Genomic DNA, 52,199 nt, shown 5'->3' with positions numbered 1-52,199 from the left:
GGCATTAGGGTGAGGAATGTAGGCGGAAACAAAGGAGACGTCCATGGCTCTAATGGCAACAACATGGAGACCAGGATTATGTAGAGGGATGGGAATCTGGGAAAAGGGGACTGATCTGCTAACCAGCAGGGCGCATCCCGCTCGACCGTCGTCTCTGTCATCCCGGAGACACGAGAAACCAGGAACCCTAAAAGGGGACCCCGGCCTCAACCATGTCTCCGACAAGGCAAAAACAACGGGATTGTGGCGATTCAATAGGAACAGTAAATCGTGCTTTTTTTGAGTGATACTTCTGCTATTCCATTGAAGGATCTTTGGCATTTCTACGGATCCAAGATTGAAGCAGCTGCTCAACAAGTATGAGGACGTTGTTCGGTATGGCATCACTAAATTTGGAGAGGATGTTGATAAGGGAGCAAGTGAGAAGTTCAATAAGGTTATCATTAGGAGTACAAAGGGGAGTGGATTCTGTGTTAGGAGGCTGCTGTAAAGCACAGCCATTTGGCTGAGAGGAATTGGGGGACGATACAATCGACCTATGGGCCTGAACATCGTATGACTTGCTCAGCTCGGGTCTAGGTCTGGGGGAACGGAAAACTGTTTTGGTGTACGATGTTTTGGAGGGGGAGGCAGATGGAGAAGAAGGAGACAAGAGAGGGGAAGCAAAAAGCTGAGAGAAGTCGGGAGCGAGAGCCTGTGTGGAATGGTATTGTGGGGAGTTCGCCGTGACGTTAGAGTAGAAGCGTTTAACTCGCGGGAATCTTGCAGACGCCTCACTATAGCTGAGGTTCTCCTGAGACATAACCATTTTGATATTTTTTTGGCGTGAATGTTCAGGGCATTGATCGTCTGTAGCCTTGTGGTTGCCACCATCGCATAAAATGCAAGTTACCTGTGAGTCAGGGACGTTGCAGCTGTCACCAGGATGCGGCTGAGCGCATTTAAAGCATCGAGCTTTCGACCTACACTGAGAGCGGATGTGGCCAAAACGGAGGCAGTTGCGGCATTGGATTGTTGGGAGATGATAGACTGAGACAGGGAGGGAGGCATTGTAACAGAAAACTCTCTCTGGGAGAGTTTGACCAGCGAAAGTCAGAACCACCGTAGAAGAAGGGGACCACGTTACTGTATCCCCTTTCTTATTTTTAAAGTTGAGGCGTCTAGCCCGAATGACCTCCCCACAATTGCGAGGAGTTTCTACCCCTGAGACTAAGTCCTCCAGGGTCCAGTCGGTAGGGATATCCCTGACAATGCCCATACGAGTAATTTGGAAGCGGGGGATTTTAGCACTATAGTTATTTGAGGTAAGAAAGTCACTCTCCACAAAACTATTGGCCTCCGAAGCAGTCTTGAATTCAATGGCGAGTTTATTGCGTCCTAGGGACTTAATTCCACCTTCAGAAATGCCTTTGACGTTATTTTTGTGCAAGAACTGAGCGAACTTCAGGACTTTTAAAGTTGTACCAGTGGCAGGATCAGGCTCAATTTTGGATACAAAAACAGTGAAGGGTGCTCTGTCACACTCATTGTAGAAAAGTTTGGAGTTGGTTTCGAATCCAGGCTTCGAAAAAACCGACTGAATTGAATCAGACGGAGGTCTGTTTTTCTTGGATTCAATGGAGGAATCTGAATCCGCAGGTCGTTTAAGGGCAGATCTCTGCTGAAGACTTACATTTATGTCTTGGGAACAATCTAAGATGTCTATATCTGGAGGAACCCCTCCACCCCCATCAGGGGGTTCTTTGTCACTCATTTCCTTGGGAAATGAGTGTTAAATACTTAGACTATATAAATTTAGACTTACAAAAATCCTTCACCAAACAAAAAACAAAAACACACCACAGAAACAGCACTAAAACCTCTTTCCGAAAGCAAAATTTAAGGTTAAGTAAGCACACCGTGTCAAGACCAAACCTCGAATCGAAAACTCACCCAGATCCAACGATATAGATGTCATTATCTGTCCTGTCACTGTCATGTGTCAATTTGACAGTTGCTACACAACTTGTGAAAATCACGTTTTAACTTTTTACGAAAAGTTTTCGTAGAAAACCACGGTTCTTGTTCCTTCCTGAAATATAGTTTATCTTAAAACTTGCTACTTTAGACAAATTAATTTACTACCATAAATGGCTACCGGTAATAAAGTCGATATCGGATTTTTAGAAGAAAAGAGCAGTTGGCTCCTGCATCCAAAATTTTTTCCCAGTAAAGTAGGTGGAAAACCAGCATGGTTGGATCTGAAAGATTTGCCAAATCCAAAGGAACTCACTTGCAATAAGTGTGATGATCCATTAGTCTTTCTCTGTCAGGTATTAATAAGACAGTTTATTTAAAATATCATTAGTAACTTACATTTGAAATAGAAACATTGCCTAAATTTATTTATTAGAAATGTTTATAGTCCCATTTTATCCGTAATTTCAGATATACGCACCATATGAGGAGACCAGTAACGCTTTCCACAGGACAGTGTTTTTATTTGTATGCAGAAATGGGTCATGTTGTCAAACGAATGCATCGGATAGTTTCAAAGTGTTACGCTGTCAGCTACCAAGGAAAAATGACTATTATTCATTTGAGCCATATGAAGAAATAGAGACTCATGTATGTTTCCTAAGCTTAATTATTTATTTAATTTTGGTGTTTCATTAGTATTTTGGGGTAAACATTTCTGTTTCTTAGCCTTTTGGCCAGTTTTGACTACATTTACGGGCGGGTGCCAAGTAAATGTAGTGTGTAGTGTGTATTTACTGTGTGTGTGGTGTTATGCCATGTTCATCCAACTGCATGAACTTTCTGACGATACGACAGGTGTTGAGAATTGCGGCTTTCTGGAGAAGAATGTAGGTGGAGTCTTTCAGATCAATTAATTTGAGGCTATGGTGAAGGTGATTCGGTATGACACCCGTGGTGGAGAGGACTATAGGTATTACATACACTTTGTCTTGTCGCCAGATTCTGGTGACTTCGTCTTTAAGTTCTGCATATTTACTTATTTTCTCGCCTATTGTTTTTTGCAAATTATGTGTGTTGGGTACTGCTATGTCTATTTTGTTGATTTTGTCCTGAAGTGTTATGTCTGGTCTGTTGTAGTGTATTGTCCTGTCGGTGAGAATAGCGCGGTCGTAGTAGAGTTTATGTGTGGTGTTTTCTAAAATGGTTTGTGGTGTATATTTGTAGTATGGTGTGTTTGTGTCTTGTATGAGTTTGTGTTTGAGTGCTAGTTTTTGGTGAATAATGTTTGCGACCTGGTTGTGTCTGTGAGTGTAGTCTGTCTGTGTGAGTGTTGTGCATGCCCCTGTGATGTGTTGTATGGTTTCTGGTTGTGTGTGGCATTTGCGGCATTTGTCGTTGGTTGCTGTGGGGTCTTTTATAATGTACTTCCTGTAGTTTTTGGTGTTGATGATTTGGTCTTGTATCGCAATGATAAAGCCTTCGGTTTCTGGGAATAGGCTGCCGATTTTCAGAATTTTATTTGAGGCTGTTGTGTCAATGTGTGGTTGTTCCAGGTCGTGTGGGTGCCTTCCGTGAAGAACTTTCTTCTTCCAGTCCTCTATTTTTTGTGTTTGTGGGTCAGTAGTGTTGTTATGTTGCGTGTCAGTTTGTTCGTGTAGGTTGAGTGGAGTGTAGTTGTGGTCGTTTAGAGATACTGCTTTATGAATATCGCTAGTGTTAGATTTGGTGATGAAGAATGCTTTGAGCCTACTGATTTGTTTTTGCCAAAGATGGTGAATGTCTATAAGGCCTCTCCCTCCATTTTGGCGTTTGATGGTGAGTCTTTCTATTGCAGATTTAGGGTGTAGGTTGTTGTGTTTGGTAAGTGTGGTATTATTTTGTTTTTGTAATTTTTCTTTTTATATTCTCATCGTGTGATTATTTTTCATTAAAATAAAAAATATATATATATGGAGAATGTGTCAATGTGTATAAATATAGAACTTATGCCTTTTTTTAGGATTTTCCAATGGATGACTGGCCTAAATTGTGCGATGTCTGTGGTTTAAGAGGACCTTCACATTGTTCTAAATGCAAGAAAACTTATTACTGCAGTCGAAAACATCAAATACTTGATTGGCAAAAAGGTCATAAGCAAGTTTGTCCAGATTTGCAGGTACAATACTTTTATTACAATTTGAAATATTGCCTATATTTTATTGCAATAATGATAGTATCAAAAAAGATTTGTTGGAATTATTATTTATCTAGGTAAATATTTTTTTATTTTACAGACAACTGACAAGAAACCCAACAATTTTGTAGTTACTGAGGCAGGAAAATCGTTACTCTTCAAAGAATGGGAACTTATAGTAGATGAAGAGGATGAGGTACACTTGTTTTTTCTTCATAGCACACTATAATTACTAGAAATATTTCTACAAAACACTATTTATTTTTAGGAGGATTCAAAAGATGTAGACGTTGGTGAAGAAATGGATAAATTGAGAAAATTAATGCAAGAAAAAAGAGCTGGCACATTAAGCAATGTCAGTGAAGATGAACTGGAACAGTACACAAAAACTATGCCAGAAGATAAAGTTTTCAATAAATTCAGTAAAAGGGTAGCTAGGCACCCAGACCAAGTTCTCAGATATGACAGAGGAGGTCATCCACTGTGGATCACTGGTAACTCTGGCAACAGTCTAGTCAATGTGCCTAATTGCCAATATTGTAATGGAGAAAGACAATTTGAATTCCAGGTTAGTTCATTGTTTTCAAATCTTCTTTGACATAAATCGTAATATATCTGACAGTTTATAATATTAACCATTGTTGAGGTCCTTGTATGTAGTATAAAATAAATGTTTATTTACATTGCAGATCATGCCACAACTTCTCAACTTTATTGGTGTTGGCATAGAAATCAACAGCATTGACTGGGGAGTACTTGTAGTGTACACGTGTAAGTCTAGTTGTGATCAAGGGCCAGCATACAAGGAAGAAATTATTATAAAACAAGATTTATCCAGTTAAACAACATAATTATACTATCATAATAAAGTTATCTACAAATCTATAATTATTTTTCCTTCACTGGTTTCCCATATTCTTCTGAGAGATAGGTCATCAGGTCATTAAGTCCAGTGAATTCTGTTCTTGATGTGGGCGGGTTGTTCTTTGGTAGAACAGGCAACATGTTACCCATTTTGACTCTGAAGTCTTTAAGCTGAAATTATGGAATAATAGCCATATTATAGTAGTGTGTAGGGAAATGCATATTGAGCTTTTTCAAATCATAGTTATTATGTAGTCATATAATCTCACATCTTTAGCACCAGATAGTTTCCATATTCCATAGCACAAGCATGTGGTGCCAGTTATGGCATAAACAGTGCCCCAACCAAGAGCTCTCAGTGCTAGAATAGCACCTGCATCTGCTAACTCTGGGCTACCATGTAGACCTTAAAAATAGAATGCAAGTTGTGAGTAATTTTATACCTTGTAGTTAACACTTTCGCTGCCCAGCTCACCTATGCAATTCCTATCCACATGCCCAAAAATATTTTGCATAATTACATAACAACCCGGTATTCGAGTCCAACAGCGCAATTGTATCGGAACGGGACCCTTATGCCCGAAAACCCGGCGTCCGGGTTCACTTAAGCCCCGTCCACCGAGCGTAGGGCTACCCAAAATAATTTACTAGAATATAATTATTGTGCATTTTTGATCAGAATAAAGAAAATAAATCCCGTCTTGTTATTTAATTTATTATGTTGTTAAAGAGACTATTTTTTTAATTTTAACGTACATTATGTTAGAACAGATTTACTTAATATGATTTATCTACATGTTTCTGTAAGCTTTTTTTTTAATCAATACAACGCCGACGTGCTTTGTTTTAACACCTGCATAGGATAACAAAGAAAATAAGTATCTAGTTTTTAGTTTAAATACTCGTAATCTCAAAAAACATGCAGACGCGCTTTGTTTGTCATTTTACGGGCCAGAGATAAAGAACCATAAATCTCGTTATTGCACAAAAGGCGATAGATGCACTTTTGTTTTAACTTTAATACAATACTGGAATGAAGCAATAACTGGATGGAATAATACCAATTTACGTTTTCTAATCCGTTATAAACTAAAGCGATGTTTTTTCAATTGATTTCATTTATTTACTTTTGACAACCCTTACAGCTTACTTAGCTATGGACTCGCTATTCGGGTCCTGGGCATGAGCACATGCATCTATAGCTACACATAGCGACGACTCGGTATTCGGGTTGCGGGCATAAGGAATGAACTTTGGTTCGACTCGAATCCCGGGTGCTGGGCATCGAAAGTGTTAAGTGAAAAAGGTTCACATAAATAATTACCCTTGCTAAAGTATTTTGGATCTGTTTTCCTAGCAGTTGAGAGTGTTGCGCCAAAACCTACAAAAGCAGATATCCCCGCTACTGCAGCCAGAAATGCACCAGCTAAAAAATATTATAAATTTTACTTTTTTCACTCAAAGCAGGTTGTATATTCTATTTTTAATCTGATTTAATTATTTTAAGCATTTTCCTAATAACTTTATTTCATCAAATCATTATATTCATACTGAAAACTATAAATTCGTAGCTTTTCAGAAACGTGACGAACTTTGCACTTTATTTTTACTTAACTTTTATTCGGTGGAGACGCTCTTCTTTCTCCACGGCATCCATTGTGTTACATACTATTCAAAAATATATATTTCAGCACTATTTGCTGCTCTTCTTATGCTTATCTTCAGAAATCACGAAATCGAAATATTATTTCACAAAAAATTATTGACACTATTGATTGACAGACAATGACAGGCATGACAGCAACGACATTTCGTTTGACACTGTCAAAGTATTGCAAATTAAATAGTTTTAATTTTAAAATCAATTAAAGGATGCTACAGTCGAACTTTATCCGTGAATGCAGGCAAATTACATACCTAACGGATTTAATTTAGTTTATTGAAACAAATTTAACATGTTTTATACAATGACCTCAATGTCTAGCAAAAATTAAGTTAAATTAATTCGTCGATATAATGACTATCGTTCAAAAATATTAATAACCATCACTGAAAATCGTCTGAAAAACCACTGTATAGGACAGTTAGAAGAATACTTGCCATTGTAAAAAATGCTGAAACTGATATTGCAGATGTCAACAAAAAAGTAACCTCATCTTATGTTTATTTGCATAAATTTCCCTCTGATTTTTGTTTTAGGTTATGTTATTGTAACTAAAATACAGTTTTACTTCAGCAGCCTGCGTATTATTTAGCAAAGCCGTAGATGTAATGTAGAGGGACGAAGCAGAAGAAAAGATTGATTGGCCATCGAAGGAATAACAATGAAAAATAAATTAAATATCGTAGATTTGTTTGATGAAGCAAGGGGCAATCAAAGCTATGTAAAAGTTTGCGCTCCCATGGTCAGATACAGCAAAGTGCAGTTTAGAACACTTGTTAAAAAGTAAGTTGTTTCATGTTGCTGAAACTGCATATATTAGAATGCAAGACCAATACTAGGTTAAGATTATAATCAGGTATTGGGAGGAGAACCTTAGTCAGCCAGTCACTCCACTATAATATAATCATAGGTATTTGCTTAACTCAGGCTTTAAAACTAGCTAAGCTAGGCTTTAACTTTAAACTATTTACTTATTCGTATTATGTTTAATCCTTGACTGTTACTCATAAGTTAATTATATTTTTCTTGCAGCTATGGCGTCGACTTGTGCTTTTCTCCAATGATATTAGCAGACTCATTTTGTCAAAACTCAAAGGCTCGCTATAATGAGTTTGCAACAACAGTCAGTGATTCTCCCTTGATTGTTCAATTTGCAGCAAACAATCGAGACGACTTTGTTGATGCCTCAAAACTCGTGTACGAATACGCAGATGGTGTGGATTTGAACTGTGGCTGCCCACAAAAATGGGCCATGAAAGATGGTTATGGTTGTGCCCTATTATCAAAACCTGAAGTAATACATGACTTAGTAAGAGGTATCAGGAATAGTTTGCCTAATAGTTTTAGTGTTTCTGTTAAAATAAGAATATTGAAAGAATTGAATCGTACCATTGAGATGTGCCAGCAGTTAGAAAAGTGTGGAGTAAGTTTCTTAACAGTTCATGGAAGGACTCCTACACAGAAAAGTGGAGATAAAGTTAATGCAGCTGCTCTACGGGATGTGGTGGATTCTGTGAAGATACCTATCATTGCAAATGGAGGTATAAAGACATTGGATGATGCTGATAATTTGCATGAACAAGTCAAATGTAGTGGTATAATGGCTGCTAGTGGCCTTTTGACCAACCCTGCATTATTTAGCGGAGCTACAAGGACTCCCTTAAGTTGTGTAAAAATGTGGATGGACATGAAAGATAAAGAAAGTGACAAAATAACATTTCAATGTTACCATCACCACTTAGTTTTTATGTTAGAAAAAGTATTAACTAAACAAGAGAAACAAGTGTTCAATCATTTAAAGTCATTTGAAAGTGTTGATGTGTTCCTACAGGAATATTTATTGAATTCTGTTAATGATAATATAGAGTTTAAGTATAATTTAGATGAATTTATCAATTGTGAATTTGCTGATGAGATTACACTAAAACATTCTACAAAATGTAGGGGTTGTAGTAAAAGTATGACCTATTGCATTTGCAATAAATATGATTCAAATATAACTGATGGGAATTATTTTGTATCCTGTGTTAAAGATAGTGAATCAGTTGATTATATGGACTTAAATATTTTTGATGAAACTTGTTAAGTTACAATAGCTGTATATTTTGAAAATATAAATCTAATTTTGTTGAACAAACTTGGTTTAATTTATACTACAGCATATGTACCAAAAGTAGCAAAGATGGAATACCTACCTAAGATATTAGTAGGTAACCATTAGAAAACTGTTTTAAGTGTCCATAATGTACATAAAACATGTCTTTGGATCTACAAAAGAAGTTTTAGTGGTTAGTCAGTAGGGTGGTGGGATTACGACATGTGTTTTTTTTAAAGAATATGCCTTGTTAAAATGCTTAATTAATTTTAAACATTTTTAGGTCAAAGTTAACAATATAAATTTCAGTTTTCTTAAAACAACTTTTATCTACGAATTTTCACAAAAAATTAAAAATAAAAGTAAATAGTTTAACAGACAGATGTTTTTGCTATCGGTAAAAATGGGCCTCAGAGGTGTAACGGGGCTGTATTTTGTTTTAATTTAACTCCGTATGTCTCATTATATACCTACCCATTATACGGTGGAAAAAGTAGACGGGTCAGGCAGGTCGCAGTTACTTTGAATGGCCTTTCTAATTTAGATCTTATCATTTCTCGTACTTAATCAGTCGAAAATATAATTCCACGAATTTTAGTGGGTAACTTACCTCGGTCTTTAATTGCCGAGTTAAGTTAAAATAATTACAAGTTTACGTGTAACACTGGTGTGTAAACCCGTCTATTAGCGAGCACATTAAATACACCATTAGTACACTTATTTAAAATTTTACAGTGAGAACAAGGATATTAGATGAGCGTGACTTTGTGCTTAGTTACTCTAAAGTTACGCACTTATTACATTAATGATTATCACGATTATTAATTGTAGTTCCTGTCAAACTTTATGGCGGCTAGGAAAACTCGAAGCGGTCGGCGAACGTGCGAGTGGGCAACATACATATATGTTCTCTGATATTAGCGGCCGAGCCATCATCAAGTTTGGCGGAAAAAAATCGAAATTTTGTAAAGTAGCTAGATATATATTATCTAGATTTTTCTGAGGACGGGATTCGACCTCATTGATGGTTGTTTTATTTTACATTTTAAACCCCTTTGTTGAACTAAAGGTCGACTCTAAAATTATTATGAAAAGTGAGTTAAGGCCCACGATTAGAGTAACACGTTTGAAAAACTTATTTAAGATTATATTTCATAACTATTTTTAAATATGAAATGAGCAATCCCTGGAAAAAAACAAGATTACCTATACAGCGACGAGGTAGCTCCCAGATCTTTTTCGAAATTTCTAGTATGATGACCAAGAAAATACCCACTTTGTGAGTAATTTTTGCTGGTCCATGTAAAGGATCGTCAAATGAGAGATTAGACACGCTTGCCGCAATCGGTCAGTGGATAGATCTATTCCATGAATTTACATAGGTAGATAGCTGAAGCTGAAATTAAAAGCATGAGGTTGAATAGCTTAAACAGCTTTTCAAAATTTCCAAATGAAATTGTGAGGAATGTAGGTACATTGATGCATAATGTTATCACATAACAAAACTGAGTGGGTTAAAGGTACCTACTTTTTCTTACGTGTCAAAGAAAAATGTATTTCTTACGCTTAATAGCGCTGTACAAATACAAATGACAAAGTAACAACTAAATCCCTTTGATTAATATCTATAACCGTAAAAGTAATTTTGTCACAAACATTTGCACGAATTTGCATAACGCGTTTTGAATAAAAACTGAAAGCTCTTGGAAATTTTCACCGAAATGAATTATAATAAGCATTATTTAGTTAGCAATCGAATATTTTTGTTGAAAGTCCAGTATACGGGTTTTGTTGGCACATGAGAAGTATGGAATAACGCATGCCATTAAAAGGTAAGTAGTAGTGTATGGTCAGCCGTAACACACATTTGAGCATGCGTGTTGGATACCGCAGTCAGTGTAGAGTTGTATGTTCCTAGACGTGGAGGACTCACGCGCAGACTGTCGGTTCGGTCCCTGTCGGTGAATTTCCCGCGCTTTTCGAACAAATATGTATTCACGTATAAGTGTTAATTAAAGTTTGCATCTTGGAGATTGAATCGTTAAAGTAAGTGCAATCGATTTATTAATATTATTTTTGAATAAATCATCGTTTATTCCGAACAAAGATCCCTATTTATATGTATCGAATATTGATTGTTTCATTGGGCGTGTTTGAAAATAAGTAACTAATTATGACCTTCCGTTTTCTTGCACCTAACAAATTGCTTGTGCTTTACTTCATTAACTTAATTGCAACAAACATGAAATTTTCAGACACTGTCATTTTCTAAAAATAAATTAGTATGATCAGTACGTAAATTTGATTGATTCTGATAAAAACCTGGCAAAAAGCGCGGACAGTAAAGAACTGAATACACACAATGACACAAAAAATAATTATATATGTGTACCTACTTAAACTCTCAGCCAGCCACTTGAGAAAAATTTTAAACCTATCATAAGAAAAAAAGGTGTCAGCTAGGTCTGAATGTAAAAATGGTGTAATCACGGGTGAAATGAAAAATTGCTAAATCGAATGTATTACCTACATAATTGTCCATGTTTAATACTTAAAGATAGTATCAATCGTAAATCAATGTTACTGCAAATACAGTGTCTGAAGAAATATGCCTGAAAGAATTAAATTAACACCTGCTATCGTCTGTACAGGGTACAGTGGTACAGGGTGTCCCCAACTTTTAGACTTCGGTTGTTATAGGAACCGGGGGTTTTCATATATCACATAGTGATCGAAGATGCAATTGTTAACAACGAAACATCAGAGCTACACAGAGAGAATATAGAAGAAGTAGAGATAGCATAAAATAGTACAAAGGTACTGCTTATTTCTATCAAAATCTCTTCCAGCAGACCCGTAGTAGGAGAGTTAGAATAAAGAGAGGTAGATAGACTGTGTAAAAAGATATAGTTAAGGTATATAAATTAATCATATATGTATATATATAAAGCAAAGGATACCTAATATATAAATACAAAAATACATATTTTATAAAATGACTCTATGAAGAAGAGTCGAAATAAGTCGTGGGGCCTAGTGGGTAAAGGACCAACCTCTCAAGTATGAGGGCGCGGGATCAATCACAGGTCAGGCAAGTACCAATGCAACTTTTCTAAGTTTGTATGTACTTTCTAAGTATATCTTAGACACCACTGACTGTGTTTCGGATGGCACGTTAAACTGTAGGTCCCGGCTGTCATTGAACATCCTTGGCAGTCGTTACGGGTAGTCAGAAGCCAGTAAGTCTGACACCAGTCTAACCAAGGGGTATCGGGTTGCCCGGGTAACTGGGTTGAGGAGGTCAGATAGGCAGTCGCTTCTTGTAAAGCACTGGTACTCAGCTGAATCCGGTTAGACTGGAAGCCGACCCCAACATGATTGGGAAAAAGGCTCGTAGGATGATGATGACTCTATGAAGAAGAGGAGGACAAATAGGTAGTAGTTTTTTATAATTTTCTATTAATTTTGTTCTTATAAATGCATCGTATGGATAATTAATTGAGTGTAAAAAAACGATAGAACAGAGTGAATGGGGTACTACCACTGAGTGCGTAATTGTATACAAATAGGTAATATACCTGATGATAATGAGGAGACAGATTCAGGATCTAATATTAAATCATGCAAAATTAGAAATTGGATACCTACCTAGACAGGATTTTAGCCCAGGTTTTATTATTGTCTTGTAAAGGAAAAGCAAAACAAACTATACCTAGTTTCCCTTTTTTTCAAGTACATTTCCTTACAGTGTGTAATGAAAATTATTGCGTTTACCAGACGTACAATTAGCATGGTCGAACGAGAGACAGGTGAGAGGTGAGTAAGTATAAAGGAGCAAATTGTAAGATAAATATTGTTTCAGTAATAGATGCAGAAATATATTACAGATATGATACGCTGAAATATGAACAGTGCATGCCCGTTAGACAAACAATACCCACCATGACAAGTGGGACAAGAAAGAGGCTTACAATGTTTCATGGATCATGGGTTATAAATCTTAATCTTAAAATACCTTCACGAGTTAATTGATATCGGCAAATCGGTAATTAACGTTACAAAACGACACCACCGATAGCATGTGCATTCTGGTTACTGGAATATACTGTAAAGAATTGATAATGTACTAGAAAATGGTCTGACCCTAGCTTTCATTTCTTAGTAGTAAAATATTTGGATAGAGGGACTAAACCGAACATCTTTAACGAAGCTTCTTGTTCGTCGAATTTAGTAAAGTATGGCCCGGATCTTTATAATTATCTACTTATGGCCATTTTTGGCTATTACAAACACAAAGAAAGAAGCTCCTTGTGAGTCATGGGTGTTTAGTGTTTGAAGTGAAGCGCCATAGATTTTATCATCTCAACGTGGACTTAGTCCTCAATCAATAAATCAAGCGTCAACTCGCACCTACTTAACACACTGTTAAAAATCGGACATTGCGCTTTTTGCGAGTTCATTAATTTTGTAAATAAAGTTTATTAAATGAAAAATTAAAGTTACTTCACAATAAATACTGTTTCAGAATTTTCTAATTAAATGGCAGGCATTTCGCACAGTCATACCGAAACTCACAAATTAATACATATTCAATTGCGTACTTAAAATAACGACGTTTTGGGTTAAGTATAACTGTTGAGACAGACGTAGGCAGTAGGCAGAGTATAGGATTGCGAGATGATGCTTCCAATTTTCTTCTTGTTTGATTAGACCTATTTGCTCTACACTTTCACGAGTGGTGCTACTTTAAAAACGTTGACCTGGTCGGGTGTGTTTGGTTAATTTAGCCTATACTGGCGTGTGAGACATCGGCCGTGCATGTCACTGCTACAGCACAGATACCGAGCAGAGGCATCTATTTGCACGATTGGCGAGGAATTAAAAGTGTGCCACAAACATAGCGTGTTTACAGACGTCCAAGTTTGGTTCCGTGCTCACCGGCTCACTGGTGAAGCCCCATCCAAATTACTTGAGAATTGCGTGAAGGAAATTCTAAATTTCTTTAATCCATTTTGTAACGGTGTGTTTTCACAGGCTATTATGAAGTGTGTTGTTTTGGGTGCTATTATATTGTTCTATTGTAAATGTTTATTGTACTTTTTAATGACTGTACCTACAAAATAAAGACAAAAATAAAGGTACATGCTTTGCATATACCTGTATCCATCCAATAAGATAAGCTTATAAGAAGAATGCCTTTTAGTACATAAATTAGTGAAGTAGGTAATTGGTAAATGATAAATTGTTAGGTATTTACTGTTGTTGATAATTTTCTATGTCATTGATATTTCAGATGTGTGAATGGCTGTCGCACGGGGAGTGGTGCGATGTGAAACTCCTGTGCGGCGGGCGCGCATTCAGCGCACACCGCGCCGTGCTCGCTAGTGTGAGCGCTTTTCTCAGAGTAAGCAAACTTCCTTATTTCCTATTCCTTAAAACATTCAAGTACTTATTTATAGTGTGCGATACCTAATTAACAACATTTTGTTACAGCATCTACTTCTTTCTTGTCCAGCAGAGGAGACACCGACGTTCATTGTCTTGCCAGATTTCGATCTCGACGCTATGGCATCCGTTCTTTATTACATTTATAATGGAGAAGTCGTTGTAAAAAAGGAGAAGATTGAAATGTTTTTAGACATTGTAAAAGCCATGCAAATATTTGTAGATAATCAATACTTGCCGCCTACGTCGAGTACACCTATGTCTAATAATTTCAATATAAATTTTCACTATGAATCTGATTTCTCAAAAAGAAACATATTTACTTTGGGTTTTGAAGGTTGTGCAGATGAACGTTTCGTTAATATAAAGAAAGGCATGGACTTCCAGGATGTATTACAGTATTCAGATAGAGACTCAGATTGCGAAGATAAGCTGTTACGTAGTCAGAATCCAAGTAGTGAGCGTGAGTCTTCTTTAGGAAATCTGAAATCGCCTTATGGAGACCGACAAAGGAACTCTTTTCTACGTGATTTATTTATCGAGACATATCCTCGAAACGGTAATGTTAACGGTCTGACGGCAGGCGTGCTAGCAATATCAAATGAATGCTATCGTGCTCCGGCATCTGTGCTCTTGACGAATGCAAATGGCAAACATCTCAGCGCCGACGGCTCACTCTTAGAACCAAATAAAAAAAAGAAAGAGCACATCAGTCATTCACCAACAGTACTTCACCTTCACAAGCAGCAGCGATGCACTCGAGATGGGCCACATTTCGGTGAAACCAAAGCTGTGCATGATCAATCTTGCCTAAAAGTTTGTGCGCCTGAGAAAAGTACAAAGTCAGCCATTTTTGGAACTGATGTAAATAATTTATTAAGGAACAACATAGCTTTGTCGACAAACCCTTTATTTCAGTTCGGAATGCAAGAACAGCTACTATCAAGATTTTTAGTACCGTCGTTGGATTTTAGTGTCTCTCCATCAGTATTTGATCCGATGATGCAAGCTCATAATAATAAATCCGTAATTAACAATGCTAGTGATAAAAGTAGTAAAGAAATAGCCGTAACATCTACGAGAGTAACTATTTTGAACCATGTCTTAGATAGTCCATGGAGCCCTCGAATACCAATCAATTACAAACCTTTCCGTAGAAAAAACGAACTTTCATCGCAGGCACAAGTGTTTAAGCAAAAAGTAAGTTGTAATTCGGAATCAATATTTCATGCAACTTTGATGATTTGTGTCTAATCGGATGAACATTTTACTTTTCAGAGAATCGAAAGTAACAACGTTAACGATAGCAACAACAATGTTCCAAAAGTAAACTCACCATCGAATTTGGCTACAGAACCCACGCCTACCGTTGATGTGAAACAGTATACACCAACATCTTCTGTCCCGCAAGTTAGAAGAGATGATTTCAAATGCACTATTTGCAATCAGGTAACCTTTTTTAAGAAGACATACTTCATTAGATAATAACTGTTACTTGTTGCTTAACATATTGTAAGTCAAACCTTAAGGTGATGATCCAAAACTTTGCTGTAGAACTAGTTTCATGGTTTTTGGCATTCTGCCAAATCGCACACCCGCGAACATAACACGTATATATGAGAAAGCAAAGGTATTAGGTATGTATTATGAATGGGGAGATTGGTGCATGCATTATTCTGAAGATAGCATTTTAGATAAAGTTGACGACATTTTGAGGAATGTTTCAAATAAATTACGATTTCCTGAAGCATTGTCGATAGCGTATATTTATCTTAGGTTTGCTTTCACCACAGTGAGTGGGAATGTTTTAAGCTAAAATGCATTTATATTCATGTAGTCGTTTGCATTCGCGGTTGAAACGCTACGGCCACTAAGCTGTTATTTCTCGGCATATGGTGTAGTGCCTGAAGTTAGGATGCCTGTATAAACAACGCTGTATTTACATATTATGTATTATTTTATTGACATTTTATGTTATTAGTTATATGTGTAGTCACGTAACTTGTAATACTCGTACTTCTTTGCAAGATCATAAATTATTGAAATAATATTATTCTTCAGAAATTAGTTTGCTACAAACAGCTAATGTTGCTGACATACATAACTTTATTTTAAGGTTAGCCATGTATTTTGAGCCCATTTAAAACTCCTCCATCTTTTGTTTTTCATTTGTTTTCATTTGAGGCTTGGTTTCTCAAGACCAACGTGGTTTATTTGTATTAAAAACCTCCGACTTTTCACGGGTACAAAGTTTGTAATTTCAATATTAATTATCTCTAAGCTGTCGTCGTAAAATGCCACTACCTAGGTGAAAACCGATGAAAACCTGTTTATTACTTTTTCGTTTAACGCGATACGTTAAACTCAAACTCAAAAACGTTTATTCAAAATAGGCTGATTTATCAGCATTCAAATAAGTCAAACGTCCGTTTTAGTTGGAACGTCAAAGCAAAATAGAAGACAGCCCCTAAAACGCCCCCACCTTCACCACATTCTATGTGTTTTTGCTGAACATGATCTTGTCTTCTTTCCAGGTGTTCACGAGCAGTGAGTTCCTGGCAGTACACATGCGTAGACACTCCGCTAACGCTCGGTACTCCTGCGGCGAGTGCGGGAAAACGTTCTCCCAGCTGCGGAACTTCAAGTACCACATGTCCATACACAGAGGCACCAGGGAGTTTGCAGCCACCTGCACTGTATGTGGCAAGTACTTCAACGACAGAGGGTATCTGAGCAGCCACATGAAGATACATAGGTGAGAGTTGTCTTTAGGATATCAAAAAGTATTGTTGTACATTATTTTAATTTTAACTTTTTAAAAAGTCTTCTTTATAAAAAGGACAGAAAGTTATCTTTTAGACTATGTGACGACTATCTTCTGCCGGCTATTTAACCCGCATCGCGTTGGAACTTCTGCTCGAAACCGGATAAAGTATAGCCTATGTATATTACTCTGGAATAGTGTAGCTATCTAACAGTGAATTGAAATTTTCAAATCGGTTCGGTTCAGTTGTTTCGGAGTCTAGCGCGTTCAAGAAAACAAAACAACCCTTCAGCTTTATATATAATGATAAGGCTGCACACTACTGATAAAAAAATAATAGTTCGTGTAATCGCTAATCAGGATATCGAAAATTCGGATTCATAGCTTCAGTAAGTCTGAAACTACTAGAAAAACGTAATCTTCGGCTTAAAATGCAACCATTTATCAAACACATAACGGAAATTGAATTCCGTTAAAAGTAATAACCTAACAATACGTTAATGATAAGTAATTACAAAATTAGAACTTCAGTTCGTATATGTTCTTTTACAAATAACTGCGAAGCCTTCTTTAGAAAACAGTTTACGTTTCTATGTATTTAAGTTTGCATTCTTATATAAACGTCGTACTGTTTAACCTATTATTTTCTATGTAATGATCAAATGATCAATGAAAAAAAATGATCAAATGGTACATAGTTTAACGTTTTTGAAAATTCCTTAAAGCAATCAGAACAAGCTTCAATTATTCTATTTTATAATTTCAGAAACCGCAAAGAATACAAGTGCACACTCTGCCCTAAGTCTTTCAACCAACGCGTCGCTTACAATATGCACGTCAGGATTCATACAGGTAAATTGATAATAACTATAATTGTTTCTACCGTAAAGCTGACTGTAGGTTGAGCGAAGTCTATCGGGAAATCAGCCTCGCTTATGTAACGTCACTGGCTATTCCCAAATGGATCGCGTAAGCTGCGGATGAGAAGGGGACTTAGAATTTAGTCGAAACCCTTACATTATTAAGCAAAAACCGTTTCAGTTCTGGAATATTCTGAGAAGGAAATACAAACAAGCCGTCGTATTTTTCCACAAAATACCTAAAATTTTTCCGTTTGATCAAGCAACAAGTGTAACTGTTTCTATTAGTGAAATAATCGCTTGTTTATAATAGTGATCACCGGGCCGAGGCCGAGCACACATTAAATTAGTTACGTAGTGCTAAGTTTGCACTTTCCCGAGTGTGTACGATTTCTAGATCCCTCAAACAGATCAACAGTTTCGTTAGTTCTAGAAAGGTTGGCATAGAAAATGTTGGAAAATTTTAATTCGGTTAGACGGAAACAAAACAGTTATCAAACTCTTTAAATTTTTTATTTATGTAACAGTGCGAAGATAATGCTTAATGCTTAATGATAGGGCATGCAAATTTTTTAGCCTTGCCATTTCAAAATTACTGCCTTTATGCCGATTGCTATTAGGGATAGAAGTGTATAGGTACCTTTCACTGGTTATTATTTCACATTTGCCCAAATTAAGATATTTATCTCTTTTTTAACTACTAGGTTTTAGCATAATCTGTTCTATTATAACAGCTTACTGTTTAACAGTTATGAAAACCCTCTTTTCAAGACCCATCACCATCTTTACATCATTCTAAATACTTAATCTATATAATTCCAGGTGTAAAACCTCATGTATGTGAAGAATGTGGTAAGGCGTTTTCCCGCAAGATGTTGCTGAAGCAGCACCAGCGAACGCACTCTGGTGAGAGGCCCTATGCCTGCCCGCACTGCGACAAACGCTTCGCAGACCGCTCCAACATGACGCTACATCTACGACTACACACAGGTCAGTTAAACAAACACATAGGTGACAATATGCCCACATGTAGTTGACACTAATAAAATTTCTTGTTGTTTGTTGGCTAAGGTAACGCTAAGATCGAGGAATAAATCTCCCCATAGGTGACTGAATTTCTCGGCCCAGATTTTCTGAACACGCTATATAATTATGAATAATATTGCTTATCTAATATATAACTATGTGTGAATAAGACATTTAAAGGGCTTAATAATTATAAAGAAATTGTACTAGACACTCAATCAGATAAGTAGCAGACGTTCTATTATGCAGATACTTGATTAGTTTCAGTAACCTTGAGCTTGACATCCACAATCAAGACAAATGTATTTAATTACATTCCGTTATCTCCCCACTATATTCATAATTGGAAATCGCATCACCAACTATGTACCCTCTAGATATTGTAACATCTATCTATTTTGATAGGAGTAAAGCCGTTTTCCTGCACGCTGTGTCCGAAGTCTTTCACGAAGAAGCATCATCTGAAATCCCACCTGAACTTCCACACTGGTTCGAAACCGTACTCATGCCCTCGGTGTAAGCTAGCCTTTACCCAGTCGTCGAACATGAGGACGCACCTTAAGAAGTGTCGAGCGCCCGAACCAGCGCCCGGCAGTGAGGTTCCACAGAATAGCGGAGATACGACAATACAAAATGTAATGATGGAGCATGATCGATGAATCGTCGTCAAGAATTCTTAATTTAAAAACTTGCCTGCGCATATTTTAATTTTACTTAAATTATTTAATACATTACATACCTTACGAAAATGAAAATGAAAGTGTCTACTTACTTTGTTTTAACTGATAGTTTGCTAGGTAATTTTTTATGAAAAATATGAGCAGTTTATTACCTACATGTTTCGCATTTATATTAACTGACTCCTGTTTCAGTCGTTTACAGCTATTTTATTTTAATTTGGAACTGTTATTACTATTTGTCGACATGCGTAGCAAAATGTGAGAAAGTCTATTTAGTGTTATCGAATAAAGGAAACTGAAAGTTATACTTTCGATATTATATGTATACAGGAGGTATCTGCTTATTTATATCAGCGTTGTTGTTTGTGTATTACTGAAGTAAAGTAATTATATAGGTATATATTTTTTATGTGTGTTGTTATATTTTTACTGCCTCGTTGGTCTAGTTGTCGCAAGTGCGGCTGCTGAGCACGAGATCTCGGGTTCGATTCCCGAGTCGGGCCGAAATCGCTTTGTGGGTTTTATAAGACTTTCACAAAGCAGCCCGGAGCCTGGAAGTTGGTGATTGATACACCCGTGCATCGGAGAGCACGTAAATGTCGGTCCTGCGCCTGATCTCTCTCCGGTCGTGTCGGATTGCCGTCCCATCGGGCTATGAGAGTGAAGGAATAGGGAGTGCACCTGTGTCTGCGCAAATGCTTGTTCACTACAATATGTCCTGCGCAGTTGGCTAATCTCCTTACATGAGAACAGCCGCCGTAGCCGATAATCGGCTAGGAGGACATCATCATCATCATTATTACACTGAATCTCACAAACTTGCGTTTTATTTTGTTGATAATTACTAAATAGGGATGGAACATATTGGGTTGGTACATGTAATAAAACCATGATTTATATTTTTACTCCCGTTTTAATGAATTTGGTGTTGTAAAATAATTATTATTGATCAAGGTGTACAAAATTACAGGCCTTTACAGTATGTAGGTAAGTTTCTGGCGCATTAAGTAGTTTACAATATTACCTATACTCCTTACGAGGTGTATGCGAGTACATTATATTTATACATAATAGTAGCAAAAGGTATTAAATACATACAGTGATAATATTGCTTACCTTGCTGTACCACAAGTAACGTATTGTACTTATATTATTTATTATGACCATCAATCTCTCTTAGGTGTCAATTTTATACATTATTGAAATATAATTACGATGACGTAGGTTGTGACTGATAAATATCATTACATGTAAATAATTTAAAAATATACCATATTATTTTATAATTCATCGGAATTATTTACAGTGCTTATAAGTTGCTAAGTACCGGTTCACATTTTACAAAAGTAAAGAAAATAGACCAAATCCAACAAACAAATAAAATAACATGGTTTATTGTACCTACGTACTGTTCAGCAAAGTTTCTTTTAGTTATGTCTTAGTGCGAGTTTTGTGCGATCTTTACTATTGTATTTCCGTACAAAATAATTTGGATGCTGTTCGAGGTCTACGTAATTTTGCATTCAATTGATGAACAAAGGTATTGAAATTAACAAAGTGTATAATTAATTAAAAATTAAGAATTTAATTATTGTTAAGTGGTCCAACAGCAATGTGATACGACATGAAAGATAAATAGATATACTATAATAAAAAATCTAACAAAATACTATAACTATAATATTCAATATAAGGAATGGCGAGAAGTCAACGAGATTTATATGTAACAATATCGTAGTCAACATGCTGTGCTGAACTCACTCAACAATACTTATCTTCCTTATTTAATATTTACATATTAGTTTCTACGAAAAAGTGTAGATTTTGAGATGTAATCGACGTATGTTGATTTCGACGTTTGAAAGCAATTTCTTTAGGATAATTATGAAGTAACTAAGAATGGTCGTATTCGGACAAAAATCTGTCAGCTACTATTTTGTGACATTACAATTGCAGTTTTTTCAAGAAATTCTGTTAATTTCATTGCGTGTCATGTGACCTTTGATACACATTATTAAGAACCCTGTATTTTTACTTTTTAATAATGTATAAATAGGTAATATGTAGAATTCATAAAGTCTAATTAATCAAACTTTATACAAAAATCAGGGAAAATATAAATGTGTATAAGAGTGACTTTTTAAAGACAATTTTTAATTTACAATATGGAACAATAACCATAGCGATCAATAAGAATTCAACATAATAATCATAAGATTGTTTAAAAAATATCACAATTCTTTCAATTAGAAAGTTCACTAATCCACAATTAGGTACAAGTATTAATATAGTTGACGTCATAGAGATCTCAAAAACTTTTACTTAAAACATTTGAAGAATAATTTAAGAAATAGATGCCACTTGACCAAAGAATTGTAACCTTAAACAATCTTTCAGGTATTGGTATACAACGTCGAAATCAGCGAAATTTTAACATGATTTTAAACACGATTTAAGCCTTACAAATTGTTGGCTGTAGTACAAATTCTTTTGCCCTGTAAACAGTAGAAAATATACAGATAATAAATCTACTAAGGATTGCGTGTAAAAATCTTATTCGTATGAACAATAGAAATATACAAAACGCTATCGTTTGGTTTTACATCACGTATAAGCTGTGAATACACAATATTACACACGAACTGTTACTCAAGCCACGGTTGCACAAGTTACACATCATGTAAACCAACACTTACTTACGTTTAATATTTGCCAAACATTACATTACATTTAATTATCTCAGCCTTTTCGAATAGGAGAATCATAATTACTTGGGAATATAGAATAGTAACTAGTAGACTCGGTGAATTAACATTACAATGTAGTACATGTCCATCGGCGCCCCGCGCGGGCGGCGCGAGCGATGCCAGCGACCACTACTCTACGATGTGAAGCACCATTTGTTCTAGCGTAGGGATAATGTACACAATTTGACAATTTTAATCTAAATAACATTAGAATTACGTTGGTGCACATATTATGCGCTTACTTTCCGATTATTCATTAGGAACAACAATTTAAAAATACTATACGCTCATCTCTTTATTTTAACTTAAAAACAAACGTGCTTTTGGCACTTATCGCTAATCAGTTTTTTAATAACATGTTTCGGACCGATCTGAAATAATTTCACAAAAAAGTATTCGCTCGGCACTCTGTTGCTGTTCAGATATTCTTTGGTGAAATTTAATTATAGTTACACTTTTATGTACGTGCTGATATTTAACACTACTTAAAATTGAACAACAAATCATTACGGATTATCTTCAATCACGAAAACATTCTATAGTGAAGATATTTTTATCTGGAAGTAGGTAAATACAGTAATCGCATAAAAAATTAAATAAGTCGATGTCTCAAAATCCTATTTACAATAGAATTCTAATTATACATAATTATAAAATTGAGCATTAGTATAAACAGAGGCTGCTGAAATCTTGGATGTAATATTTAAATTCTTAACCTAATATGATACACTTCCCGAAGGACTTAACACAACTCAAGTACTTAGTACTTATTAATATCGCATCGCATTTACAAGTCCTAATATTTCTTACAAAATGTACAACTTAAAGTTTATATCGTAATCTCATAGCCACTGCAAGGGACGAATCGCACGTCCAAATGTTTATACGAAATACTTTCGATAGATCACAAGACTGGAATCACATGATGCGGCGGGGAAACACGCGTCCGGCGAGTGCGTGGTGCGCCAGCAGGGCTCAGGTGCACTCGATGATGAGCGGCTGGCTGGACTCGATGACGCTGGCGCGCGGCTCGGCGGCGGGCGCGGCGTAGTGCGCCTCGTGCTCGGGCAGCGCGCGGTACGCGTGCGGCGACAGCTGCCCGTGCGTCACCAGGTGCGGCGTGGTGGAGTGCGCCGGCCCTCCCAGCACCACCTCGCCGTGCGACATTGCGACACGCGCCCCACCGGCTCCCACCAGCCCTCCCTGTGATGGAGAGTGCACCTCGTATGCCTCGTGCCCCTCTCTTTCGTGGCAGTCTTTGTCGACGGTACCTGCAAAGTGCACGCGAAAATGAAATCGGCCGCGTTCAGCGAGAGCGCAAGTGAAAGTTGCGGTTCACCTACGAAGAGAAAGTGCAGCGCGCTGCAGTTGCTCTCGCGACTGTGATCGCGTTAATTCTCTTTCATTTGATTTTAAATTGGTATAATTTTGGAAATTTTGAAAACAAATAAAAAAATTGTGTTCGAAACAGTTTCAAAGAAAATACATCAGTGACAAAAGTTAACTTACCAATGCATTCAGTGTTTGCTGCATTCGTGATTGCTAATACTTCTTCAATATTATTCGGCTTACAACTAGTAGTCTTCCAGTGGGTGCGTAATCCAGAAGCACTGATGTACTTCTTGTCGCATCCTTGGCAAACGTATGGCCTGTCATTCGTATGGAGCCGCTTGTGCAATTTTAAATGTACGAATTGTGTGAATTTCTGCATACACAAATCACATGCATAAGGTTTTTGTCCTGAGTGCAGGCGTAAATGTGTTTTTAAATTCGATGTTGAAGAAAATCGTTTTTTGCAAATATCGCACTGGTGAGGTTTCTCCCCGGTATGTACTAAGTGATGTTTCTGTAGATGTGCAAGTTGCGTAAACGATTTACTACATACATTGCATTTGAACGGCCGCTCTCCAGAGTGCGTTCTCAAGTGCACCTTCAAATTAGAAAGCTGTCCGAACGTTTTGCAGCAGACATTGCACTCATAGTGCATTTTTCCGTCCTTTTTCTTGAGCGGGTATGGTAAGCTCCTGTAGCCTCGTGAGGACTGTGAGCCCGGACTCATTGGTGCTCCCATAAGTCCGCATGAACCGTCGGGACTGACACTGCCGTGTTGAGGAACCAGTTGACTATTCACATTTGTGTTTTGAATCAAACTTAATTGTGAACAGTTTTTAAGTGTAATAACACTAGTCGAGGATGGATAGTGGTGGTTACTTTGAACATTCTGAGATCGCTCGTATTGATGAGATGACGTCACTGTTGGTGAGTAGTTACTGGGTGGTGAACCCAGTTGAGTTATAATTGTAGAGTTCGGAGGAGAGTACAAGTTGTACGAATAGTTGGGGTAATGACTTTCATAACGTGTCTCCCGGATCTCCCTAATTTCTCTGATTTCCCTAATTTCTGTAGTATGTGGGATCGTATGCGGTGGTGATGATGAATAAATAGAAGCTGCGCTTGGCGTGGGCAGCTGCTGTGGTAGTGGCAGAAGCGATGGCAGAGGAGTTAAATTAGAGCTGGAGTCTGGACTGCAGGCGTTGCCGTACCTTTGACTCTTCTTATACGAATAGGCCATTTCTGTTGGAGATGAAGGAGGTGGTGTTGCGTTTGGCTGACGCCGGTTGGGATCATTATTATTTGTATCGATTCTGTTGCCAGTTAATATTGTTTCCAGTATTCTTGTATCTGGTGGAGAATATCTCATAAAAGCTGGCTGCGGCGAAGGTGAAATAGCACCGTCTTCATAATATGGCTTGTTTAAAGGAACCACCGTGTTCTGAGATGATTCTAATACTATGACAGTCGATGTAGCGGGATCACGTCTTGGAGGCGATAAGTTTTGTGGAGTATTGGGAATTTCCTCAGCAATCACCAACTCCTTTTCACTTTCACAGTCCATATCTTTGTGATTTTGATACTGATATGCTCTGGGCATTTTTATTTTAACCTTTCTGTATTCATTTCGGTGCATATCTTGATCAATTTTTTGAACTATTACTGTCTCTTTGGGTTCATTAGTTTTATTGGAACAGTCAAGAACATAGTTTTCTACATCAGAATCACTTGAATCTTCAGGAGGTGTGAATTCATCGTGATAACCATTGCTATGGTATCCCTCATCTGATCGCACCGATCCGTCGTTAGGGGTCAGCTGATGTTCATAATGTGGTCCGCCACAATGAGTGAGTATTGGAGACTTACTTCCTAATTTATCTTGATTATTTTGTGCCATTGGTGATGGTCCACGCATGTCTCTCAAGTTTTGGCACTGGGCAGGTGATCTATTGCTTTGAATCCTAGGATTCTCGAGTTGGTGTATCACTACTTGAGATGTGCTCTCTTTATGTTGATGGATGATTAACGTAGGATTTTCTCTATGAATTTTAACCGGAGACGGCGAAGGCATTAGGCTGGTCGGTGATAATGATCTTTGTTCACTCACAATTGAGTTTTCTGTTTTGTTATGAATGATGTTAGTAGATATATCTGCCCGGAGTACCACCCTGTCATTTTTGTTGATGCATCTGGCGTCTTCACGGAGTACTGTTGTTGAATTTTCATGAAAGGGTTTATCAGTCGCCTCACGCTTTCGCCGTCGGCTAGGGATCTCAGCTTCTAGCAATTCTTTCGTATTCGTCAATCCCAGGACGTACTTCATGTGATTGAAGGCAATTTCAGGGTGCACTGGTGCGGGTGGCAGGCCGTACGCCTTCTTTATCGTTTCTTCTTTGCCTACAAAGACAAATCAATATTAAATCAATTACTTGATGGCCTAGTTTCTTGAAGTGAAATTAGTTGCAAATGTATAAATACTTACAGATAGAGTAGGTGGCTCTCTCCGGATCGATATCGTAGCCCAGCCTGGTTGCAAAATCTTTACAATACCACACCATCAACTCTTCGTTTGGCATAATGTCCCTGCAAAGTAAAAACATTGGCTTATTATCTCGAACTTTAAAAGTGGTTATAAGTGCAATTTGATAACAGTATTTGTGAAGTGGTGTTACCTGATAGTGTAAAAGTATATGTGTTCTTGATGCTGACAGGCGACGAGGTTCATCACCGAGAGAGAATACGCAGATGCAACATATCGCATCCAGTTTGCTACACTCGTGTCGGACCCATCCAGGTAATAATAGTCACTGTCCTTGAATATCTGCAATTAATTAAAACAATATTTAGCTAAGGAATAATAAACACAATCATACTGATAACTAACTTAAAAACTTTCAAAACGATCAAAGATTTCCACTTAAGTTAACGATTTTCACTTTCCACGCTGCTTATAAGCAAGACTTCAAATTAAAATATTGTTTCTTTTCCTGAACAAATTGTAACTCATTCTTGTAAAAGTAATTACTCGCTGTTCGTAATCATCGGCTATCAATACCACTTACGGCCTGAGAATTTTCTCATTATAATGCAATCATTTGTTTATTTGCTTATTATGAGTATGTTTGGAGTCGAAGTTATATAATTGCGCTAAACACATGTTATTCGTGCACGTGGCACGTGCAGGATATTTACAGAGCGCGTGCAACTGATAGCGACGCGCTTACATTATAGTAGTGTAGTGGAGTCAAGGACGAGATGCAATGTCACTCGAGAGGTAATGTAGGACGCGGAAGATAACGCGATTCAACATGAATTTATCTTCGAACAATACGGGAGGGTTCATCTAATGCCGTGAGCAGGGTATCAGCGACATGCATCGTGATGTGTTTATGACATTGCCTACTAGCAAATTTTAATCAAATATTTGTAATAGCTAGCTTCAGCGTGACGTTAAACGATGTTCTATTTGTGTCAATTTCCGTATCTTACAAACTTTTGTTACTGATAAATATATTGGGGACCTATCTGAAGTGTAAAGTTTTAGGTAAAATACTTTCGTATGACCACCACCGGTATTGAATTTAAAGCCCAATCTCACCTTAATATTTCCATAAGTATGATGTCTCACAGTTTCCTGTACCTGGCCCAAAGAGAGAGTTCGGTTAATTGAAGAAGAAAATAATAGTGCATTGTAAACAGATACATTATAAAATACGCCAGAGTTTATTAGTCTAGTCGGCTTAGTTGAGGATCTAAAAGGTTGTGCTGTAGAATATACAGATTATACATCATACAAGCCTCAACCAAATTACAATGATAAAAGCAAAGCGGGTTGCGATACTGGTTCATATGATTTGATTATGACAGGTATAAGACTTATAGCAACACTTACCCTCCAGTAATATCTCCAGGAGACTTTGTCATTAGGTTTGTTGGGTGTCCGGGTGCCTTCGAAGGGCCCGAATCGTGTTCCCCGTGGTATTACTCCTATACTCCAAACACCTTCAGTCTGCAATTTATGTGAACATATAGTTTGATCCAGTCCATTTTGAGCCACCGACGAAATGATGGGGTGATAGATAAAAGGGTCAAAGGTTTGAATGGATGTCTTACCGGTGTATTTGGAGTGGATAATACTGCAGATGGTCTGAGGGCGAGGCTGCGCGGGAGCGTCCTCTCGGCGCGGTTGGCGGTGCCGCGCTCGCATGGCACGTCGGGCACGATGTACACGGTGAGCCTCTCGAACTCCTCCTCGCGCATGCGCGTCACATCGTATGCGCCCGCGCTCGACACGCCGCTCACCACGTCCGCGCCACCGGGACTCCCGGTGCGGCCCACAACCGTTGTGCTTGGAACTTCTTCGCTAGTTGACTGTTGACAATACGGTCCATGTTAATTTTAATCTCTCACTTCACGACACTTTCCTTTTGAAATATCATTATAGGTAATTATTTTTTCATTCACTTAGTAATGTTCATGTTTACCGGAATAAATGTTCAGAATGAACGTTATCTCTAGAGTGAAGATTTAACACTATAATTCTGCAAATCAGTAATTTTCAGACCCCAAAAATATGCAAACAACGTCGTAACGAAATGCATTTTCCCTCTTTACAGCCGTGTGCATTTCCCGCCGCGTCGTCTAACTTTGAGTGTTATTTTCCTCTAGAAAGAGTTGAGTTTTCTAAGTGAGAGGCGAGAAGCAACGTTCGATAAAGGGGCGGCGCCACTACTGACCCAGTTTTGTGATAAGTGCGCACTTTCGACTGCGCACCGACACTTCCCCTTTGCCTATTTATATTTTCAACGAATTCAATTGAATACTTAGATATTTCATAGGAAAATCGGCCTGCACTGACATTCACATGCAACTGAATTAAGTAATAAGGTATTACGAAATTAACTTACCAGTCTCATTTTGATTTATTTCTGTTGGTCTCTTAATTTTGTATTCTCATAATTACTTTTTGCGTATTGAAGTAACTTGTACCTGGAACAATAAACAATTATTTTATTATAAACAAAAAAGGTAGTTTTTTTACATATTTTCTATCAAATATAAATTTAAAACTGCAGATGTTGTTGCATTGACATTAAACAATTTTCTATTCTTTATGAAATTCATTGAAAACCTTAAACGATCGTACAACTGGTAATGTTATGAACATCTATTACATAATAATGTCAGTTGAGATATAAAAGTGTTCATGAATTACGATGGCAACGGTAATGGAGATTAGTTTAAATATAGGTATATCAAAATGATCGCGTTTTGCTCTGTTGACGGTAGATGCATTGAATATTTGCCAAGTTGGCACTACTCACATGGAACACGGAACTCTGAATTGGTCATGAAATTGCAATTCTTTATAATTTTCATGAATTCGGTTCAAAATAAATATCAGCAAAATTCTCTGAATCCGGTCGGAAAATCCCCGAAGGCAATCCCAATATAATTTCCAGAATTTGTAAAAGGTTTGTTTTTCGAATATTTACAATTCAGAATATCACTGAGTAAAAAATACAAGTTACGGAACAGCGTCATAAGTAAACAAATGGAACTCTACCGAAGTGTTTAAGTATGGACAGTTTGGTAAAAGAATGCATTCCGAGTAGGTGCAGTGAGGCAACGTTGAAGTTCAACATTTCATTGCATAATTGCGGAAGCAAGGCTTGCGGCCAACGACTCTTCTCGATGAGAACGAAAATTTTGTTTTCCAAACCGGCCCCATTTGACATTCAAATTGTTGTGCAAGCGCCGATGCTGGCGCGACCATCGTATTGTAAACATTATGCGGTGCATTTGTAATGCTTTTATGTATGAGTTTTGTAACCAATGTGGTGCATCACTAAATATTTGTTGTAGGTATAGTAGTACTTATGTACGTACCATTTTTGTACTTGTATAAATAACCGGTTATTAATGAATTAATTACAGATATCATAATACACATTTACATCCCATTTCATAACGAAGAACGGTCTTCTACAAAGAAAACCTATGAATACTTAGATATTATGAACCATTATGTAAAAATAATCTGAAAAATGAACACACATCTGAAAATTCTAAATGTTACAGAATGAATTGGATAATAGTTGGTGTAGGCATATCTTGCGTAAGGGCTGATGTTTACACAGCACCGTGGTAGGGGGGAGAGGAGGGAGGAAGTGTGCACGTGACCGTGAGTGCAGGTTGCGCAATGCGTCCGCGCAATGTCACACATCGCACGCAACCCCGCCCGGCAACCACTACTTGGTACTTGTACCTCTCATGATAACGCTCATACGACTATTACATTCGATTTTGTTCCATATAAAGCGTAAACATTGTGATATCATTAATAGTTTTCCACTCATTATAATTATGCAAGTTTCACGGAGAAAGTTGGTGATAATGTTTATGGGTTCACATTATATGTTTATTAAGATTATTTTAGATTAACGTTTATTTTATGGAACCGAAATTATCGTACGTTTAAATTGGAGTCGCACATACCTGATCCAGCTTGACATAAAACGACATACAGAAACATGCATTTCATTGACATTAAAAATCACTTATTTTTTACAGAACATTTCAATAATGCAATAAATGTAATACATAATGTGAAAATGTTCCGTGCATTACGGCGCGGCGCATAGTGCACTATCGCATCGCACAGTAGCGCACGGCCGCAGCGCATCGGCGCGCGCGCACCAGGAAGCAACCTTGGCGTGCGCATGATGCGCTCGCTCTTGAACTTGCCCTTTACGCTAGCACGTTGCGACCACGCTAGGGCTACCACCTTCCCATTTAAGAAGATTTTTTTAAAATTGCTACCGTAAAGGCCTCTATGGTCAGAATTGCTACTTTGGCAGTATAATTGAGTGGTATTATAAACGTAATGCTTTTGAGCATGAGTCATAATATAGGTATGCTATAGGAAAATTACTAAAAACATAATAGAGAAACTTTAACTCTTGACTACTTGATTACGCACTAAAATACTTGTTAAGTATCACTTGTTTAGAATTTCCTTTCATAAGAAAGTACTTTAAAACACGTTTTGGTTTTACAAGATTTTATAATAATAATTGTTTTTTTGCTTATCACTTTTCATATAGTTTTTCTCTCACTATTTTCTTAATTCGTGGTGATCTTTTAGATCATGATTTAGATTAATTAAAATTACGAAATTATTGATGTTATTCATGAAAAAAAGAATTCACGATTCAATTCAAATTAATTTCATTAAGAGAATATCACGTTTCTTAATTCCTATCAAATAAGAGACATAGGAAAATCTAGAAGAAGAATGTAACGCTCATGAAAAGAAAGATTTCGTCATGTTTCTTAGGAGGTGGTTAGAGAGCTCCTTTAAATTGGTGTTGTTAAATAAATATATAACTAACTATTGAAAAGTTAATTATTTTATGTGGAATAAAATTTATTGTAACATATTTTTGCGGCCACAAGACCCTAGCTGCAACGGTCCATGTGAGCAGACGTTGTGCTTTATTATTCAGTGATTATACGATATGATGAATCAATTGTTTTGATCTATTAGGACTCCACAAGGTTCCTTTATCGCTATTCTTATTTTCTAATCGAAGTTTGTTACAATAAGTACGCACAGCATTTTATGATCGCGGAAGTTGATCATTTAGTTTGACAATATTAATTCTTACAATGGTCGGATACTGAAATAATACAATTACGTAATGTATTTACATTGTAAATCATTTTCGATTTCTACGACAGAAAACGTTTGTAATGTTCGAGCCAAAAGTGCAAGGTCGCGTATAGAAAAGTGTCAGTAATGAGAGTGATGATGTAAAATACCGCTGATGACTGCATACAAGTGTTACATAGCCATGCGAGAGTGCAACGGGAACACCTAACCTTGCAGGCTAATAATACATTTAATACGTAGGCACACAAATAGCGAGTACCTATCGGCTAGATAAAGATTATGTTATATAAACGCGGAATTGAATGCACTAAAAGGAAACCAATTCGTTTATTTTATGTAAATTGTAATACAGAATGGTTTACCCATATTTATCCCCACTAAATTAACTTCCGCACTGATATATACCGAACGACTCGCGGTTAATATTTCAGGAAATCGAGCCGTTAAAATCACTTTTGTAAAACTCGTTAAAATGCTTCTAGATTTATAACTCAAATTTGTATTACCAATATACTTATATTGGTAATATAACTTAATTGTATATAGACTTTGCTAAACTTTTTAAACTGAATACTTCTGTTAATGCGGAAACAGAAGTGCAAGGAAAAATGCGAAAAAATTATTAATACTTACAATCATAAATATTCATCGTTCTGGAGATAGTGTTCATAATTTGCGCGCTTTTTGTTAGTATTTCCGCGAATAAACAAAGGGTAGTATCGTCTTTGGTGCATAAACAGTAAGCTGGTGGCGGCCTAGGCGGCGGGAGCGAGGTGCAGCGACTTGAGGTACTCGAGCAGGATGCGCAGCGCCAGCAGAGGGACGAGGGGCCGCAGCCGGCGCGCCGCTCTCATGTCGCGCGGGGGCTGGCGCGCGGCGCTCAGCGGCTGGCAAGCGCGGTCGCCGACACGTCTTGTCGCCGTGCTCGCCGGCGGAGCTCGCTGCGCATTATGCAACGCGAGCCGCCTGCTGCCGACCTGCCTCACGTCTAGCCGGCGAGCGTCGAGCACTAACCCGAGAGCCGCGCCGCTATGCCCACCGACCTAGATGCACTTTTACGACGTCGAGAATGCAATCGACACACATATTCGCGTCTCGTTCCGATAAACGCATCGACGACGAAAGCGGCCTGTGACGGAGAATGCGGACGAATTTGACAGCAAATGCAGTGAGTACGTCACGTTCGCGCCTCCTATTCTCTTATTAGAGGAGAGCGGGACGGCACAGCGCATTGCGACCGCGGACTGCATTCAAGTTCATTACTTCCGTAGTGTGGCGACCGCGGCGTGCGCCGTGACCGTGCTCTCGATCCCACCAACACTAGTGACGATCATTGCGAGACCTGGACGCGCCGACAACAACTCCCATACTCTATGCCAATATCATACACCACACACATATTATTATTCAAACTAAAATATCGTCGTATGCTTTTTAACGAATGAGGAAAAACTTACATGTTTCATTAAAGTGGAGCATCACAGAACTTGTGTTTAATAAATCACTGACAAGTCTATTACATTATTCCTCGATAACAGAAACTAAAGAACAGCGTGACTAAACCACAACAAAATAATTATAATAATTCACAATAGGATTATTCATAGCCACAGCTCATAGAGCGCTAATTAATACAAGTTGAAAACAACGTGGTCGCGGGCGGGTGTCGTGAGAACGGCAGCGAAAGCCATGCAGGGCGGGCGGCGGCCTGCGCGCCTCCCCGGAACACGCTTTCACTCTCACGGGTCGTCGACACAGCCTGCACGCACCTTTACCTCCGATACTCGATTGCACCCTTTACGTAACAAACTATCTCTGTACTATTTTAATCAAACAACTTCGTAACTGTTGAACTAGTTTTTGATACTTTTAGATTATGTGAATTTTTCGTAGTGTATTCGAGAACGAAGTTCGTGGTAGGGATGCTCATTCTCGGGCTGCACCAGCACGCCGCACCCTGCCACCTACCATTATCCAATATTGATTTCACTATTTACGGCCCGTAATCTATTAGCAGCTGCAAAGAGGAACAGACGGTTCACTGCCGACACTTAAACAACGCTTATTCAATGAGTTTTATTAATCACGTACGCTTAGCTGCTGTACTTTGCTTTTCGATGAATATTTATTAGATCTGATACATGTAAATATATCAGTTTTAGATTGATTGCAAAATTATTATTTTTTTAAATGTATTTATCAGGTTTATGGATACGTAGTAATATATTCTAACAACCAGTAATTTTCAGACACCCTCTTTTTGTGTTTGCAGTAGCGCCCCTCCGAAAAGCTATATTTATGTGTAAATCGCACCCTTTGCTTCCCCGACCTAGGATAACGTCTGGCAATTTCCTATAATTCGTGATCTACCTCAAAACGTTTTTCAGGCTCAGTGGTTCAATACACGTCTGCATCTAAACGCAATCGTCACAGCCTCTATCGATTTAGACGGTGTTTGTAATAGGAGTTGAAATATGGGTTTTAAGGGATAAGCATAGGAACATTGCGTTGAAATTCTTTCGTTGACTTCAATAGGAGTTTGAGTAATCGTGAGGGTGATCTAATTAGATACGATTATAAATAAGATATATTTGGTAGACCTAATTAATATGTACAAGTAATATGTTCATTCTTATAAACAATTTCTTAATTAAGAGCAAATAGACTAATTAAAATTCTCTTTATGGATAAGAGATTTATTTTATAAATAGAAATAGTGTACGAATTATGATTTATTATTTCAGTGTTGTCGAAGAGGTGATCTTATTTAACATTATGAAATGTGTTGTTGTGTATTATGTAATATGATTATAATGTAATATCAAAATAATTTAATCCCATTTTCAAAATAACATATTGATTTGTCACAACTTACATGTTGTAAAAGAAACCCATGAGACAAATCGTGCATTAAAAACGAAATTATCCGATTGTCGGTCAATTAGAGCGTGAAAAGCGAAGCGCATCAAAGAAAATGCAGTTTTCCAGCAGCAGCGGAGGCTTGAGCGGTATCAAAACACTGAATCTTCCGGGGTGAACGGCCGCAGCCGCCTCGTCCCAGTGCGCCCCGCCACCCGCCTCCGCCCGCGCCGCCGCCGCCGCGCGAATAAATCGCACGCTGCGCTCGTGTGCGCCGGGAAATGCGTTTTCTGTACGAGTATTGGGCACACGGTCGTTGACATCACATCACCAATTTTCTTTGGGCTTGTAATGCAAACTTAAACGGCTCTTATTGCATAATGACGTGTAAACTTTTGGAGTTTGGTTTGAATGGGTGTTTGGATGTTTTCTTGTTTTCGTTAATGAATGATCACATTACCAAATATCTTTGCCAAATAAATAAGAATAATCAATACACTTAATTCTTGTACTTAACTCGTATACTCCACGATCAGTAAAATTCCGTAATCATACTTATCAAATTGTTTAAGCTTCTAAGTATCATCAGTTTAGAAAAGTTCTTTTTGTTTGATGGTCTGGGAATTAAGTGAAACTACGTGTTAAATAGATAAAAAGTTCAGTGTTGGTTACTGGGATATCATTTCAGGGTTCTGAAATATAAAATGTTTCCTGAAAAAGTTCTAAACAACGATCCCTTACATCCTTTATTAGCTTCATTAAGCTTTACATTCAATGTCCTATTCTTAGCATAACATACCAAAGTACCACTTCTCAGCTCACCAACAAAACTTGTGTCCCATGGCTTTGCGTTTAAACTTTTGATGGTGAAACGCTATTGATCTTATTTAGTATAATGTATAGGGTTCGTGTATATTTGTGCAAGTGCTGGTGCCCGCAGTGCAAACTCGATTTCCCCCTTCTTGGGGTAGGCTTCAATACTCATTCATGCGTTTTTCCCGCTCTGGCTGGGAGCGGGCGCATCGCGCGCTCCCGCTCGCCTCGCTTCCGCGTTCATACCGCTACATACGCGCATGCACTAGACCTAGCCCAATGCAGCGAATTTTGCGTAGGGTCGTTGTCCTTTCCTACATCTCTATCAGCATAGCTACTGTGTAACTAAATGTCCCGATAAGTCTGGCAAAATTTCTATTCCCCCGACACCCGCTGCTGCCTCCCTTCTCTTTTGAAGGTTTTACGATTTGTGAGTGATTTTCACTTTTAGCACAAAGTGTGCAATTTCCTTTGTCGGCACATTTGTGCGATTGTTCAATAAATAATGAAGGTCGTGGAGATAGGGAAGGTATTCGAGAAACAACGAACGGCCGTGTTTTATGGCCAATTACGTCAGTAATATAATAGGACGCACTAAAAAGTGCCATTTGCACAAATTGCATTTCTTGCTTTTAGCAAATTGAATAGTGTGCGTTTTTTAAGAAAACACGAAATGGCAACAACAATGCATCTGTGCCATTAAAAAATGCAAGTCTAGGAAGGACGAGAAACAGTTTGAAGACAATCGTTTGCAATAAAACGATGTTTTTTATTTGGGTACATTATTGCTTTTGACGGGTGGATATTCCAAGGCTAGTTATGGGGCATGTTTACCCACAATAATAATTGCTTCCATGCTAATTACATTACTTTATGGTTAGTATAAATAATAAAAATGTGGAATGTTTACCGTCTTTTTTGATTTTTTTCATTGCACCTGAGCGTATTGCTGTTAACAATTCGCAGAATAGGTTGATACCTAGATGAATTGGTGCACAGAGGTGTTGAAGTACTAGACTAGAATGTGGCTAGGGTCAAAAGCCGCGCAGTATGTCAGCGTTTAGTATTCCGTGAGCCCGAGCTCGGGCCGGCTAACGGGACTGCTCGACCGTCTACTCAGGCCTTTACTTTCATCGATCGAACAAACCGCATCGACGGTTTACTTTCCTTTGTTAGTTTTGGTTCCGCACACCATCAAATCTACATGCTTCATTTTATGTCTAGTTTAATATTATGTAGTTTATACGAGCTATAGAAAAGAAATAAAACAGACAGCAAAAAGAAAAAAAATGGGCAAGTGGGCATTTAAAACGGGAATTTTAATAGGAACAAGTTATAAAGAGATTATCCATGGTGACTACCTCCAAAAAAAACGAAAGGAACGTCAAGTGTATGGTTAAATCGCAGGTAGGCCCCGCATCCGGAAAAAAAATATGATGGGACCGCAGAGCCTTTGTATAGGGTGGTACCGTTAGATCTGTGTGAGACGACTATCAAAAGAATATGAAATATGATCATCTATTTATTATTGCACCGTGGAAAACGCACCTGCAACTTAGCAAAATAGTTTGCTCAAAATATTAAGCATGTCCTGTTAGAGCACAGCTACTAATAAAGTTTACGACTAGGTACAGTGATTCATAGATTGTGAATCAACACGCATAGGAATATACCGCTAAGCAAAAACAATGTGCTGATCAACAGGACTCGGATTACAGAACTGCATATGTATGCACTTGTGTTATCCTAGTTTCTTAGAATGTAGAGGTAAATGTGTAAAGTGCTTGCTTCGATGTGGGAAAAGCTTGCGTGGGTCATAAATAAGTAGGTAACTGATATGGGGAAGAAAATATAAGCCCTGCTTTGGAGATTTTTATCTAAACACATAAATGGAAAGAGCTAAGTAAAGGAATGATTTATTGTCATGGAGGCAGGCGATGGATATGCAATCTATTACTGTTGCATTTTTAACGATACCTTGTTGATAAGACTTGGAGCTCTCTCTGATACAATGTTGGCTATCTATAAATATGCATTGTACATACATCGGTATGTACATATACAGATGCAATCATTCACAGTATAAAGTTAAACAGACGATTTTATTCATGCAGCACCTATTTCATCCCACTACCGTTAGGTCGTGTCGATAAAAAATAAAAATAGGAGGGTGAAATCAGAGCCCTGCGGGACGCGCCATCGCCCGCAGGTTTAATATCGACGAGGTGTAAAGGAAAATGTACTCATGATGAAAATCGACTTCTTCATTTCCGATTTATATTATGCTGATTTATTGATTCCGCAAAGTTGTGATTTTTTTTATAAATAATTTGAGTAAAAGTATGTTTTCTATTGTGACTTATATACTAATTATTTCACATATGCATTACTTTTGTTATATTTCATAAAATTACGTAATTATTGTCATATGTATTTAAATGCCTTGTAAAACTGATTAAATATTGACGATACTTGCAAAACTGTTCAGTACATCAGTATGCAGCAGCTAATACTAGATAGTTGCCAGTTGGTTCGGAAAATTCTTGTCTTTTGGTTCTCTAGGGAAATTAAGTGTAAGTTCAATTGTCGATACACATTTGCGGTATCGATATACTTAATGCAAAACTTGTTTGTTCTAGTGTTGTTACCATTCGAGTGTTGAAAATTGTTCGTTGTTATAGTATAAAAATCCTAATTCGATGAATATAAAATTCCCTTTGAACTTTCCTTGCAACAATAGCGGCCGGTGACTAATAATAGATGAACAATGATGGTGGTACTATGTAAGTCTATTTGTTACAAATTATGGTGCGGTAACCGTTGCTTTGCTGGCACCGGAAGGCTGTTGGCATACATATTATAGCTACTCATATGCATGTGGGACACACTGTCATCGATATTTTTGTAAACACGTGCTACTGCACTTCCTGCAACTTTACTTTCATAACTTATACGGAATAATAAATAGTTTATCACGTTAAGCGGCTGCAACACTTGCATTGAAGAAGAGTTTAAACAAATGCAAGTCTGCTTTGCATGTACATTTGTAAGTTGATGTCTCTTTTTCTCGGTAGTTAAGTTGTTCGTTTCTATTGGCTTACTTTCATGCTAGGAATAAGTGAATCATTGTATTCAGGCTTTTAAAAGCACATTTAAGTTAAGTGTCTACTCAGTGAACTTGTAATCTGATTTAATTCTACGGATTGCTAATCTGCAACTATGTAATCGTGAGTTAACACACTTTTTCATGCAATCGGTAATAAACTCGTAATAGCTAAAGTTATCAGATCGTTGAACTAAAAAAAATACATTGTGTGTACGCAATCAGATTGAACCTAGCATAATAAAAACAAACAAATCGCTATTGAAAGTTAAGGTCACATGTTGAAGGGACGAGTCAGTCGAGCGAGAAAAAGGTTATTACTTATTACATAATGGGTGCGTGTGCGCCTGGGGCACGATACGGAGGTACCGTTGTTCGAACAGGTTCCACGCATTACACTCCCTCCCCTCCCCCCCCCCGCGCCCACCGCACTCCCGCCCGACACGCGCGTGTGTTGCACTCAACATTTACTTTCTACCCATCAAGGACCTTCCTGCCGCAGCCATGTCAACACCAACTAAATCGAAATGATGGCAGTGACCTCGCCACTTCCAGTTCTCGGATGCTTTTTCTGTTTGAAGACGCATACATATCGAAATCTAATAATTTTGAATGTTATTCCTGTGGGATGCAATGTAGAACTGGTCCTATTTAAACTAAGGTCTATTTAAGTAGTATAATATTGTAATGAAATGAAACTTTCTTCACGTGAGATGCTCATTAAAAATGAAAATGAAATGCATTATGAAGTAAATGAATCCAGTTTATAAGTGTACAGGAATTAAAAAGAATGAACCTTGTAAAATGTACTGTAATGTAATATACCTACAATCATTTTAGGGGAGAACAGCCGTAGTGGGTCTTGGAAAATATGTCATCACGTCACAGGTCTATTTTGTTTATGTATGTCGGCTTCAATATAGAGCGAAATAAATATTAACATATATCTACTTGCGTCAAGCATTTTCAGTCTACATCTTAACTGTATATATTTTTTTATTTATCAAAATGAAATTAAACTTTATGTTGTAGGTCGTAGATACAAAAATCGCATGAGCGAAAGCGTCGAGAAGTGGGGCTGAGTCGCGAGCGCGCGGTTCAATGACCGAGTTTTCACGGGTTTGACAGCCTTCTGTTATATCATCGGTCGTTGTCATTGTCATTGCCGAAACCGCGGCGGCGCGCGCGCATGCGAATTCATAACTTCTGCGCTTGCGATTAAGACACACTTTTGCTTGTCACCTTAGCTGCTTAAATTATTATTTTTTCGCTTCCATCTACATAAGTGTTCGTGCTTCATGTAATACGCAAATACTTATTTATGTACATGGCGGGTTAATTTGTTCTTTCATTCAATACATATGCTTAAAATAAAAGGTGTTCGATGCAATCTTGTTTTGAAGGTCACGAGAGATGAACTTGGATGTGACATAACTTGGTTGTGTGTTTCAATTCTTTTGTAATGGCATTTTTTGATGAGTCAGTGTTTTTTTTGAGAAAAAATATCTGCGACTAACGATTTTGCTTATGACTTCATTTTTCTTAACCACCTAACATAAAAATTACAATTTCCCTCAAGAAACTTCGTTCAGAGCAAAACCATAAAAGAGTTCTTTGTATCAATCATTTAAGCTTTCAACAACATATGAATGACAAAGACGTATAAGACGCAATACCTTTCAGACCTAAATATACATAATTTCCTTACACACCTAAAAATAAATAACAAAAGAACGATCGATGCAGTCATAAATAAAAGAGTCTGCATTACATAAACGTTGCAGGGATTACGTAATTTGGCGTAGGCAGACCACGTGACGGATTCGCCTTGAATTTGAACCTGACAAGTTCAAGGCTCTGTTTTTGCTAACATCGAGGCAACAACAATACGTGCGCATGTGTGCGTGTAGCCTCGCATGTTATGATTTCTGTAATTGCCGCCCAAAAAACTTGGACTCCTTGAATATTGATGTGTTTGAAATTTTTGTTGTGTAATGGTTATGGGAACATGGTCTTGGAGGTGTATACATTATTGTTAATTGAATTGGTTTAGTCTGGGTTTAGTTTGTGTGTTTGTGTCGTCTTTAATTATTTTAGTGTATTAATTTATTTTCCCTCCAATTTTGTTAGTGCATTATTGATATAAATTGTAAAATTGTTACTAAGCTAGAAAATATGTTTTCTTATTTCGTTTTGAATTAACTCATAATTAATAAGTAAGTGACATAATTTCTAATATCTCAGTGTTAAGTGTCGAGTGGTCAAAAATAGTTTTTTTGTAAATATGTTACATATTATACTTTGGTCTGTTATCATTGAAATTATTATAGTGTTAGTTATGAGTACTCCAATGTTTAGTAATTTATTTCATATCTACTAATACCCATAAAACCTCCATTACCCTGTAAGCGTTAATTATTTGTAAGCAGTAACGAAGACGCGCGTTGATGTCTTTTGATTGCGCGAAGAAATTCGTAAGTTGCTTGATTATAAAAGTAATGATTACAAAACTTAAAACTATGTTAATACTTAAGTTACAATTAAATATGTGTGTACTAACCATTAGGCTTACAGTCCTGATGCGATGTAGAGATAGAAGAAAATCCAAATTGTAAAATCCTAATGGGAAATGTTTGTTTATGTTTTCACTGACACTTAAAAATAAATCCACACCTCACAGAAAACCGTCACTTAAAAATAAAGAAAATTATAAAAATAAGTCTTATCTTGAGATCTATGTTGCTTTCAGTCTAGTTAAATGCAAAACGTCACTGAGTATCGTAATATTAGAGGGTCATGTTGGAGCGTACTGCGACGCGGCGTGGCGCACCGACACCTCCGGATAACTGATAAAATATAGCTCGGTTCATGGTCGGAGACGTCCTTCCTGCGCGACTACCCGTGTACAGCGTCCGCCCGCCGGTACCTGCGCCCGCGCAACTCTTCCGCACTCACCGCGGGTGAATGAACTGCTTCGCCAGAGCGAGACGGCACCACCGCCCCCTTCTCCCCCCGCGCGTCTCACACACCCCCGCACGTCCAATGCCATGGTCGAAGCTGACAGTGAATCTTACTCCTGTATCGACAAGATAATCTAGTACAAGTGGCAATTTTTTTTTGCCTAATTCACACTTTGATTTCGCTGAAACTGAAATCAGTACAGAGCGCTCAAAACATGGCGACTGTGAGGTGATAATTGGATTCTGTTCTCGCAGCAATGAGATATTGGATATACTGCGGTTTGATCGTTGTGATTAACGGTTGCACGATATTCAATGATCACGACAGAAAACACTGGAAAAGTGTAAAGCATTAAGCACACACAAGTCCATTTTTATTTTCTGTAAGCATCACTTGTAGCTTTCAAGCTCTTAACGTCAGAGTTAGAAAGAAAATATTTGATGATAGAGACCACGAAACCTTCATAGTCCCAGTTTCTCATATTTTTAGTTCAATTATAGAGCGTATGAGGTTTAGGCGTTACAGTTATTATGTCATAGCACTGAGTAAATCTTCATAATTACTCGTATTTTTTAATCCTAAAACCCACCAGAAACCTACATAAAAATAATACATCAATATGAACATGCCACATAGTCTTGAAGCCAATGTCCTACACTGGTTTAATGTGTAATACACAAGCTGATTTGGTCTCCACGACAGGATGCGAATGACACCTGAGGGTGTGTTTGTGACAGACATCTGAAGCCCATCGACTGACGTGATTTTGGTTTGTCACTGATCAAGACTGACTTCTGTAGTGATAGGCAGATTTGAGAGAACTCTGGCAGCTTCTGAGATGATTAAATTTGCAGATTAGTCGATAAGAAGAGGAAGTCCTAAAAAGTTTGCTCTGATTTCTTCAATCATAGAGTTAAATTCTTTCAATCAGAATTCAATCATAGAGTAAAAAATGAGGGTCTGAAGTGTTTTTCTGGACCTATTCTATGATTTTCATTGACTTAATATTTATTTGTATTATTTTTCTTATTCTTATTCATGCTTAAAATTCCTTCCTTTCAGCCCTGCATTTTCCGAGGAAAGAGGCAAAACAGTTGTTTGTAGTAGCGATTTATTTATATACTTACATATAATTCATAATTTTGACATAATATTCACATATGACATTTCTGATCTTAAGCTTGTTTTAGAATTTTGCAAGGAATCTGTAGAATCTGTAATATATGACATCATAATGTCGTTGGGCTTTATGGTGTCTTCCACTTTTATTGCTTTAGGAAATATAAATTAAAATAATAGTGCGGAATTATAATTAGCACGTGAAATAGAAGTCTATATTTATTTTATTTTGATTTGCTAATGATTTGATTATTAATAAAAATTAAAATGAAAAAGAAGTGAGCATATTAATTTCATAGGTGTATTAGTAATACGCTTTTAGAATATTGTATTGTATTGATTTGAACTGATTTTTTAGGATTGTGATTTATTAAACGTTTGTGGTTCACTGGGTCCAACTCACATCCGATTTCCTGTACAAATTCATCAGGACACATACTATTAAAGAGCCGTATGTTACATAATACAATTAATATTGCAAGTACGAGTATATTCACAACAGCGGCTCAAGGCGGAGGTAGTCGAGCTGTAAAGAGCAACGATCTGTACGCGGATTCTCTACTTCTAAACAATTTCACACTTTTTTCGCAAGAGTACATCGTTTTCGGCTTCTTGGCTACACTGTTGAGTCATAGAAATAGGATGGTTAAGTTTATTTTGGTACCATCTATTTTTATTGTGTTTTATTCTTGTAGTAAACTAAATCAGCAATCTAAGTTTACTAATATGATACAGAAGATTGTTTTTTGTTTGTTTGTTTGTACCCAAAAGGCTCCGAAACTACATAACCAATTTGAAAAATTCTTCCACGTGTAGAAAGCTCTTCCCGAGTGACATAAGCTATATGTAATCCCGGTATGGGAAGTCTTTTCTAAGGTATTCGAGCAAAACCGCGGGTAACTGCTACTGTAAATATAAAAAAGCCAATGCTACTAGATAGGATTCTATGACTCTTCGAATGATGCAATTTCGAATATATTAAACGGTTGAGTAATACCTAGATCTGGGGTTTTAAAACCTGCAGGAAATAGTGAATACCAGCTTAACTTCTGGAAAAATGAATCACGTGGATTTCAGTAGAAAGAGGCTGTGGACTTTTTAATTTTCCTGTGGTTACTTATATGTCAAGATTTCGTCATATTACATGTAATTAGAGCTAAGAGTTGCAGGCAATGCCTTGCAACTTTCAAGGTTCTATTCAGCAGGCAGAGTCACATCGTCCAAATATGACATATAGTAGTTTTCCTGCGGTTTCATTCGTCCTATAGAAACTACCGCCCGTACGGGGATTAAATATACTTTGTTACTCGAGAAGAGTAGCTTTAGCTTTAGCTGTAGCTTTTCAAATTGAACGAATATTTCAAAATAGTCCAGTAGTTGCGGAGCCTTTGGGATACAAACCAACAAAAACAGGTTTCATCTTTAATATATTAGTATATATTTCGTAGCATTACTTATAAATAGGGGTGTTATAGTTCGGCCATTCAGAGAATGCGTTCCTGACACGTCGCGATTGAACTGACGACGTAACTACATTCATTGATTATTGATATAATAATGTTGTTTTAATGCTCCTCAATTGTTAAAACGGTAAACAACCAGCAAAAATATTTTTATCGTAACTGCAACGCCATTGCAAAGTTACGTCGTCAGTTCAATCGCGACGTGTCAGGAACGCATTCTCTGAATGGCCGAACTATAATATTTACCAAACGGAACTTAGTAACTTAGAAACATTTTAAAGAAAACTAAACTTTACATATGCAACATAATTTTGATAGCCATTCAAGTTTGCTTCTACTCTTTACTGGTAGTACATATAGGAGGATAAAACAGTGACAAATCACGAGCTGGTAAAAGCCTGGTCGTTTATTCCCCTTTACTGAGCAAAGCTGTTAGCAGCAACCGCCTGGCGTGACTCCAAGCCACGTGTTATAGTTACTGTTGGGTACAGATTAACTGTTACTTGTACTGACATATAGCTAATCTTCTAACACCACAACATATTTTGTAAGAAGTATATTTTGAAGCTTTCAGTCATGATTTTAACCTGTGCTTTGACTTGCGCGCACACTGTAAACTATTTAGTCGGCCCTTGGTAGGAAAATATTTTTTTTTTAATAGTGTATTCAATCAAAGTCGGTCTGATACCGAACAAATACCTAATCGTTGTGACGTGTGTCTTCCATTCATCTTCATACTGATTTATGAGCCCAAATCAACTATCATCCGACTTGTGCCTGCGATTTTAGGAAACTAAGAATTGATTGTACACTAGAGTTTACTGACAAAAGAAAGGTACACAAAAAATCTGATAAAGAACCTAAGAATTATACTCTACTTTATCATGCTACGTGAAGTAGTTTCAAGTACAGTGTTTCAAGATTTGACACAGTTTGTTTAGTCTACGAAGAATTGATTTTTCAGTGGGTTTTACTATTAAATATGTAGTATACTTCATGATTGTTGATTATATCTGCTAATCTATGTACTTTACTTATATATATCTACAACGTCAACGCAGACAAGTTATTTTCCAATCAATTTTCGCTTCAGGTCTTGATCTAAGATAACATTGAAATATTTTACACATAATCCTATTCCCAGTGTTAGTAGCAATTTATGCCATATTGGTTCTTGCCTGAGCCGTAACATATTTTAGCCATAAACCTAGAAACCTTGTTAGCTTTATTTTATACTGGTGAAAATTTTTCTTAGGTTTCTCGTAAGCTTAGGTATATTGTGTTAGAAACGTAGATGCAATCAAAGTTTACGACATAAAATTAACAAAAGATACAGTCAGTCATGTTATACGCAATACCAATAAACAGTTGCACATGTCTTCCGCTGCAAACTTATCAGTCACAATCAAAGAAACGACAAAGAGGTTAAAATATTTGTGTAAAATAAGCTTTTACAGTTACGTAAGGTACAGAAATTTGGAACATCTGAACAATAAAAAAAACTTACATTATATATGCTCAATCGCAGCGTTAATCGCAGGCTTCGATCAAAAGATTTGCTCTACCTGCCGAACCCTTAACTTTTTTTAAAGGGTGCCGTTATAATGGCGGGGTAAAAAAATCTAACGGTCCCTTTCCACCCAAACACACATTGCAATGACAAAAACACAATGACATAGAAACTTTTATATTTCCTGCGACAAAAATACTTGCAATTTGAGAAATGTAAAAAATTGTTACAAAAAGCTTCACTGTTTTACTCATTTAAGAAAAGGAACGGAGATTCTGTTTGTTTCTAGAATTTTTGAAAGTGATTGATTGGTGTCCTTCATTTTGCAATTGCAAAAAATGCCCATTGTATTGGTAAGTAAAAATATTACCGCTATTACATTTTGCGGCTCTAAATAAACATTTTCAGTTGAGTTTAAAAGTAGCTTAAAGTTAATAATCTGGGTTTAGATAAGGATCTGCGGCTCTTCTTGAGCTAGATTAATTTAAGCTCTATTGAGGAAAGATTAAACATAGAATAAAGTGTATAAATATTTGTAAGTTTCACCCGCATCTTCATTTGTTATTTACGAAAAAAGATCAAGAACGAGTTTTATTGCTCAGTAGCCGCTTGTAAAAGAAAGGGGTGCGCTCGCAATCCGCGCCTTTGTTTAGCTACCGGCCACCCTGAGGGCGGAGAATGTAGTTGTAAAATTGTCAGATGACTTTCTCATTGATTTATTACACCAGTAGCCGTTTAACACAAAAGTCTTTCCTCTTCTAATGCGTCTAATTGTTACAGTTTTTGTGTTGTAATCTTTAAACTTGTGAAGAGAAGTCATTCACACAATAGATTTTTGTATAAAACTCGAATAAAATTTGCATTTCTATTCTTTGTCTGGACAAGAACTTGATAAACATCTAGGAACGTAATTAAAATTCCGAATCGCGTTTAAGTTTAACGAACACCGAGCTATATAATCCTGGTGGTTATGTAAAAACCTGACTCAAGTACCTAACATTGTGTATAATAGACGGTATTAGGAAAAAAAGAAGTGAACGCCCAAACTGGCCAGTTGGAGGCTCCCCTCCACCGGGCGGCAGGACGCGATCAGCGATTTGGGAGCAATGTCCTCGACCTTGAAAATAGATGAACTTATGTAACCGCCGCCGCCCGAGGGCACAGAGCCTCCTCCACCGAATATTCCTTAAGTTTTTGCATGTCCCGACAGATTATAACAACCTATGCATAAAAACTCTTCACTTCTTATTATTTCCTCATTTATAGTTTGCCAGCACGCTAGATAAAGGTTTATAATTTCAAGTTACGATTCTATGATTGGGTTTTTGGAACTGTTCCCTGTTATTAGCATATTCATGTTTATTGGACCATCCGCGTCGTTTCCTTATGGAATAGTCAAAATTTAGATAGTTTTGTTAGTAAAGAGATGGAAATCAATTCATGTTGGGTGTTTATGTTGTAGCAGGAGCCACGTGGTTCTGCCGCGTGAGCTTATAGGAAGCTGGGATGAGGCGGAGAATATTTGAATTAGCCTTTAATATTAATGCTAGAATATATGCAAGAATAAGAGTTTGTATACTTTTGATATTATTCTTACCCTGAATAATTTGTATTACTGTTTTACTTCTTAAGCATTGACCATCGCGACCGATTGTGTAATTCTTGAACAGGCACAGTACTGATCGATAGTGAGGAAATCTAAAGTACCTATGTTGTAATACCAAACACAAGTATAGAGTTAAAATTATCTACTCACCATCAGCATAAAATTTTGGTTGCTATGGAGCATGACGTAATCTTTCCTCGCCTCGGTGTAAAGTTTCTTTCTAATGGTTGTAGATGAAATCAGTGAAGCCAAGTACTATTGGCCCATGGCTAGCTCAACGAACATGCGACGAACAATTTGATGTAATAGAGATACTGTGAAGGTTTATATTGAAAAATTAAGTTTAGTAGGTATTACTTAAGGCTTTTCGAATTACGCTAGGTATCTATCTTTCTGTTTGCTTCCAAGAGATTGGGATTTGTTATTTTTACTTATCAAATCCACAAAGTAGATAATTGAAATTCACAGTTAATCTAATTAATTTTCAATCGACAGTGTAATCCACAGTTTATAGTGCTACCTATCTTCTGATATCACGGATACTTAGTCACCTTAAATAAAAAGTATTTTTTAAACCAACAATTTAGAGCGGTACTGCAACCATTTCAAACGAGTCCCTATTCTTTTAAGACTTTCGTTTCGACGTTCGTTTTTTGAAATTGTGTAACCATAACCAAGGATAAATAAAGAACAATGGGTAATAACATAATAAACGTTTTACAGCCAGTCTTCACTGTTATTATTTTATGTCTATGTCATTAGACTATAGTAGAAGAGATTTATTTTGTTCCTAGAATTTTCAATATTAAGAGTATTAACAATATTTTATTATATGTGCCTTATTTTTTTTAATGTTTTTAATTAGACTTTCGTCTTAATTGCTCGTTTATTGGGTAAAAATAACTTTAGCAGTATAACGTGTAAAAAAGTTGAAAATGCTCTCCTTTAATAACGTCATATGTAAAAAAATATGCAAGCTTTATCAATTCATATTATTAATTCGACTTAGGAAAATACTTACTTGTATGTGTACAAGAGTGTAAATGTTAGTCATCACACCATGCTCTGTAAGTTCTACAAACTATAAAGAGAATCAATTACATTATGTTATGTTGAAGGCTGTACAAACAGTCTTATTACTACATATAGCACATCATCATAGCTTATACCTAAAGTAGCATCAAGTTGTTGGCCGGGTGATGTCATAACCAAAAGCAAGAATGCACAAAAAAGCCATTGTGTAAAGAGTCGTGAGACTAGCTAGCTCAGGTCCACGAGCGTTGAACTCTTTTGAGTGCCGAACAGAGTCAATGCCTGCTATTAGCCAATTTATATGACGAACTAACGACGTTTGAATTGCTCCAACAAACTCCACATCACATCCGACAGTATGAACTTCGCGGATATATTTGACAAGTCACTCGTTCTCAAAAACAAAGGACTTGTAGGAACACAAAGACTTTAAGTTATTTTCCACAGTTGAAGCCAATCTGTTATGTATTGTTTGAAGATAACGTGCATGTAACCCGCATAAGCAGAGGTTTTTGACACCTGCGACAAAGACCGTGAAAAATAATGGCATGTTTAAATACAAATAAATGTGTAAGCGATGTGGAAATTAGTATTGATTTTTCAGTGAGCACAGTTGCTACATTATGTACATACATATGTCATTGTCTTTTGGAAAGACATTCAATTTATTTTAACTATTTGTTCAGTCATGTAACAGTGCTATTTTAATAAAAATCGATTAAATAATTAAATAATGGAATGACGCATTCTTTTTATAACTTTATATAAATTCAATATTTTCCTTGTAACGTGTTGCTATGATATAATAAGAATATACGGGTGATATAATTCTTCTTCTTCTGCTGACTCTTCACTATAAGAAGTCAGGCGTCTTGTATCAATATAATTGAAACCTATTGATATAGGTCAATTAGTACCTATATTAATAGGTTATTATCTTACCGATACATATTAAATCTGAGGTATGCTTAGATTGCAAATTGCGTTATACATTTTACTTGCTTGTGACTACTGTAACGTACATTGACTAAGTGGCAAAACTATTTATTAGCACTCAACTCGTCATGTTGAAATCTAGCAGAACGTACAATCATTTTTCACAGTCATTATCGAATCATAAAGACAAGTCGCAGTGATGTGAGTTGTGTGTCATTGTATTATAATTGTGGTTTGAGGTTGAATTGCGATCCAATTGGCAATTTGAAGCAGCCTTTGCGGATTTTTTCCATCAGTTCAGAAGGAGTCTCTAGATTAATTCACAATTTAAATTGATTGTTTGATATTACGTTGTATAATACTACTATTGTAATATGTATTTTGGTGACATTATATCGGGTATGTCGTTCACAATCACGTTAAATTAAATGCGTTAATGTACTGGTTAAAATATGATGATTAACACAAAGAAAAAAGAAAAATACGTAAAAATAAAAAAATGAATTTTTCAACAAAGTAAAAACAATAAAAATGTGCGAAAATTAGAACACCATATAAAAGTCAATCACTACAAACAACTGAAATTCTCCCTTGAAAACTGACAGCTGTCAACTGATCAAAACATTCGATACTCCTAACTTTATCTCTGCTTTACACATGATGTTGTAAATTATAAAAACGAAAAATGACTCCTGTGGTTAAACCACTGAATGGATTAGGTTATTTTTTTTACAATTCGCCATAGAATATCATAAAGTATATGCGATAGGATTTAATGTGATTGTGAACGACACACCCGTTATGTATAAGTCCGCTATCTGAGATATACTTATTCATATAATAGCCACTTATAACTCAATTGAATAAGGTGCGTAGGCAATATCATTTTCATTTTTACAAATGAAAACTTTGGACTCGTTTTATGAAGATCCCCATGTAACGACCACCGCACTGCTAGTAAACTACAAACCATCATCAATAAAATAAGGAATAATGTTTACCTTTGAATTTTCTTTGTTCACTTACAAATCCATGTACACTATTCATGTGTATTTTCCGTTATTCCTAAGTTAGCTCTAAGCAACAGAATATTTTATGTTATAAACTTTTAGAGCGTTATCTTAAATTATTAGTTTTAAATTAACTTTCGTACTTATTACTCATTCACCTTAAAGTGTACACAACTTATTAACATGAACTGAATCCTCACTAGCCTTGTCCATATTTCCATACAACAGTTCCGAATTTTCTAGAAAACGCTCCTTCGAAAGATATTTTGTATGACTGTCTAAATGACTTAGCACTACGAGTGCTTGTTTGACCTACAAATAGATATGTAAATAGAATAGTTTACAAAACTGTAGCATGCAGATTGTAGATTACAGTTTGAAGAACGGGCGCGGCTTCAATGTTAACCAAGATAAGCACACTTGCGAAACCGGGATAAGTGATATTACGTAGGATATTAAGTTTTTTGTAGCTAATATTATATTGGATACTAGCCGCCTGTAGTGTATCACTATAATGAAGATAAAACTCATTAAAATAACTTCTACAGTTTAATTATTATGACACTCATTAATTTTTATAAGACGAAGAAAATACAAATATTTACCGCCCATAATAGTGTGTATTTGTCTAATGAATCATCTATGTAAAAGTAAAAAAGCAATAATGAAAGCCTATTAAGAATCAACTCAATCATCGTTTTTTTTTGCAAAATCTGTTATTAGCTTGTTTCTTGCAATATAAAATATCACCCGCAATTATAGTAAATTGGCTAAACTATTAGGGAAGGTCGTTGACCTGCGTTTAAACACAGATCAAGGTAAATAATTGTGCGCAATGGAAGATACTTACCAATGGTTTACTTATTTGTTCTATAATCTATAAATAGTCTTGTTCATTTACATATTGTATGAACATGGTAGTCAAAAAAGAAGAAAGTATGTGTTATGTGACTGGTGGTTGCGACCGCACGTCGAGGCTCGAGGTCAACGCTTTTCGACTCAAGATTAATGTTTTGATAAGCACCGAGTGGATCAAAGCGCTACGTAATTGTCTTATTATGTTGCATTTGCGAAATGAGACTGAAGATGTTTGCGTTAGAAGCTTAAACCTCTTTATTTTGTTACAGATCTGATCTCAAGGCAAACTGCGCCGTAACATGAGTGCTTCATATGTCCGAGGATGCAGTTCTGAGGTAACTTGCTTTTGTTTTTATTCGCTTTAGATATAACAAAGAATTACATCTCGTCACGTCTTTTCGTCTCACGTCAATTATGTGTCGCTTTTGGGGTAGCGACTTTTTGTTTGGCTGTGTATCTGGTGATCTTAAGTGTTCTGATATTTATGCTGGTAGTCTTTTATGCAGAGAAGAATAATCCGAATAAAACGTCTGCAGTTTTTCCTTTCATGTGATCCAGAAAGGGGTTTTATAGAGCAAGTACTAAGTAAATATGAGAAGAGAATATTCAATGTTGTTCAAAGTAAATCTGATGTCATAGAGTGTTCTCGGTATCTGGTTAAACTAACTGTAGACGGTGCAGTATTGGTCGTACGATTTTCGCATACAATTAAGCTCCGACCCCCTTTGTATATTTTTTAATAAAAAATTTAGAGTGTGTCGAATCATCGAGTGCTTGTGACTATTGACGCATTAGATAAAAGTAAGTAATGATGATCAATGAACAGAACTGAATTGAGGGTAGTGATCAAAGCCACTTTCGGACCTTTGATTTGATGAATATTGAAAGTAAATAAACTAATTTTGAAATATTTATTAAATGTAATGCAATTTGCACATATTTAAGCTATCTTTTTATTATCAAGCATGGCATTCTCTATTGTTTAGAAGGAACATTGTAAAATTTTGCGGTTTTTTTTAAATTTCATAGTTTTGGATGATGACTACTTTATCAGCGTTACCACGTAAGACAGATGCAATGATGGTTGTCTTAGAATGATTGCAAGAAAATGTCGGGCGAGGTATTGCCTAGTTTTCTATGCGTCGAAGTTGAACGCACGGCGGTGCCGGCGGTGGCGGCGGCAGCGGCGGTGTGCGTCGAGTCAAGGTAAGTGTGCCGACGGCCGGGTATGACCTAGTGCGGCTCCCCCACCCTGCAGCTCAGTTCTGCACTCGCGAAAGTTCAACGAACCTCCAGCAGAATTCTTACAGGCATACGCGGCGGTTACATTACCGGAAAGCAGTTGCAATCACCTACATGCCCGCAGCATCGGGTGCTCTGCACAATAGGGTTTGGCTCGATCTTTGACGGTAAGGCATAGCGGCCAATTTTTCGCTAGGTGTGGTTAGAGTATACAGAGGCTGGATTGCTCGCATAATATAAATAAAATTAACTAATTACATTTTTTTTTTTTTTTTAATTCAATTACATTTTCTGCTTTCACTAATATTTTTGCTCTATTTTGCCCTGTAATTCTAATGACTTATGAAGTTTAACTTATTCTAAAAATATGCCAAATCCTTTCTCCAAAAATTAAAAACAAATGA

At 36.9% G+C, this 52,199-nt stretch overlaps 5 protein-coding genes across 7 annotated transcripts; 3 read left to right on the top strand and 2 right to left on the bottom strand.

Moving 5' to 3' along the window:
- Nucleotides 1-1,975: 1,975 nt before the first annotated feature.
- On the top strand, nucleotides 1,976-5,017 carry LOC124630223 (programmed cell death protein 2). The gene is made up of 6 exons (XM_047163989.1): nucleotides 1,976-2,312; nucleotides 2,428-2,607; nucleotides 3,959-4,114; nucleotides 4,233-4,328; nucleotides 4,401-4,700; nucleotides 4,822-5,017. The coding sequence occupies exons 1-6, from the start codon at nucleotides 2,130-2,132 to the stop codon at nucleotides 4,972-4,974; spliced, it is 1,068 nt and encodes a 355-aa protein (XP_047019945.1). The 5' UTR covers nucleotides 1,976-2,129; the 3' UTR covers nucleotides 4,975-5,017.
- LOC124630224 (transmembrane protein 242) lies at nucleotides 4,962-6,764 on the bottom strand. The gene is made up of 4 exons (XM_047163990.1): nucleotides 6,611-6,764; nucleotides 6,321-6,422; nucleotides 5,266-5,402; nucleotides 4,962-5,167 (listed from the first exon to the last, which is right to left on the bottom strand). The coding sequence occupies exons 1-4, from the start codon at nucleotides 6,651-6,653 to the stop codon at nucleotides 5,021-5,023; spliced, it is 429 nt and encodes a 142-aa protein (XP_047019946.1). The 5' UTR covers nucleotides 6,654-6,764; the 3' UTR covers nucleotides 4,962-5,020.
- Nucleotides 6,765-7,137: 373 nt separating this feature from the next.
- LOC124630778 (tRNA-dihydrouridine(20a/20b) synthase [NAD(P)+]-like) lies at nucleotides 7,138-8,796 on the top strand. The gene is made up of 2 exons (XM_047164778.1): nucleotides 7,138-7,442; nucleotides 7,692-8,796. Exons 1-2 carry the CDS (start codon nucleotides 7,321-7,323, stop codon nucleotides 8,743-8,745), a joined length of 1,176 nt encoding a protein of 391 aa, XP_047020734.1. The 5' UTR covers nucleotides 7,138-7,320; the 3' UTR covers nucleotides 8,746-8,796.
- A 1,860-nt stretch (nucleotides 8,797-10,656) lies between these two features.
- On the top strand, nucleotides 10,657-19,952 carry LOC124630442 (gastrula zinc finger protein XlCGF48.2-like). The gene is made up of 8 exons (XM_047164350.1): nucleotides 10,657-10,800; nucleotides 14,048-14,158; nucleotides 14,248-15,399; nucleotides 15,478-15,648; nucleotides 16,734-16,954; nucleotides 17,730-17,815; nucleotides 18,646-18,813; nucleotides 19,255-19,952. Exons 2-8 carry the CDS (start codon nucleotides 14,048-14,050, stop codon nucleotides 19,506-19,508), a joined length of 2,163 nt encoding a protein of 720 aa, XP_047020306.1. The 5' UTR covers nucleotides 10,657-10,800; the 3' UTR covers nucleotides 19,509-19,952.
- A 470-nt stretch (nucleotides 19,953-20,422) lies between these two features.
- Nucleotides 20,423-40,915, bottom strand: LOC124630321 (PR domain zinc finger protein 1). Of its 3 annotated transcripts, none has more exons than XM_047164175.1 (9): nucleotides 40,619-40,915; nucleotides 28,516-28,597; nucleotides 27,722-27,979; nucleotides 27,501-27,617; nucleotides 27,207-27,248; nucleotides 26,281-26,429; nucleotides 26,091-26,191; nucleotides 23,786-26,005; nucleotides 20,423-23,547 (listed from the first exon to the last, which is right to left on the bottom strand). In XM_047164175.1, exons 2-9 carry the CDS (start codon nucleotides 28,522-28,524, stop codon nucleotides 23,252-23,254), a joined length of 3,192 nt encoding a protein of 1,063 aa, XP_047020131.1. In that variant the 5' UTR covers nucleotides 28,525-28,597; nucleotides 40,619-40,915; the 3' UTR covers nucleotides 20,423-23,251. The 3 variants fall into 3 exon arrangements, with proteins under 3 accessions (XP_047020131.1, XP_047020130.1, XP_047020132.1); XM_047164174.1 differs by lacking the exon at nucleotides 40,619-40,915 and adding an exon at nucleotides 31,917-32,304; XM_047164176.1 differs by lacking the exons at nucleotides 27,207-27,248; nucleotides 40,619-40,915 and adding an exon at nucleotides 31,917-32,304.
- Nucleotides 40,916-52,199: the final 11,284 nt, after the last annotated feature.

The sequence above is a fragment of the Helicoverpa zea genome, chromosome 5 (assembly GCF_022581195.2).
Source record: "Helicoverpa zea isolate HzStark_Cry1AcR chromosome 5, ilHelZeax1.1, whole genome shotgun sequence".
NCBI classification, from domain to species: Eukaryota; Metazoa; Arthropoda; class Insecta; order Lepidoptera; family Noctuidae; genus Helicoverpa; species Helicoverpa zea.
Note: the sequence above shows the minus strand (reverse complement) of the source record. Positions and strands in the feature narration are given on the sequence as shown.

Bases quoted from the DNA above. Each gene is read 5' to 3' on its own strand.
- LOC124630321 (XM_047164175.1), bottom strand. The intron at 27,249-27,500 runs GTAAGTGTTGCT...TCTTTGGGCCAG, and splicing joins CCTGGAGATATTACTGGAGG to GTACAGGAAACTGTGAGACA. The intron at 26,430-27,206 runs GTGAGATTGGGC...AATTAATTGCAG, and splicing joins ATACTTATGGAAATATTAAG to ATATTCAAGGACAGTGACTA.
- LOC124630442 (XM_047164350.1), top strand. From the start codon at position 14,048: ATGTGTGAATGGCTGTCGCACGGGGAGTGGTGCGATGTGAAACTCCTG. The intron at 16,955-17,729 runs GTGAGAGTTGTC...TTATAATTTCAG, and splicing joins AGCCACATGAAGATACATAG to AAACCGCAAAGAATACAAGT. The intron at 18,814-19,254 runs GTCAGTTAAACA...CTATTTTGATAG, and splicing joins ACATCTACGACTACACACAG to GAGTAAAGCCGTTTTCCTGC.
- LOC124630224 (XM_047163990.1), bottom strand. From the start codon at position 6,653: ATGGATGCCGTGGAGAAAGAAGAGCGTCTCCACCGAATAAAAG. The intron at 6,423-6,610 runs TTAAGTAAAAAT...AATATTTTTTAG, and splicing joins GCGTCTCCACCGAATAAAAG to CTGGTGCATTTCTGGCTGCA. The intron at 5,403-6,320 runs GTAATTATTTAT...TCTATTTTTAAG, and splicing joins TCCAAAATACTTTAGCAAGG to GTCTACATGGTAGCCCAGAG.
- LOC124630778 (XM_047164778.1), top strand. From the start codon at position 7,321: ATGAAAAATAAATTAAATATCGTAGATTTGTTTGATGAAGCAAGGGGC. The intron at 7,443-7,691 runs GTAAGTTGTTTC...TTTTTCTTGCAG, and splicing joins TTTAGAACACTTGTTAAAAA to CTATGGCGTCGACTTGTGCT.
- LOC124630223 (XM_047163989.1), top strand. From the start codon at position 2,130: ATGGCTACCGGTAATAAAGTCGATATCGGATTTTTAGAAGAAAAGAGC. The intron at 2,608-3,958 runs GTATGTTTCCTA...GCCTTTTTTTAG, and splicing joins ATGAAGAAATAGAGACTCAT to GATTTTCCAATGGATGACTG. The intron at 4,329-4,400 runs GTACACTTGTTT...ATTTATTTTTAG, and splicing joins TAGTAGATGAAGAGGATGAG to GAGGATTCAAAAGATGTAGA.